Source organism: Gymnodraco acuticeps, unplaced genomic scaffold (assembly GCF_902827175.1).
Source record: "Gymnodraco acuticeps unplaced genomic scaffold, fGymAcu1.1, whole genome shotgun sequence".
In the NCBI taxonomy this organism is placed as follows: domain Eukaryota; kingdom Metazoa; phylum Chordata; class Actinopteri; order Perciformes; family Bathydraconidae; genus Gymnodraco; species Gymnodraco acuticeps.
This window is the reverse complement of record NW_022990939.1, coordinates 2,187-74,275: the sequence shown is the minus strand read 5'-3', so window position 1 is coordinate 74,275 and position 72,089 is coordinate 2,187. Positions and strand designations below refer to the sequence as shown.

At 41.0% G+C, this 72,089-nt stretch overlaps 3 protein-coding genes across 6 annotated transcripts; 1 reads left to right on the top strand and 2 right to left on the bottom strand.

The window, feature by feature from the left end:
• Positions 1–26,933: 26,933 nt before the first annotated feature.
• Positions 26,934–39,787, bottom strand: LOC117558261 (DENN domain-containing protein 2A-like). 4 transcript variants are annotated; one of them, XM_034234309.1, is made up of 20 exons: positions 39,660–39,787; positions 36,717–36,788; positions 35,165–36,223; positions 34,891–34,976; positions 34,243–34,337; positions 33,942–34,148; positions 33,464–33,557; positions 33,326–33,376; positions 33,030–33,241; positions 32,329–32,438; positions 32,007–32,076; positions 31,369–31,446; positions 31,128–31,268; positions 30,431–30,579; positions 28,601–28,778; positions 28,384–28,425; positions 28,145–28,253; positions 27,772–28,044; positions 27,606–27,692; positions 26,934–27,514 (listed from the first exon to the last, which is right to left on the bottom strand). In XM_034234309.1, the coding sequence occupies exons 2-20, from the start codon at positions 36,773–36,775 to the stop codon at positions 27,483–27,485; spliced, it is 3,132 nt and encodes a 1,043-aa protein (XP_034090200.1). In that variant the 5' UTR covers positions 36,776–36,788; positions 39,660–39,787; the 3' UTR covers positions 26,934–27,482. The 4 variants fall into 4 exon arrangements, with proteins under 4 accessions (XP_034090200.1, XP_034090202.1, XP_034090199.1 ...); XM_034234311.1 differs by lacking the exon at positions 39,660–39,787 and adding an exon at positions 37,619–38,003 and having other exon boundaries at positions 33,326–33,370; XM_034234308.1 differs by lacking the exon at positions 39,660–39,787 and adding an exon at positions 37,619–38,002.
• A 45-nt stretch (positions 39,788–39,832) lies between these two features.
• Positions 39,833–50,818, top strand: slc37a3 (solute carrier family 37 member 3). The gene is made up of 14 exons (XM_034234312.1): positions 39,833–39,965; positions 41,495–41,706; positions 42,703–42,817; positions 43,230–43,322; positions 43,413–43,496; positions 45,039–45,184; positions 45,780–45,876; positions 45,995–46,079; positions 46,382–46,596; positions 46,686–46,827; positions 47,279–47,380; positions 47,488–47,687; positions 48,247–48,312; positions 49,314–50,818. The coding sequence occupies exons 2-14, from the start codon at positions 41,630–41,632 to the stop codon at positions 49,404–49,406; spliced, it is 1,515 nt and encodes a 504-aa protein (XP_034090203.1). The 5' UTR covers positions 39,833–39,965; positions 41,495–41,629; the 3' UTR covers positions 49,407–50,818.
• Positions 50,819–51,049: 231 nt separating this feature from the next.
• cdkn1d (cyclin-dependent kinase inhibitor 1D) lies at positions 51,050–56,654 on the bottom strand. The gene is made up of 3 exons (XM_034234313.1): positions 56,470–56,654; positions 53,816–54,291; positions 51,050–53,636 (listed from the first exon to the last, which is right to left on the bottom strand). The coding sequence occupies exons 2-3, from the start codon at positions 54,285–54,287 to the stop codon at positions 53,578–53,580; spliced, it is 531 nt and encodes a 176-aa protein (XP_034090204.1). The 5' UTR covers positions 54,288–54,291; positions 56,470–56,654; the 3' UTR covers positions 51,050–53,577.
• Between the last annotated feature and the right edge of the window lie 15,435 nt (positions 56,655–72,089).

Sequence of the window (72,089 nt, the reverse complement as noted above, 5' to 3'; positions counted from 1 at the left end):
CCTCAAATACGGAGCGAAAAGTTAAACCAGAAGAATCAAGACTATGAGCTACCACTAAACAACTCACAGTCTGAAAATTACCATTAATAAAAACCCTGAACGTTTACTTTTCGTTTTAAACATCGTTTTAAGGTGTAAACCTATGGTGTAAACGTGTCATTTAGAGGTGTAAACGTGTCATTTAGAAATGCGCGTTCCCGTGACAAGGGGCCATCATGACGGGGAGGCATAATGTGCAACCCAGTCTCACGGCATTTCGTGTTCACCAACACGATTTTTTATCTATTGATTCGTGTTCACCAACACGATTTGCCCCTTTTTTTCGTGTTGCACAGCACGATTTTAAAAGCAATGTATTTCTACTGCCTGCAGCACGTCTTTTTCTCCGGTCGGGTCGAGGAAGACCGGAAGCTGTGTGGTTCATAAAAACATGTTCTTACTCAATATCAAGCCACAGTTATTGCTTTTATTTGAAATCGTATAACTTTTGTTGCCGTCTGTGAGGAAAATAAATGGGGCTCAGAGCCTCAGAATTGCTTTTAAAATCGTGCTGTGCAACACGAAAAAAAGGGGCAAATCGTGTTGGTGAACACGAATCAATAGATTAAAAATCGTGTTGGTGAACACGAAATGCCGTGAGACTGGGTTGTAATGGGACACAACACAGGTCCTACGACGCTGGTTCTCTTTTTAGCGGGCTAGATCTCCATGGTAACTTATGCTGTGCGGCTAACCAGGGGCCTATACTACGAATCTAGTTCAACATATCCTGGATATGTTTTGAGTTATCCGAGGCCTGTACTACGAAGCAGGATTTTCGCTTAGCCGGCTAACTTCAGGGAAAACTCCGGCTTTCCGGTCCTACGACGCTGGTTCTCTTTTTAGCGGGCTAGATCTCCATGGTGACTTATCCTGGAACCTAGTCTGTGCTCCGAAGCAGGATATGTTCCAAGATAAGAGATCAACTCAGCGAAAGCAGCACGCCTGCTGACCAATCAGAGCTCAGTGTGCGAAGGAAATACAGTTTAAACTGCCGTTGCAGGAAAGACGGCCGGCCAAAATCACCGACTGTGTGAACGTGAAAATGAATAGAATATCACCTCCCATGTTCAGAGCAATCGACTATTATAACTATCATTATACTATTATGTTAAGAAAGCTTAATTAAATATCTGCCACAACATAAGTAACCAGATCAAAGTAACATTACGTAGATGTGACGTCGATGTGTCCCATTATCATTCATATCACATGCATCATAATGTATCATATATTTCCTTATCTGAGTCAGCCGAGCCGTATCTGGCTGTGCAACACTCACAGTGTCACATACTGTATGCAGAAGTATTATTTTAAGCAACACATTAAGTTGAGGAAACACTCGAGTCAAATGTAATGAAAGTCAGATCGTGTCTTAGACGGGGCAGTGATATCATAAACCTGTTAATGTACGCATTCAAACACTTGTTCTTTTGCCAGCTGTATTCACCTTGCAGGTGCAGCTATGTGGCTTTGATCCTGGATCAAGTGTTTAAGTCATGGATGTTTAAAGTTTAACTTCTTCATATGATAGTTGACTTTTCATTCAGGAATTATGACGCTGCGCTGTCCTGCTGACCAATCAGAGCTCCGTGTGCGGAGTTTAAAGCGATCAAGTCATATTACAGGAGAAAGGAAATACAGAAAAACTGCCGTTGCAGGAAAGACGGCCGGCAAAAATCACCGACTGTGTGAACGTGAAAATTATTAGAATATCACCTCCCATCTTCAGAGCAATCTGACAATTATAACATTAGCGTTAAGAAAGCTTACTTAAATATCTGCCACAACATAAGTACACTGAGTGCAGACGTCGATGTGTCCCATTATCATTCATATCACATCATAATGTATCTCCTTATCTGAGTCAGCTTCTTGAGCCGTATCTGGCCGTGCAACACTTACAGTGTCACATACTGTATGCAGAAGTATTATTTTAAGCAACACATTAAGTTGACGAAACACTCGAGAGAAATGTAATTAAAGTCAGATCGTGTTTTAGACGGGGCAGTGATATCATACACCTGTTAATGTACGCATTCAAACACTTTTTCTTTTACCAGCTATATTCACCTTGCAGGTGCAGCTATGTGGCTTTTATCCTGGATAAAGTGTTTAAGTCATGGATGTTTAAAGTTCTTCATATTTGACTAATATTATAGTTGACTTTTCATTCAGGAAGTATGACGCTGCGCTGTCAGTACGCTTCTCCATGTTTGTGATTGGTCGAATGCTCCAAATATCACCCCTTTCATGTGAACGCGCACCCAACTAGATAGGGCACGGCTGGCTTGAGCAATCCACTTGATAACCAGCGTCGTAGTACAGTTTAGCGACATCCCGTATGTTTTGGATTAGGCCAATCGGCTAACTCAAACATATCCAGGTTAGGAAAATCCAGCTTCGTAGTACAGGCCTCTGATGTGCTTCAAGGAACATGACGCTGCTTCACACAAATAAAATAAACCGACCTCACGATCAAAGTCGAGCTTTCTGGGTTTGCTTTCTGTTAAATAAACACAGAGGAGAAACAGAGCAATGTAGCAGGCATAATGACACACAATTATCTTCTTCAAAGTTTACATGGTGGTGTAGTAAAAGTTTCCCATCATTCTGAACATTCACATTTTCCACTCGAGAACAAACTCAAAGCCGGGGCAGATGTGATGTAAGGGCATTGTTTGCTAATGAGCTAAACATAGCAACAATAATGACAACAAAAATACTCACATCTTTATTAAATCCCTTAAACCGTCAAAGGTCAAGCCAGCAATTAACATATTAAAACTCCAGTTGTGTATAAAAAGCTGTCGGTTACCGTCAAATATTGAATTCAAAACACATTTTCTATCCAAATAATTGAGTAGTTATCGATTTCTCCATGAGTCACAATGTTTACCCATCCCCTGTCAGTTATCTACACCCACCACATACAACGGTTCCTTTACCCTTTGACCCCACAGAGCATAACATTTAAATAACAAATCATTGTGGTGATCCGTTTCAGCTGAGTTTAAATGAGACAGAGTGCATGTGTGTTGTACTGTAGGCCTACATGTGATTACATCATACATGGTGTTTACGCGTTCAATGTAATACTAGTGTACGTGCATCTGTAGTGATTGGAAATGTCTAATTATGTTCCATTGTTGTGAATAAAGATGACACAATTACAAGCTCAGGTGAGAGAACTGTTAGAGTAAGTTGTCAGAGTTGGTAAATGAATGCTAATTGCTAACTAGCGGTGTCAGCTTGTTAGCCGTGCTGCCAGGACAGGAAGCTTGGAACATTTGGCAAGATCTTTACAAAATAAAAGACTAAGAGACAGAAACTGAGCTGACCTTCTTGCTATTGGACTATTGATTGTCATATTTGCTAGCTTGCTATGTCTTGTGTTGCTGCACTTGCTTGATGTTTTGCTGTGTTAGCAAAGTCACTGACTTGCTAGTTTTTTTATCGTAAGTTAGGATATAAAAACAACAAATTCACGCGCAGCTGTCCATATTTCGACAGCACTCTGTTGGGGCAACAAATCTCAAAATGCAATTTCTTGCATAATTTGCTTTGATCTATATGCTTTGCTTTCTCTACTTTTCCGCCATGCTATACAAATGCTAACATCAGCATGTTTACTTTTTAGTTAGCCTTTACTTGATCGCTGTCAAATAAATACTTTTTCTATCAAAATATTTTAAAGTTTTCTGTCATGGCTCACCCTGATGAACTCTCCTCTCTCATTCAGGACATTTCCTTTGGGCTATTCACACTCACTTTCATAGACCCAGGTCACATGCACAAAGTGGTGGTGTGCCATAATTTACAAAAATTCCCTCAAGTGCTCCATTATCTGCCTCTTTTCATCTTTTGAATTTCCGACGTTTGTGATGGAAAGAAACGATTTTCTGCTTACTAATACTGTATACAGAGTTTACAGACCTCCTGACCGTCTCCTCTGATAACCTGATAACACTGCCGTTTTTTAAATTAAATTCCCTTTATTCAATCAATTTAACAAAACATCATTGTACTATCACTTCTATAAAGACCTCCAGGTTCTCTTGACATTGTTACAACACCCTTCAAAAAAGATGTCGGCACCATTGGAACAAGCGTTCACAAAGATCATATTTCCCAGGAAACCAGCTATGTTTCATTTTCCAATATACATATACTTAGAAATAGTTTGTTGACACAATTTGAGATGCAAAATGGAGTCATGACACTTTAGTGTAGTTGAGATCAAATTGAAGGTTGAAGATGGGTGTAGTCAGAGAAAGGGAGGTTTTGTGTTCTGTTTGGTTTGTTCCTCTATTTGTCAGTAGGATAACGGAAAAAACGACTGGCTACATTTCCACGAAACTGTGTGGAAGGATAAAGCATTGGCCAAGGAAAAACTGATTACATTTTGTAAATTCTCAACACGATGCTGATTAACTTATTATGAACATTAATATTCATAACTTTTGTATTTATTTTTATTTGTCTTCTGCACTGTGAAGCAGTTTATATCAACTGTGTTGTGCTTTGTATATAAAGTTGAGTCAAGTGGGTAGAAACAATACTGCAACAGAGGGTGACATTAAATTACCTTTTTTCTCAAATGAACGCACTGTCTAAAAGGGAAGCAACTCAATATTCACTTCCAGCGTACTGACTGAAATGATTGAGCAGAACAGGGGAATTATTGAATTACTGGTGTGATGCGGCCTCGGGTGTAGTCAACAGTCATTCTCACACTTTCTTCTTCTTTCTCTGTCCTTCCTTAAATGTTCAAATCCCTTTATAAACCAACAAAGGACTGGAGACCTGTCATGATGAATGTACAGACACTGCACCTGTAATCTGATTTAAGTGGCTTAGGACTTTAACTCAGAAGGAACCTAATTACCGCTACAAAGGTGGCTCACATTAGGGCCAATTACCACCATGAGGTATAAAAGAGGCCCAGCAAGTAGAGCAGTGTGAGAGCTCTTTAAGGTAGACAGCTAACAGAGTTTAAAATGATCCCATAATGCAGTGTCATCAGTCAAAGGAACAACCAACACAAAAACCCCACGGTCACAGATTCAAAATATACAAACAGACAAATATGTTATGCATGACAAGTGCTGCTATTTGGCATACAGCCACTCCAGCAGTGTTTACACAAGGAACTTCTTTTTCATTTGCAATACTTCCTCCACCTCATATCTAATGGAACCAAAAAAACAAGCTGAGTTCCAATGAATAGCAAAGGATGTTTTTCACTGCTAAATCCTCTAATGCGAACACTTCCCAGTTTAAAAAAAAGAAAGCCTTTTTAACACAAGTTCCTTAGAGAGATGTAGTCATGATTGGCAGGAACAGCCTGACGTGCTTCCTCCATTCTGACAGGTTAACATACTGACAGACATTGTGGATATCAAGGCCTGACTAGCACCACCAATCTGAACTCCATCCAGTCACACCGAGAACATGCACTTTTTAACAGAAAATAAAAGCAAGAAAACAAGGATCTTCTATCGCTGTCTTGCGGCCAGTCATTTTCCCTCAGGGCACCCGTGGGAGCCATACATTTTCACATATGGTAAACCGAGTCTGGATTTTATGGGGTGATTTGTTTTGGGATTTTCTGTGAGAAGAGAAGGAGTAAAACTTTAATTGTCCGTGGCGAGACAGAGTGGGAAAAAGAGAGAGATGTTGATCCTGGGATATTTCTGTTTTGACATAAAAAGCAGGTCCTAGCTCAAAGTTAGTCTTTTTAATACACAGTCAGATTCAAAACTGTTATAAAAGAGAGTAACGTTGGTGTGAGTTTCCTGAAACACATTTCTTAGAAGTGTTCCAGACAAACATGCCTCCAGTTCTGCACACACAGGAGGGGTGGCCTATTTCAATTGAGTGTTGCACTATGAGTAAGGTTAGGTTCAGTTCAGGGCTACTGTTGCAGAGAAAACACCATGTCCCTTAACCTTCACAGTTTTATGTAATCTTTACACTTTTGAATCCAGTTAGATAAGTAAATCTGCTGACATCTACAACTCATGCATTTAATCCTCATCCTGGCTACAAATACAATAAAAAAGAGCTTTAAATAATAACAATAACAGTCCTGGCATTGTTATGGAGTAGATGTTATGTCACTTTCCTTCAAATAGTAAGTGTGCCTTTTCATTTGACCTCAGTAACTACATTTGAATGCGCTGCCCCCTAGTGGAACACCAACAAGAGCTTTAAACACAGAAGATCTGGAGTAAACATCTTGAAAAATTACTTATATTTCCGTATTAAAGCATAAATATACTGTGGATATATCATGCTTGCTGTGTCTGGAAACCAAACGTCCACTTTTAGGGACACATCGTTGTCAATCAGTAACTGCAAAATAAACATCTGACAGCAGCCATTACTTGCACAACATTTGCACACACATTGAAATCAGGCATAGATCTGTGTCTATCTAATGATATGCTTGTCTGTATGAAATCATTAAGGCAATCAAAAGTTGATCAAATGCATGCAATGTCAATTTAGTGACAGAATGAGCATGAGGTCCAAAAAAAAAAAAGAGAAATGTTTACCTCTGATGTAGTATAAAGGAAAAAAGGCAGTGCAACTGTCGTCGACCCAAACAGGCAATGCCAGTTATTTTTGGCTGATTAAAACTCTTGAGTGTCTACAGGCTATTTGATTGGCATCTGTTTGACTTTCATTTTGGTAGCTCCCAGTAAACTTGTGCAGTGAAGATGTATTTTTTGCAGGCCGACCCAGAAGCTTACATTGAAAGGGTTCCGTTGACCAGAAGCAATGGGATTTTTCCATTCGATTTTGAAATATAAATATAAGCTCTTTGGCAAACACACATTTATGGTGTTTTATTCAGCAGGATAATCTCCACATATTAACACAACTATGGTATTTCTGAAGCCTAAATGCAATCGCATTAAGTAAAAAGTTAACGTTAGGCTATAAATAGACTACGTCAAGGTCGCATAGCTGCGCTTTATTACATTACCTGACGCTTTTATCCAAAGCGACTTACAATAAGTGCATTCGACCAAGAAGATACAAACTTGAAGAAAACGGAATCATATAAGTACATCAGGTTTCATAGAGCCAAAACATTTCAAGTGCTACTCAACAGGCTTTAGATAAGCCAGTCCTTTGTTAGTATATAAGTGCTTTGTTAGTATATAAGTGCTTTGTTAGTATATAAGTGTTTAGTTAGTATATGAGTGCTTTGTTAGTATGTAAGTTATTTGTCTTTTTTTGCTCGAAGTGGAGTCGAAAGAGATACGTTTTCACCAATGCTAAGCTAACGGTGGACTCGTGGTAGCGTGATGATGGTTAGTAGTTTAGATATTCACAAACTACCACCCCCTGTTTTCTAACTCTAATGGCACATTTCCACTGCAGCGTGGTAGCCCCGTTTAAGCGTCCCTAAGGCGCATTTCCACTGCAACGGGGTAGCCCCGTTTAAGCGTCCCTAAGCGTCCTCGCTCAGGCCTCGGGCTGCCTCGCTGGCCGTCCGAGGCCGTGGCGCATTTCCATTACAGTTTAGGACCTGGGGTAGCAACGCAGTGTAGGCGGGGCGATCGACTTTGTTTTTGTTCACATTTCGAGTTGTTCCGTCGAGCTCCCGCTGGATTTGATCATCCCCAATGAGATGTAGGAACGTCGTCACCTCCTCGGTCGACCACGGTGTGCTTTTCTTTGACGTTGCCATTTTTGTAGCTCCTCCGTTTACAAAAATGCTGTGTATAAAAATGCTGCAAGCTTGCTTCTAGATATATATGCGACGCTAGGGATGATCTCACGTGCGATTTTATGACGATTCTCTCTGACCAATCAGCAGTCGAGAGTGTTGACGCCACTAGTTCAGCCCTGGCCTGATAGAACCACGATTTTATGGGGCCGGAAAAAGAGGGAAAAAGTACCCGCTAGCCGGTGCTACGCTATATGGAAAGGCCACCAAAAACTGGCCTGGCCGCTTGAGGACAATTAAGGACGCTTAAACGGGGCTACCCGCTGCAGTGGAAATGCGCCAATAGTGTCAGACAACATGTGAAAGTCTTTTAAGCTTGTTTGAACCACAACCATTGTTAAAAAATAAATGTTGACTTTGAGACAAAATACTAATTTCCGGGTTTAAGGGCTTGAATAACTAGACTTACATTACAAACTTAACATTATCACAATTCCATGATTTGTACAACCACCAATATAAGGCAAGGCACTAGAATATACTTCCTTGGTCCAGGGGAATCTGGAAGTAGAAAATGGAAGCATCTATTTGGGGTGATGGCGAACAATGATGTGACGTTTTTTATATTCTAAAAAGAAGACCTTAACCAATCCTGAAGCGTGACTTTTCAAAGCCATACATGTCAAAGCTTACCAATACAATATGAGTCACTGGTTTGACCATCAACCCTTTCAACAACTTGCAGGTTATATTGTGGTCATTTTTTCCTACAGGGCTGTAAAAAAAACCCTTAAGGAGGTTCCTGCAGGAAAAGCTCCTATTAAGCGTGTCATTCTCCTCCAATAAAACCGCACCCTCGTCTAGGAAAATAAAGTCCCACACCTCCCGCTTCCAGACACTGCTTGTCCTTCCTTTAACTCTTTTGCTTATGTATATTTTCACATTTGAAAGATTTATGATTGTCTTTCAATGTTTGATTGACCCGTGCTCATTATAGTTTATTTTTAAAGACAGTGAAATGTCGTACTCCCCGATTCCTTCCAACCCTTCCTCCTTCCCCTCCGCACTAAACAACCTGTAAAGCTCTGATTTATTGTTATTACAGCTGAGCTGAATCAAAGAGTGGCAGGGGCATAGACAGGAAAGGCAGTGAGGAGGGAGGGACTGACTTGGCCCCAAGGCTACGAGCTGCAGACAGTACATGGACTTTTAAATGGAGTTGGCCGATATGGCATTTTAACGTGTCTGTCGCGTCAACCTCCATTTCCTCATGGGGGCCAGTTGTCGTCTGGTAGGAAATCAAATTCATTTCAGAAAGTTCAAGGACAGAGTTGGTATGTGCTATGATAGGGATGCCTGCCGGGCTTTGGTTATGACAATATGAGTGATAATATAGAAAATAATAAGTTAAAGGTCCCTACTGTTTTTCATCAATATATTATAGGTCTCAGATATATACAGAACATGTCTCTGATTGGCTGAAACACCAAACAGATCATTGCAGCATCCCATAATCCCCTCTGTTTTAGTCCTATTTCAAAAGTGCTGATTCTCTGTCTGTTACTTTAGATGAAAATAAGGAGCCCCTCCCCACGCCCCTCTGAGAGATATGTTGTTAAAAAGAACACAATGGTGCTCTAGGAGGAGATTCAGGTGATAAGGTGGGGGGGGGGGGTTACCTTGGTTGGTGATTGGCTAATGGTTACACAAGCCAAATTGTTATGACATCATAAAGTGGCCAAAATCTGATCAGCTCATTTTCATTTAAATAAATGGACCAGGACAAAAAGAGAGAGAATCTTTTTTCCTGTACATGTTGATGTACAAATACATGAAAAAGTGGATTTTGCATAATAGGTGAAAGGGAAAATTCTAACCCATCTCCTTTTAGTAGCTCTTTAAACTGTCTTATATGATCATATCCCTACACAAAGCATGGAAAATCTGATGCGTTTTATCAGAAAATCCCAAGCTCCAAAGCCAGCATCTTACATAAAATGCTTTGTGCAGCATGATCATGTTTTCGTCCAGATGGAACCCTCAGACAAGTATGACAGGTCAGATGGCACAGACCTCTCCGTGCTGAAGTCACATGATTGTTGTACAAAGGCCCTGAAGAGCAGTAATTGTCCAGATGTTCCAAAGTTGTGAGCCTCTTTCAACATGATATAGCTGTATACAGCCTTGCTGATTGACTGACTAATTCACTCAACAAAAAGCTGCTGGGAATATGTTTGCAATCAAAATGTATAATCTTTTCAATATGGCGAGGAACAGTTCCCATATTAGTGAGGTTTCTGGCAATTTCTGTCCGTTGAAGTAAACTTTCATGAATCAAGACCAAGAAATACGTTTGGAGAGGTTTATGTTTTAGCCATTTAGCTAGGCTGGCATTAAGCACAACTATACCCACACACAAATTACATCATTTCACATTTTTAATCAAGGTTTAAATAGTTTTCATCTACATAGGTTGTCATCAAACTAAGTGGCTCTAAGAACGTTTAGATAATGTATCATTTGATTTGTCAAAAGGTTTGAGGATTACAGTCTTTCTTTGAAATCAAGAACTTGACTAGCCATGGTTTGCCAATGCTTGTGGTTTAGAAATCTGGATGATTGTTCTTTGTGATAAACTACAACTTGTTTAGGCCTTTTTTCTCTATTTATGGAAACTGCCTTAGTTCGGGTTCCATCCTTTCATTCGTTCATTCCTCAGTTAAATTGATATTCATTGACATTACATTGTGGAAGCAATCGCCAGAGTTTTAAGTTGGTTTCAATTCATATAATTTAGAAATCTTACTTGCCATACAGAAAAACTACATTTTCTAAAATGTCTGTGAGAAAATGATTATTACAGCATGTGTGAAGTTTTTTTTCACATGTAACACTTGCACTGTGTCCCCCCTCGACTTCCTGCTTCCTAATGCCCACATTTTCACACGCTGAGTTCCCACCACCTCCGTCTCCCCCCCATACTTCCACTTTTCCTCTTCTCCGTGCTACTTCCTCTGCTGCCCTATATCCACTTACTGCCTCCTTACACACCTAAATCCTTCTTCTCTAACCCCCCTCCTCCATCACTTCTCAGCAAACGCTTTCTTACATTTTCCAATCTCTTTCTCATCACTCTTCTGTCCTCCTCTCCTCTCTTTTCTCTTGTTGCTCCTGTTCTTCTTCTTGTATTTCTTTCCCTGACACAATATCTACCTCTACTGTAATCTCCACATCCAGTTCATCTTGGAGCCAGAGCTACCAGATGGCACCATGCAGAACCCGTACATCTGCGTTACTCCAATTGGGCCCAAACTGGGCTCCGAAGGATCCGCAGCTGTATAAACAGCTTGTGTGTAAAAATGCAAGCTATGTAGCCAGGCACAGCGGGCCTCACCAGGTTGCTGTGAAAAGAAATATTATTAATAAGGATAATAATTACAGCGGAAATACCTTAGCTTGGGACGTGGCCATGTGCTTGTGTGACACTGGGGCATGGGAAAGATGACAGAGCCCTCGGGGTGTATCACACACACACACACACACACACACACACACACACACACACACACACACACACACACACACACACACACACACACACACACACACACACACACACACACACACACACACATACACACTCAAACCATCTTACTACTATGATGGTTTGCTAAGTTGTATAACAAATGTGTTCTTCTGCAGCAATACAGTTATATATTACATGTCACTTGTTAGACGCTTTTATCCAAAGCGACTTACATACTCAATACTGTGGGCAATCCCCACAGGAGCAATTTGGGGTGAAGTGTCTTGCCCAGGGACACAACGACATGCTGACTGCAGTGGGGTTTATATATCACTTCAACTCTTAACAAATAAGCAAATAATGGAATATCCCCAAATATATATAATATATATAGTCTAATGGAAAGCCCATTCATTCATTCATTTGTTTTGCTTTCAGAATAATGTACCATTCATAAAGATTAAAGGTCATCATCAGGGCTTGTCAGGCGGAAACAGGGCGATAACTTTGCTGGACTAGAAAATGAAGACTAGTTTGCATCCACATTTTTTACATTTCATAAATATGTTGAATCCTAACGGCTGCTCTGAGAAGTCCCTGAAATACTATGCAATGCAATTTGCATTACAAAATCTAAACTATGGCCCTTTTTGCATTTAAAATATGCAAAAAAGTATGCATGCCCTTGTAAATCATGGTACTTCCCTGGCTTTCTAAATGCAACTATTCATGGTATTAAGGCCCCCAGACACTCTGGCACGTAAAGTACCCAAAAAGTCCCTCCTGGTGAAAGTCGAAGCGCACACAAAGGCCAGGATATAGTGCAACAATGGGGCAGCACACAATTCATGAATGACTAAGCCAAGCTAGATGAGATTGGGCTAAAGTAGGATTACCTGCATGTGGACCTTTACAACTCTTATTCAGCAAGTTTCAACTAAAGCTTGACCAGTCTTTTGTCAGTGCAGTGTACATTTTGAAGGTTTGGGCTGTTCTGTGTTTGTCTGCTGAGTGGATTACAATAGTTTATCTCACATGGTGCCATTGGGCTATTCTCTTTTGCCTCAAACTCCAAAACACACTCAGGCCCACTTGAGAGCACTCTGGATGAGTTTCGCCTCTGGCACGGACTCATCGGCACAAGAATCTGGCAACCCTCCAAACACAATATTTGTCAGGGTAGCTTTGTTTCAAACCTTTACTGTTTATTACATTCTGCTGCCTTCACGTTTTGTTCAGAGATGGGGTTTCGGATACAACCTTAAGATTTCAGTGAAAAGCACTTTCATGTTTTTAATCACTCTAAAACATTTCAAAGGGTACAGAAAGTGTTTTTAATCAGCCTGCACAGCTGTGGCGAGAGGGAAAAAAAGTCATTTCTACTCGCGTCATATGGTTCAAATAATTGTCCTTCAGTATTCTTTGAGATTGACATGACGAGCTTCCACTTCGCATGTCAGCCGAGTGAAGAGGGAACGTGTAAGCAATCTGGATGTGAGAGCAATTATGGACCACACGGAAAAAATTAACAACTCACTGTACTTTTCAGAAAAACACGCCAGCTGGATGGAAAAAGATCACTTGATTTCATTCAAACTTCAGATTTAGTTTCAGAAGTCCAACTTTCAAGTTAAGTCATCTGCATTCATCAAAACCAATTAAGCATGTTCGCAATTGCTTGAAAAGATGTCAAATGAATGTGTAGAATCATAAAGTGTAGAATAAAAAACGAGACAAACTAAACCCCCTGACCTGCTGTTTGGTTAATATTTGGCTAGTGGAAAGTAATTGGCTCCCGATCAATTAAATAAAAAAACTTCACAGACAATGCAAACAAGCCTTTAAAGTCCACACTGTGGGTCAAGTATCAAAAGGCGGAGTGTGATAGACCCAAATGTGCCCGAAGTTTAGAGCTGTCAACTTCCTGCACCTGCATGCTCAGCATATGGCAGAGGTCTGGACCTCCTGTGATAAGTCAGTCACAATATAGCCAAAAAAACTGTGTGAGTGTCTTTTTAATTTCCCTGTTCTTAGAGTTGCACTGAAACCGCTTGACACGTCATTTCAAGAGGCTCACCACACATTTCCAAAGAAGTTTCAGCTGTTTTCTTACAGATTTCTTTATAAAATTCAGATGAATTCGTTATTGTTCATGTGTCCTTTGTAGTAATCTTGCCATGACTCTGATGAGCGAAACACACACCAGGACCAGATTTTTTGTCTTTTCAGCAAGAACATCAAACTGCTTTGAAGATCAAAGTGACGTGTGCGCCTTTGCATCTGAGCGTGTGTGCCCTCACATTTCTTCATTTTGCTGCCAGCTTCTTCCTCTTAGCTGCAGCCTGTGTGCTCCGATGGCAGGCAGCCACGGCTCAGGTTCTCCATCATAAAGCAGCGGAAACCCCTTCTGTCCATTGTTTGAAAGCTCTGCCGATGGCACGGCGACCGCAGCCCTCAGCGGTGCAGATTTTAAAATGTTCTGTGTAACGTTAATAGAAAACGAGTGCCGAGGTCTCCCTCGAATGACTTTCCAGCACATTAGTGCCAGGAAGCCGTTCATTTTAATGTCAGTGCTGTATTAGCTGCTGCTATATTGTGTTTTGACTGTAACTATCCCAGCATTTACTCTAAATATACACACAGCATTCTTCTTCTGTCGAGCGTAACTTTAAGGCATAGTTAAGTAATTACTGGAGATTTTAAAATAAACACATCCGGTGCACAGACTCGGTTTTGTTAACAGCACGGCCGTTACCACCCTTTCATGGTGTACATCCAGCGCTGTATAACACTTGAGTGGAACATGACACATGAGCTCTTTCCAGAATGAGGTGGAGTGCTGCTCAGGGCTTCTGTCCTGCATCTCAGCACCACGGTATCCTTCATATTTGACTCCGTCTCAGTTTAAAGGACCTTTTTTAGGCCCTGGTGTCCCGGTTACTCAAGCAGGTTGGCATGTATGGTATGTGACCGCAGTGCTGTGTGAGATTTAAATCTGGCCCATGTCATGCCCCTTCTCTTCCTGTGTTGCTTTGGTGCAGAAATACATTAATGAAAATACTTCAGGAAATGATCAGCAGACATGACTATCAATCAAACAGAAAAACAGAAGTGAGGCATGCTGCATTGGGTCATACTCGTAATGGATTTCTCGGAAGGAGCATCTGAAACAGAATCAACCAGTGTCACAAGCAGTCATTTTATCTTTTTAAGGATAGAGTAAATTCATTATTTTGGGTCAAAGTGTCAAATCTTTAAACATGACTGAGAGTTTACAGGCATGCTAGTGACTTTGTGAGGCGAAATGTTGAGTAAAATGTCAGTTTTTGTCCTATTGCACAAATGTGTTCACGATTGGCCGTGAATGAAGTGTTAAAAAATATTCATGGATAGACAGAAATGGCAGCAAATTAAAAGATTATTTAGGGCTCGCAGATTTAATGTAACATTACTCATATTAATACATTAAAACAAACACAAATGTACATAGTTTTTCTCTTGGTTTCATATCTTATATAGTAATGTACAGTATTTTATTGTTTCATATTTTATCGTATGTATCTTGTACGTAACGTCACGTAATGGTTTTCCAACTACAGAATGGAGTTTCCTGCACCTAATTGCATGACAGTAATGGATGGAAACAAGCATCCGATTCTCTTATACGGATCTTCTTAAAATTCAGTTAAAATGTGCGAGACATTTATAATTTTTTTAATATGATCAGGTTAATCCTCTTGTGTATTGTGTTAGCTTGCTAACCTATTAGCTTAATGTAAAGCGAATGTTAAGGGTTTGACCTGATGATGGTGCTCAAATTAAATGAAGCAGAGACAAAAATGACAGGCTTCCAGCTACAGAGGGTTTCATTGCTTTAATGATGTAGATTAGTTTCGCCATTAAAAAGAGGGATTTCCAAGTTTTATTGGTGTCTGTTAAAGCCATTGTTTCCTCAGTCGTCTGTGAATTCACTGTCTTGGTATTCAACCTGGCATCCACTACACTCAGCTTTCATCGAGGCCAATCCCCCCAGTCTGGCACCAGTCGAAAGTATTACAGTAACATCCTGTCCTCTCCTCACAAAGAATGCTTGTTTTGGCATACATTTGGATGTGCTCTCCATTAGAGGCTTTAACACTCTCGGCCATTGTATTATCGGCTCTCATTAATGACTGTCAGGACGCGGGAGGAAGGTCTCTCTGCCAGACATAGAGCTGGATACTTGACACTGCTGCTAATCTTCGCCTGCTTGAAATACCAAGAAGGTGAACAGAGGTACAGACAGAGAGAGAACGAGTGTTGAAATGATGATGATTAATGGCGGTGAAGTGGTTTCAGGGCATCTTGTAGAGCGGTGAAACAGAGCCTGAGTAATCACGTGTTGGAGTGATTTCTGTATGCTTTACATCTCATGCATTTCTTTCCATCCTTAACAAATTGTGGGGTTTTTTCAGGGTCTTTCTTTTTCTCCGTACCAACAATTGGGGAAATAAGCTTGTTTTTTTTTAGTGGTTAGAGTTAGGGTTAGGGTTGGGGTATCACTCTTCTCATTCTCTTCTTACACTCAGCAGGAAAAGGTATGTCCCAAAACGTTTGGGAAAACATCAAAATGTAAAAAAATATATAAATATTAGGGCTGTCAGTCGATTAAAATATTTAATCGCGATTAATCGCATGATTGTCCATAGTTAATCGCGATTAATCGCAAATTAATCGCACATTTTGTATCTGTTCTAAATGTACCTTAGAGGAATATTTTTCAAGTTTTTAATACTCTTATCAACATATGAGTGGACAAATATGCTTTATGCTAATGTTTATTATCATTTGAACAATGACAAATATTCTCATGAATATTAAACACAACAACCTCTGAACATTACAAATATTCGCCTCAATTCAACCTGGAACCTCTCTCATACAATACAAAGTGTGTGTGTGTGTGTGTGTGTGTGTGTGTGTGTGTGTGTGTGTGTGTGTGTGTGTGTGTGTGTGTGTGTGTGTGTGTGTGTGTGTGTTGTGTGTGTGTGTGTGTGTGTGTGTGCGTTGCGTGTGTGTGTGTGTGTGTGATGGATCGTTGGCGCTATGTGCAACTCAAGGCATATGCTCGAACGGGAGCTGCCTGGACGCTGCAATCATGTTGCGCACTATCCGTGCTGAGTGTGCTGACTTTTCGTACAATGTCCCACTGTCTGGCTTCCTGCATAAAGTCAAGTGCTCGGCGCAGTTGTGGCGAAATGTCGCTCCTCTGTTTTCATTTAAACAGCTCCTTATATCCGTTAGCGCAGCTAGCTAGCACCAGATGCTAACAACAACAATGCACGTAAGGTCTCTCTCTCGCTCGCTCGGACTACACACCACACACACCCACCCACACACCACACACACACACCACACACACACACACACACACACACACACACACAACACCACACACACACACACACACAGCACACACACACACACACACACACACACACACACACACACACCACACACACACCACACACACACACACACACACACACACACACACACACACACACACACACACACACCCCTTCCGGTCCTCCCAACAGCCAGTCGGTGCCTGCCGGTGAGCGTGGAAGTGTGGTCTGCCACAAGCGGGCGGCAGGAGCGGGGCTGTCAGCATCAGCTTGTAGATGGTATTTTAAACTCGATGCGCTCTGAAACTACGGGGCGGCCGAGGAAAAAAAATACACATGCGTTAATCACGTTAAAATAATTAGTGGCGTTAATTTTTTTTTGCGTTAACGCGTTAACTTGACAGCCCTAATAAATATTAAACTTGCACTTTGTGGTAAACATTGTTTAAAGGTATCTTGGAAAAAGCTAGTATTTTCTTTGAAACCTAATACACCAGCTACTACAAATGGTTTAGTGTTTCCCATCCTGGGGCTCAGGACCACCCATGGGGTCATATGATAAATCAGAGGGGTCGGGAATATTAACTGAATACTTTAAGAAGGAACACATAGAAAATGATATCCTAATGTTTCTCATACTTTGCTTTATATCTGACATTATGCATTGTTTAACCCTCTAGAATTTAAAAAGTAAAACTTGGAGAAGTGAAAATCAATCTTAAGTAGACCTGCACAAATTATTTATTAACACAACTGTAAAGATGGGAACCGCAGAGTTAGATGTCTTCAACAGAACATTGACTAGTATAAGTTAATAGCTGTTAAACTTTGTATAAAATTACCCGAGAAGTGATGAAGCATCTGGATTTAAAGACTCATGTGAGAACTGGACCCCCCGGTCATTTCCTCTCAAACACCTGCGTTTAAAATCTGTTCTTGATAGAGTCAGGATAATTTGACCAGTCAACCAGATCCTGTGTATCTGCAAAATGTGAGAGGTGGAGCGCGCCATTAGCTTGGAGTGGTTGGGAGGGCGCGTGGGGTCAGCACAGCGCTCATTCTGATGCTAATAGCCTGCAGCTCCGTATGGCACATTCTAGCACAGGTTCCTTTTTATTGGGTAAAGCTTTGGTTTCCTGTGTAACACTACACAAGCTCATGCATTACCTACAATTCAATGTGAAGCTTCTAGCTTTGAGACAAACTAGCCTGGCAGATGATAGTGATTGGAGGCATTATTGCGATTCATTCTACAAGTTCTGTTTTCTGTTGCCTTTATAATGAGCTGGTCCCGGGCCCAAACCCTCGGGAGCAACATAATCACAGTTTAATGAGCTGTATCAGGACCAGCGCCGAGAGCGGAGGGATTTATAAAGTTCCTGACGAGGCAACAGGCCCCGAGGAACCCGTTACCCCGAATGCTCCCATAACCCAACATCTGGGTCCAATGTCAATAAAACACCATTTGTTTGACCGTTATTTACGCCTTTGTTGGGATTGGCCAATCCAGTTCATTTTATATCACCAAATTGGATCCAAATAATGAACGGCTGAAGTGTTAAATTGCTTGTTTTCTTCTGAGGCGGGTCTCCAACAGCAGTACCACCGATGGTGTGTGAAGGTTACCCGGGACAAACAGCATTATATTTAAATTCGATTACTTTGGCATTTTGATTGGAATATAATTTGTCATTATTAAATTAAAGTTTATTTGTTTTTTCTTACCCTGTTGTTTTCTTTTCATTAAAATGCAACTTTTCCCATGTAGAGACTGCAAACTTCTTTTGAAAACAAAAACATAATATTAGGTTGGGGAAGAATACAACTGAATTGCGATTTCTTGGATTATTGACATATTGTCATCGACCAGATTTGTGGTGTCGATGCAATAAAGCTTACAAAGTAGTGTATAAAAAAAACTCACATACAAATTTAACAGAATCTTTAGCGTTAAAGAAAAGTCAATTCTGTGTTAAAATGTACAACTTTAAACATGTCTGACAAAGCCATGAAATCTTAGAGTAAAGGTCAATTTTGTACCCCCAATTTATAACACATAATGCTGCAGTGGATGATTTTGGGCACTTGATGTTCCTGGAAGTACAGTAACTTTTTTGTCACATCAAGTAGACCAGGAACTACTTTATTGTAATGCCACACACAGCAATGCAAATAACACTCAGCTTACTTTTAAGGCTAACACAGTGTGGGCCTTAACTTGTGCTACTGTCTCTCCCACACACACACGTCTGAAATGTCACGGTCTCCACAGCCAGGTCAGGATGTATTCTGGTTCCCTGAAAGTGGAAACTGACTGGAAGTAGACCCTTCCCCGGAGGCAGCTCTCTGAGCCACCGACAGCCAAGAAGTATAAAAGGACAGACTCTGTGTTTGTACAAGTGTTCCACGAAGAACCAGACCCAGACATATTTCTGAATGAGCCGAAGTGACGGACGATTTTTGGGAAACAACTTCTTTCCACTCTGAAGGGCAGATTCCAGTGTCTTCAGACGCCTGCCTCACGTCTCAGGAATCCATCTGCAGGAGCTACTGTTCTACACCTGTGGCCTTGCATACTTTCCTAGAGTCCTTTTGGATGTTTATGCATAGTGACTTAATCCCTAATGGACATCTATGATGATGGCATTCATGGCTGCGATTACATTTTTGATGCAACCAATGAAACAACTAGACCACCAGCTACCAGGTTTATTTGACATTTAGGTTTATGCGACACCTAATTGATTATAAAAGCAGACGAAATGTAAACTGCATTTTTTGTATCTCGGATCTGTTGTTGCTCTCTCTTCACGTCTTTGGGTTTGGAAGGGAGAAGACAGAAAGCTATGAGCAATCGGCTCCACCACACTGCGGATCTATACAAATTGATAACATGTGTATAAGGAGGAAACTTGATACTGAGTGTACGGCCCAAACACAGGCCACCTGCTGCGGCTTTTTGGATAGAGTTTATCTCCCACCACAGTCAGGGCCTTTCTGATTCAGACAGTTCAAATGAGGACACCCTGGCCAAAGTCCACATGTCAATCAATCGACTTGTTCAATCCAAAGTCTGAAGGTTTGGCCATAGTAGAAATGTAGGTTTATGTAAACAGAAAATTGTCCTAAATGCACTTAATTTATTTTGAAGGGGAAAATACTTTATGGAAAGTTTTTTAATCATGGTTTTTAATAAAAAGATATTCCAATAGGTGTTCTGTCCGTGGAGTTTTTGTTGTGTGCTGTTGGCAAGACACACTTTTACATTCTTCTGGATAATGGACACTCCTTTTGGGCAGCCAAATTGACCCATATGTCATTTGGGGGATTTCATTAAATGTCTCTAGGCTGTAGTCATTAACTGTCTTCGGTTAGCTCTTTAGCCAAACATGAGCTTATGAGCTAAATGCAATTACCCTGTCCTCTCCTTTACAACATGTTCTCTTTTCAACAGTTTGTACATATCTGCTCGTAGTGCAGTGGAACATTCTTGGGAGAATTAGCTTAAAAAACCTGTCTCTCAGACTCCCGCTGCAGTAAAGAGAGACAGGCCCGAGGCGGCTGCCAGCTACCACACACACAACTGTGCTTGTCACTCCCGGGACAGCACAGCCAGTGGCTTGGACAGTACACAGATAAGATAACACACAGCCCAGCCACTTCCCCTTTTCCCACATTTATCAAAACGAGGTCCAGCTACCGCATGTGAACTGTGCATACAGAACAGTATGTCTACCGTGGTGTCTGTCATCAGCCATCTGAACACTGAAACATGTGACATGTTGCAACCCCTATAGCGTCAGAGCACACAAATAAACTCTGGGTTTCCATGCTGCTTTAGGTGATCTGAGACTGTGGTTTGCACAGCTACCCTGACAAAGAGCCACGTTGTAGCAAGAATATAGTTATAACCTTTCAAACTAGGTTTTTGTTTAGAGATACACACTTTGTCTGGTCTGACACACTATAAGTATGCGGACTGCATTGAAACACACATCCAGATTCATATTCTTTATAACAAAGTACATTTTCAGAGCATTTTTTTGTGTTGGAAAGATGGTTTAATGCAGGAATTAAACCAAACAAACTGTCTTCACGTGGCATTTATTCAGGTGATCTGAGTATGTCAAAGTCTTATTGATACATGTGAGGTTTGTGAGATCTCTCCACCTAGCGGAGAGTATACCGTTTTTTTTAATATATAAAAAAGGTTGTGTACCACATGGTCCTAACAGTTTTCAGGTATTTTTCCAATTATTGAGATTTTAGCATACTATCACTAACCTGTTAAACAATTCAACATAATTTATATTGCTTTTAAGGAATATATGAATATGGGCAAAATCGCTCTTCTCACATACTCTGAATGGCCCATAAAATACCAAAAGAAAAGCAAGATACACCATGTTTGTCCGGTGTGTATTTGTGTGACTCAAACATGCACACACACACACACACACACACACACACACACACACACACACACACACACACACACACACACACACACACACACACACACACACACACACACACACACACCACACACACACACACACACACACACCTCCTTTTTATTAGTGAACACTCCAATGTATTTGCCAGGTGTGTGAGATCTCTTTGCCAAACTTTTACAGTTCCTCCTTCTCTCTTTTCTGAACTTGTCAAATCGGCTAAAGTGAATACATGTCGCATATATTTCAGTCTTTCATTTTATATTAATGGATTTTCAGTATTTAAGGCATCGGTCTGATTCACATCACTGTGGGCCAGTAAAAAAAAAGGGTTTTTGTCCTACAATAACTGATTGAACACAATCCACAATTCCCTATAACCTTTTCCAGAACTTTCCAGACTGTGAGGAGTAGCTGAAGTGGAAAATTAGGAGAACCAAAATAAAGATTTTTTTTTATAAACCTAGCATGTCAATGTAAGTGGAGGGCAGTAGGAGCCAACGTATTACAGTAAAGATACAACATTTGGAGCATAGCAATATACTGCTTATCTTCAGAGAGTTGATAGTATCTTGGCAGGACGTTCCAGGACCCTGTGGAAAGTTTCAAGGTTGTTTGAACAAAATGTACAATGTTAGTTGTCCAAAATACAAGTCAAGTACAGATGAATTGTAGGCTTTTTCAGAACATTATCACCTAAAATCACAGGAAGAGTAGATATGAGGCATACAGAGAAGCAACATAAGTGAATAATAATAATTGTCTTCCGGGTCGAATGTACTTATTGTAAGTCGCTTTGGATAAAAGCGTCAGCTAAATGCAATGTAATGTAATACCAAATCCCACACCTGAGTGGAGGTGTACATCATCCTGGACACACAGTGACAGTGGCTTAAAAGCACTCTTGTGACAGCTCTAGAGAAAAATAAACACCATCACCATGAGATAAGCATTTCTAATCCTTGAGAATATATGCATGGGGTGATGAATGGTTGAGTGACAGCTTAAAGACAGAACCTATTTGTATGGGCATACTTCCTAGTGGCAACATTACTCACAGGCAGCGCGTACAGTTGTCAGGCATTTTTTCTCTCTCTGCAAATAGCACCACTCTCTCAACACGCTCGGTGTGCTCTGCATGCCTGCACATTAGTGCTGTTTCTTAAAAACGCCCAGTAGATGAAATTATAGTCAAGATAATCCTTGATTTCTTATGCATACACACACAAAAGCCATACAAATCTTAAACATGAGCCAAATGTTAATGTAGAAACCACACGTTGCTGTATAATCTCCCCTTTTAAAGCGAGCAGTAATTGTCAGTCAAGCTGTTTTATGTCACGCTTGCAACCATATAACTACAATGTGTTGAAGTGAGCAGCTCTGCAGGTATGAGTGGATCACGTTTCATCTAAAATCTTCTAGCAGATGTTACCTCCACAAGAAAATATATCATGATTGCCGTGTGGACTGTGATTGGCACACTATTTGGAGCACACACAAAATAACTTGCATGTTTTCAGGCATGCAAATATGAATGCATGTTCAAGCCACAGTGGTTTGGCATGGAGCTAAGGATAACAATTCCTATCACTTTGGTTATTGGCCATTCAAATATTCGCAAAACATAAGTAAAACATTTTCTTTTGCAGGAAAGATAATTCACAGAGACAGTTTACCGTAACTTGCAACTAAGCGACATATTTTGACATCAATTTACATTTCACCATCTGATTCTATTGATTATTTTTAGTACTCCAACTTTTTAGTACTCCAACTTTGAATGACTGTCCATTGTCCTTTACTTAGATTTGAAATAAAGTGCACTTAGTAGGGTCTGATTTTAGACTGACGGTTGCACATTTTCCAATGAAATCCTTAAAAACAGACGTTTGAATGGACATGCTTGCTGCATTGTGCTTGAGTCTGAATAGCACGACATATCGGAGTTCCAGAAGGACACACACACAGTCACTCCACACATTTAAACCACATGAAGAGAGATGAGTAAACGCACTGACACTTATAGACCAGACCACCCTGCAACTGCTCTGACAAATAACCCCAATATTAGTGTGTGTGTGTGTGTGTGTGTGTGTGTGTGTGTGTGTGTGTGTGTGTGTGTGTCCAGGCCCCAGACCTATGCCCCAGACAGATTCCTCTCCACGCTCAACGCAGACAGAAATAGTCAGACGATGTAAGGTGAGATAAGAACATGTAAAGAAATGAGGGGTATGACCCTTTAAAATGTCTTTTTGAGCTGAGTAAGCAAGAAACAGAGAGACGGATATCAACCCATGTCATCAGATGCCATGACTAATGGTGGTGTAATAGTGGTGTGGATATACTTGGACACAAAGAGCAGACCACATGCAGACAAGCCTGACTGATGCACCCTCTGGCCTGGAAATCTATGTGTGTGGCCTTAGCTCCCACTGCCCCTACCAACACACATCCAATCTCCCTTTCTTTTTTTAAACCCTTTTGTCTGAGCCCTCTCACTCAGTTTTCTTTTTAAAAAAATATATAAATTAAAGCTTAAAGGACTAGAGACAGAGAAAACTGACAACCCAACAATGGTTTGGCTCTCCTCAAACTACTTTACAAGTCCAGCTCCCTTCCTCTGCTCTCCCTCCCTCCACTTACTCCTCCCTCTCTGCTAGCTTCTGGCCTGTGTCCACAGGTTTAAAGCTTTACTGTAACATGGCGTAGCAGCACGGAAATGGAAATCCTGCACTTCTAAAAAAATGTTTTCCTCTCGGTTTTACTCTGCACCACTTCTCTTCTTTGCCGTGAAATTCACCTCTCCTGCCGTGCTCCTCTCCCACCCGCCTTCTCCTGCCTTGCTGTTCTGTTCTCCATATGCTTTGATGGCTCCTCATCTGAAAGGGGGAAATGATTCAGTCCGCTGGCATGCATGGCAGAGCTGCAGCTGGACACTGCACCTGCAGCTCCGAAAAACAAGCTGACGAGTGCATGTTCCTTTCAGTGTGTGTGTGTGTGTGTGTGTGTGTGTGTGTGTGTGTGTGTGTGTGTGTGTGTGTGTGTGTGTGTGTGTGTGTGTGTGTGTGTGTGTGTGTGTGTGTGTGTGTGTGTGTGTGTGTGTGTGTGCATTCATTTTAGCGTGTGCACAGGCAGGATTTTTCTCAAACTGTTTTTGGCACCCTTCCTCTCTGTTTCCCGCCTTTTTTACTCCTACATTTTTCTCCTTTGTTATTCCCACACTTCTGCTCCGATACAGGCACTGTCAGACAAATGTAATTTACAACTCGGCACAAAAAGTACTCCATGGGAAAAATGTTGGTACCTTTGTGTTTTTCAAAAATGCCAGAGGCCCACTAGCAGAATTTGTACAAAACTGCACCCTGGGAGTTACTGACACAACCTCAAGCTATTTAGCTAATTCACCCTGCCAAAACAGCCTATTTGATTGTATGAGAGAAGGTATACCAAGAAAAGGACAGAAAATGACATTTTACTTCTAACTTAGATTTATGGCAAGTGATGCTTAGTTGCCGCACCTCCTTGCCTCCATAAATGACGCCATAAATCATGTAATTAGCAGAGGCATTCTCCAGAGAGCTACTAAATGCAAATGTGTAAGCCTTGAAATTAGGTCAATAAATCATATCATAATGGAATTGGTGGTTGGATTTAAAGGACCATGATGATTTATTTTCGGCTGGGAAGAAAGGGCATGTGTATTTTTGGACTGCTCAATCTTGCAGCAGGTTCTCTCTTGCAGGTAGATGCTTTTAATAACCAGCATAATGTGGTATCACAGTGTAACAGCTCTATCCAACTATTGTTGTTTCTAAGTGGCAGATAAGGGTGTTCTCTCTGTCTCAAAATGCATGACATTTGGGTTTGCAGTGTTGAGAGATATTCCACTGGGAGGTTTGCTGTGGAAATACCCCAGCGCAGGATGTAACGCTTTGGGGGTCAACCCTTGCTGGCTGGAATTAATGGAAACTATAATTACCTCCGCACTAACGAGCCAGTTGTCTTGAGCCGCGGCCAGGTGTTTAGCAGGAAACAGTATGTGACAATTTGGATTTGGTGTTCACCCATCTGCACACAAACACAAAGCAAGAACCTGAGTGAGGGAGCAAACATTTGGGCAGCCAAATCCATCTTCCTGAGACGCCTCCTGTCCCAACGCACCGCAGCTTTCCCACCTTAGGAGCCAGATAGGAAGCTGCGGTAGGATTTTTTTTACATGTGTTGCTCTGTGACAGCTTTACTGAATGTGTGTTTTAGAAACAATAGTTCCCCAACATCTTTTTTGATTGATGTATCCCGACAGCCCTGTCAGATGAACTCAACTCGAACGATTGATTGACGCCAAACACAATGTTCCAAATTTGATCAAATCAATCATTTTGAGCTTGATGTTATTTAACTGTATTTATTTAACTGTTGGTTGTTTAACACTGGATAGTGTCCCAACACAATTAACCTGTTAATGTTTGGATGTCTCAATATATTACCTTTAGCTAATTCAACTGTCAATTACATTTATTATCTACTACTTTAATAATTGATTAGTTTTTAGCTAACTATCGTTATTAATTTATACAATTATCCAATACTTTTAGATAACCAATTATTCTATAGTTATATCCACTTTTAGTGACTAGCTTTTTATTTTGCATGACCTTTTGCTATCTATTTCAAACATTACTTTACACAATCAACAAGTTTAGTCATTTCTAGCTATATATTACGTTTAACTAATGTTTATTTTAGTCAGAGCCATTTTAAGCTAACTCTAACCATTTGTTCCTTAGTAAGAGCTATTTATTAGAATCATATATCTACGTATTAGCTTATTTTAGCTAACTATTTCAACCATTTAGCCACTATTGTTAGCTAACCACTTCATCCATTTAGCCACTAATTTAGCTCACTATTTCATCCATTTAGCCACTACTTTTAGCTAACATATTTCAACCATTTAGCCCGTACTTTTAACTAACTACTTTAACAATTTAGCCACTACTTTTAGCAAACTATTTCCACCATTTAGCCAATACTTTGAGCTAACTATTTCAGCCATTCAGCTGACAGCTACTACTTTTAGCTAACTATTTTATACAAATCTATTTATCCATTACTATTACTGCTAACTATGAATGACTGAAAACAGTATTGGAAATGATTGATTACTTGTACCTAAGTGTTTAAAAGTTGTATATATGTTGTGTAGGCTACTTTCTGTGCATCCGTGCATGCATCAACATCCGTGTCAGCGAACTTGCCAACAAGGTGATAGATTCGGAGCTGTGAGATGCCCTGGGGCTTATGGGATTGCCCACCAGGCACAAACTGAGCCCACTAGTCCTCAGACAATACACTCCTATGCTCTGCTCTGCACCTGTGTTATGTTTTCATGCTGACAAAGATGTGCTGTCCTCTGCGTGGGCTCAAGATCTGCTTTGTTTCCATGACTCAGAGACTAAAATAGTAAATCTGCCACCAACTCTGAACCAAGGCTCTTTGTAGTAAAAGGGCCAAATAGTTTTCGAACACACAAACACAGCAGTGAATTGTTTGCAAATGGGTGAGTTACTCACTGTGCTAGACCAACACACAAATGCTGAGTGAACACAATTCACTTGTCTTGGATTTTCCAGTGTGTGTAAATGTGCACAGTGTTATTGGATCGGGTAAATGAATCTCATCATTCATATTCCACAAACTGGAGGACGGTGGGGGAAGAGATTCACAAAGCTTCCAAATACGACATCCAATATCGAAATATGCAAAGCTATGATTATAGGAGACGTGGGTATTTGTTTGGATGGGGAAAAGATGACAACATCAAAAAAATAATTCACCACTTTTTTTAATTATTATTTATTTACGTGTGATTTCGCCACTGATATGGCTGAAGTAAAACTGCAGCATTAAAGAGTGGGAAAGCAGGCCTGTGTCAAGACATATAACCACAGAGAATATACTACTGCCCCCCAGTGGATTTATAGAAATACTATGTCTGAAAGCTTTGAGGAAAAGTAGATACTACACACTTCATTTATGTACCTTTCAAGCCATTCATTGACCCCTTATGCCCTATAGAAGCATTCACATTCCATAATATTTCTTTCAGGGCCTATTTCTTTATACATTGTGTTATCTGTGCTAATGGAAACCAGGAACCTTTGTTTTGGGAGTTTTATTTCTGTGAAATACAGCAGGATTTCTCCCCTAAGTGTATCAAAAGTCTTTGAGCAACACCCTCAAACATTGACTCAGATGAGAACGGTGTCAACAAGCATCTCTGAAAAAGAACTCAAATGATAATTTCCTTTATCGGATTTCTGCAGTCCGTGAAGTATCTCCGTGTTTCGGTGCATCTTCTTTTTAGTTTGTGTAGCATTGTAGATGCATTATTTCTTGGAAAGAAATTTCATTTTATTCCCTGGAGTAAAGGAAAAGAAACAAGAGTGTTGTTAGGTGAGATTTAACCACCAATAGATATTCTGGAACAGACTTCTGGGAAATAACCTTACCCAAGCCTTTGAGAAACCTGTTGACCCTCCGATGTTCATTCTCGTGGATGGAGTCCAGATACTCCTGCACCCTCACTTCAAATAATCCTGACAAAAGAAAGAAAATCATGAGTCACTGGATAACCTCCCAACACCCAAACCTCTTCTTTTCACTGCCCTTCTTCACCTCTCAGAGCCTGCCTCTGGAGCTCTCGTTCCTGGATGAACCAGCCAAACATCTGGGTCTCCATGAAGACCTCCAGGAACCGGCGCACTGTCTTAGACGGGATCGCTTTACGGAAACTCTCGCGTTGGAAGTAGCAGGGGACCGGTGAGGAGGAAGAGGAGGAGGAGTAGCCGTCCTCCCGTTCACCGGTGATGAAGAGTGGATAGTGGCCTACCAGCTCTACGAAGAAACGAACGAAGGCCTCGGACACGACGGTGCTAAGATGGCCCGAATCTGCACAGAAGAGGATAAACGAAGGTATTGCGGTTGCTTAATTGATAAATGACATAGCATTCATGGCTAGTTTTCACTTTCAGTCTTTACTAAATCTCACCACCAGGTGTGTCTCCTCCTCTCTCATTAGCAAGCTCTCGTCTCCTCTCCAGAACATTCTCCAGGGCTGATTGGAGCTTGGATGGCAGAATGGAGTCTTCATCGTCCAACTAAATGGGAAAATGGCGCATCGAAAATTCATTTTTAAGTACACTAAGGATTAAATAATTTGGTCCACATCCATAAGTATCATGAAGTACCATAGAAACGCGCACAAATATAATTCAACCCTTGGCCTACCTGTCTGAGAAATCGACTGTTTTCAAGATCCACAACCAAAACCTGTAAAAAGAAATGTTTTAATGGTTATTGCTTGACAATGAAAGGGTTAGGGTCATACAACAATTTGCCATAAAGTATTGATGTGATAAAACTCTACAGATGCAAATAAGTCAAAGGTTCTTTTGATGACTCCAGTTTCCTTCATACAGTATCTGCTAATCATTATGTCTCTGACCTCCTCCAGGGGCAGCTCAGTGAGCTGGGGCAGGGAGCTGGACAGCAGGCCCACCAGGAACGGGGTGGGGGTGCACACGATGTCCAGCATGGCCGACGGCAGCACAGGGATGTAAGTGTGCTGCCACACAAAGGGGTAGAGCAGCGCCACGACAGCATGGCAGCACTGGGAGAGAGTACTGCAGGAGAAGATGGAGTGGAGGAAGATCAGATGATGCTGCGGCAAAGAAAGCTACAGAAAGTGAGTAACGTTCGTTTAACCACATGAGGGTGCTATGGTCTGAAATAAAGTGTAATCTCTGAATATTCCCTGCTGGGGTTTTCAATGGGAGAAGGTTTTAAACATATGCGGGACACATTATAAGACACAGTATACATTTTGAGGTCAAATTCTTCGTTTGCTGCATTCTGGTGGATTCTTATGCACCAATTTATGGCGAAAATTGCTTAATTTATGTAAAGGTAAACACAAAATTGAAGTGCAACATGGCAAAATATGTAAATACAATAGGATATAATGCATTCTCATTCTCAGTCCTGCTAATTCAGCACACACGTAGGAATGAGTAACTCTTTCGTCCTATTTTAAGCCCCTGGACGTATTTCAGCAAGATTTCTAATCTTGTTCAAAACATATCCCACATAACTGTGTTCTTTGAGAAGTTGTAATATTTTCTTAATGCGGAAAAGTCCTTATTTTTCAAGGAGCAAGTTGCAATATTACTATAATAATCTATAAAACATTTTATTTTATAATGATTTTTGATCATGTGCATTTTTTATTCAAAAAATGTCACATGTATACACGTTTTAAGAAAAAAGACATGCCTTTGCTTAAGCAGTTTTTCTTCACATGAAAAAAAGCAATATCATTAATGATGATATTAGACAGAGTTGTAATTATAATGAGAATAACGTTATAATACTCAAAGATCAGTTCACCTTCTGTACCAAATGTATTAAAGGTGGGGTAGGTAATTGTGGAGAAACCAGCTCGAGTGCGCTAGAATTTGAAAATACACAGCCGGAAGAAATCTGCCACTTCCTTACAGAGCCCCTCCTCCAACACACACGAACGCGCACATGACCAATGAGGGCACGAGATAAGTTTGTGCACAGATGGAAGGCTGACAGGCAGGTAGGCCATCCAGTTACTTTAGCCGGGCCGGCTAAAATGATAGGTCGTGCTTTTTACAGTATTACGGCTTCCACAGATGATATTTTTTTATGGATTTTTTGTCAAAGCACTTCAGATATTCATTGCTATCGGGATGTTAAGAGCATTCCATGGAATATAACAAAAAGTGTATCTCGAGCCGGTTTCTCAAACTTACCTACCCCACCTTTAACACAAACAGTGGTTGTGTACATTTTTGTATCAAAACTATTGCTAGGGACAATCGTGTCGTCGCTGTAAAATGGTAGAGAAGTGTCCAAATACTAAGCCCTTGAACATTTCCCAGAGAGGAAAGCACATACTTGTTTTATTTACTTCACTCATCTTCACATTCCACTACTGTGACCGCTCTCTCTATCTCCCACTGGCTTTCTCTTGCAGAACAAACAAACTGGTCCCAGCCCAACAACAACTCGACAGAGCTGGACTCAAAATATCTCTCTGGCATGTTCCCTGTATAACATTTTTATAAAAACGAGGGACTGGACCACCCGGGAGCTTCACAAAGAAAACATCCCTGACCCTCGCAGCTCATATCTGCCCGCTGCATAATCCCATGAACAGTGGAGGCAGGATGTTCAGTGCTACCTCCTATTGGGCTGTCTCAATAGAGAAGATTTTAGTGTGTGTTGTGTAAGGATAAATATCTCCAACCTGAGTTTGTCGGCGGTGAAGATGACCCTCCGCTCCAGCAGCAGGGAGCCCAGCACCCGGAGGAGCAGGCGCAGACTCAGACAGGAGAACAGACACTCGAAGTCCACATGCTCCAAGCGCGAGTCAGAGGGCCGGCACAGCTCCATCACCTGGGAACAAGATGGACACAGAAACAAAGCTATAGTATAGAGCATCATATATACAGTTTTTATTACATTCTTCTCATTAGCCTTTAACTAGTTTTTGAGGTACTTATCTCTGGGAGTCGATTTGAAAAAAGACCTTTGTCACATTGAATTATCAGAACTTCTCTCTATTGAAAAGGTTATTCAATATCATTTGTTAAAGGGGCCTTATTATGCTTTTTGGGGGTTTCCTTTTGCAGTAGTGTATTTGTATGGGTTTTTGTTCATGTCAACGGTCTGCAAAGGCTAAAATCCAAATCCCACATTTTGAAAAAGACAACAAAATGATTATTCTGAGGCTTCGAAGAATAGGGGCTTACAGAAAGCTAAGTGGCTTAAATCATTACTTTGTGCATCTGAGGGTGAAATAATAACAACAAAAAACTAGTAAAATATAGCAAAGAACTAGCTAAATTGCACAACTTCTTCCACTTTTTTTTAACGGACAATCCAACATATTGTAAAGGAAAAGGTTAACAGGATCTTCTTTTCAATATCTCTTTGTCACTCGCCTCAGTGCCGGAGCCGGGGAGGAAAGTCTTAATGGTGATGGTTCGGCCTGGAGCTGGAAACTGAGCCTCCATGATGGCTCTCATGAAAGGCTGCACAAGAGCGGGAGACAAAGCCCTACGCCTCTCCACCTCATCTAGCACCTACAGTGTACACACACACACACACACACACACACACTTTGTAAGTACCTCATTACTCATAAGCCAATAATATTATCATTGGAGGCCAGCGGGTGTTTACCTTTGAGAACAGGTTAAAACAGCCAAGATGGCTGACGATACAGTAGACTTCTGGTAGACGTTTACCTTTTCCACTGGGCTGAAAAAAAAGGGTGGAAGTTTACTTAAGGAAATCAGTTTAACTGCCATGTGTTTGTGGATTAATAACTGCGTTTTTTCTAAAGTATTTTATAAGTCGAAAACTGTTGCAAAACTCAAGCAATGCAGTGTTTCCACATAACAGAGGCCATGTTAAAGTTGAAAAAGTTAAAACATATTTATTTTGTAACATTAATAGCACTGAAACACAACACACACCACAACACCACACACACACACACACACACACACACACACACACACCACACACACACACACACACACCACACACACACACACACACACACACACACACACACACACCACACACACACACACACACACACACACACACACACACACACACACACACACACACACACACACACACACACACACACACACACTCTTATGCACTTCCTCCCAGACTCTCAGATGGACTATTTTCCCACAGGCACGCAGACTATTTTGGCACGGTTATTTACTCAGCCGTCATCGTGGTATTTAGCCACTTCCTGTTCAGTAGCAGTGCACTTATTTATTCTACTCATTTGTATTTACCAGTAAACGGCGGCAGTATCCGAACCTCCTGCTCCCATCCTCTCCCGTCAAAACAAAGGAGAACATCTCACTATGAAGGTTGACCCAAAACAAATACACAAATAAAACTGTGATTAGCATATTTTTGATTGCATATGAAAAATGTAATTATTTAAAAACTTTATAATTTTTGAGCAAAATGGGGTTAAACTTGAGACAGTCCATTCCAGCAGTCAAGTCATTTAGTGAGGATAAAATGCGATCTTATTTTAACCTTAATATTATCTTTCTCAAATATGGAATATCATAAACAGTAGCTTTAAGACCATGTTTACACTCTCACCTTGGAAAGTTCTCCACCGGCTCCCAGTCTTTTGCATCAGGGAAACAGAACTGAGGGATGATCCTCAGCTGATCCTCCGTCTCCCTCATGAACTTGAAGCTCCGCTCCAGCTGAAACAAAACCAGAGCAGCGATGTCTTTAATGCTTTATATTTCCATAAACTAATCAACGCTTAATTTGGGGTTATACATTATTATAGGGTTAGATAAAATGCTGCTGTATGAACAAATCAATCCACATTTAAAGCTCAACCTTGCTATATCAGATTTTCTGATTTATCTTGGCTGGTGGGATAAAATATGTAAATTGATATTTCTTGGCATTCCCAAGAGATTTAAATACCTTGAATCTTGAATAAATGGGTACTTCAGGGATTTTAGTATTGCATTTGTTTGAAGTGTTGGGACTCGCTAAAAAAAAAAGAAGAAAGAAATATGCAACAGAGGCGAAGACATCCTGAGTTGAAGTCCTTAGTCTAAGTAAAAAAACGAAAGACTGGGTCCTATATTTTCCTATAAACAGGCTAGCCTTTTTAAGTACACCTTTCCAGATCCCTCGTCCTATACAGTAGATATCTAATATGTCATCAATCATCTGACACAGTATCTAAGTTTACTTTGTAAAATCTGTAGATTGCTCTTATACAAAGGTTTTCATTTAAAAAAAGCAAGCTAGGCCTCATGCCCTCCTCTGCTCCTGACCTTTGGTGGGAACTGCTGTGTGACCTCTGGCAGATAGTGGGCACCAGCCTTCGATTTCTGCAGCGACACAACTAGAAAATATTCAAACAGCTGACGCTGGTGGAGCTCCTTTTCCCGAGAGCGCTTGCTGGTGTTGGAACCGTTGTAATGGACTTGAGCCTGGCTAGGCTGGCTCAGTATGGACTGGACTGACACGAGACGCTGACGATGAGCTGGAATAGAGGAATGTTTTTGTATAAATTGGAGATGTCAAAAACTAAAAGACAGTGTACGGAAAGTGTTCTAGTGTCATCTACCTCTTGATCTTTCTTCAACTTCACTCTCAGAGTCACTGTTCTCATCTGTTACTGCAAACAGAGATGGGTCAATTAAGTCAAAACTCTACATTTTAAAAGATTAGAAATTACAAAGATTCATTTTAACAACATCATCACCTCTCCCTGAGCTTGTCTCAGCGTAATGATAGATCCTTCGGAGATGTTTCTTCCCGATCTTCGCCTCAAAGATGCTGTTGATTCTAAGCACGACCTGTTGGGAAAGGGCTCTGAATCAGTGTGCAGCATGACATATTTTCTTAAGGATCAAAGTCAGCTTTATTGTCAAAATTACTACATGGTGTTATACATCCAGAAATCTCGAGATACCGTTTCCCGCAGTCCCACAGTGTGACATATATACATAAAACAAAACAAAACGGGCCTAGATAAACGGGGTATACAATTTAAAATGTTAATAATATATTTAAAATGTTCAAAGTACAGGATGAGAACAAAGCACCAATTGATATTCTGAACATAATCTTTAAATGATATGGTAAGCATTAGGGTTGGTGGATAACACATCTGCTCTAGTTCAGGGATCCTGCATAAGAACATACATTAAGAGCCCTAAAGTATGCACTTTAACACACACCGTTGGTATCCTGCGGCAGGTGCGGCTGTAAGGATCCCCGGGGAGCAAGTAAGTGTGTTCAGGCCCAGGAGTGGAGGGAGGGCTGAGCTGGGGTAGAGATGAAACCCCTCCACTGCTGGTGCTGTGGGGCGACTGGTTGCTTCTCCGCAGGTCCAGCAGCTTAAAGCCCCTGCCTGAATTCTGCCTGAAGAAGCCTGGCCTCAAGGTCTGTGGACATAAAATAATAATGAAATACATTCTCACAGTCATTGAAATAAGATGTCACTGTAAATCATTATGCTTCGCTTGTATTTCCAGGAACCTTGGTAGTTTCTGCACCAGGAGAGGAGGGCAAAGACTGCTGGGAGCATTGACTCTCCAACTCTATGTCCTCATATGGGTTCTCTTTGGATGAGTCTGCAAGGATACCAAAGAGGGTTATATTCAACATGTTTAGAGGTATTTTTCTGAAAATGCAAGGTTTAAATAATAAGGGATTCCAAAACGGTATTCGGAAAATCTGTAAAATTGACCTTTTAACTTCTTTAAGAGAATATTTTGATAATTTGGGAAATACTCATACCATCTGAGTAAGATGAGAAGATCAATACCATTTTCAACAAATGTGAGGCTACAGGCAGGCAACAGTTAGCTTAGCTTAACACACATACTGGAAATAGCTAGCCTGGCTCTGTACAAAGGTAAAACATCTGCCAACCAGGAGAGACCCCAAAAAAACACTTCACCATGCCAATAAATAAGCAAATAACCTCCTTCAAAACAACTAAAGTGGCCTGTTTCAGGTCTTCATGCTAGGATAAGCTAATTAGCGTAGTTGTAGTCGTAGGATCATGTTCACTAAAAACAACCTGTAAGTGGTATTGATGTACTTGTCTAACTCTTGGCAAGAGACATTTCAAACTATTTATTCAAAAAAGGAAGATCACTGATGGATATTAGAGTTTCTGACCTGGGATGTCTTCATAGTGATGTTCTGGTAGGCGAGAGAAAAGCGGGCTAGTTGACCTTTTGAGGTCTTCAAACTCAAAGGATTTCCTGTCATGGTGAACAAAAAAATGCAAAAGAGTGTACAGTATATGAGCTTTCTACGTTGTATTAATTTGTTCAACATTGTCTACCTTCTGCTGTAATATGCTGTATTGTTTTGCGTAGTACAACACCAGGACTAACATTGTATTTGATGTTGGTTAAGCTGTGACCAACTATTGTTGTTTCATTTATACCTTTTGATGTTGTCTCTGACTCTCGCACCCCAGGGTCTCCCATAGACACCAGAGGGAGGTTTTGAGGACGTTTTTGTAGAGGTGGGTGGCAAGGTGGAGGGCAGTGGGGGGAGATTCCTCTGCTCTCTGCCCTTACTCTGACTTTTCCCGATGGCGACGATAGTTGGATGCTCAAAGGTCCGTTGGGGTTTGGGCACCGGGTTGATAGGGGGCGACCCCGGCTCTGTGTACACATTCTCCTGGTGCTGTGTCTCTTTCACTGAACCAGTTTCACCCATAACTACCTGTTTGTCCTTGCAAGGTGGGCTGAAGTAGTTCCCAAGCTCTGGAGGACTTTTCCCATGGTTCTCCCCCATTGCATCCAGGTTTTTAAAAAGGGTGAACACAGCTCTCTTCTCCTGGTTGGCCTGTTCTGCTGTTTTCCTTTCATTGCTTTTCTTCAGCGTCCCCATCTGCTGCTGCACTGCTATTGAAGGCGAACAAGGCCTTGAATCCCTAAGCTTTTCTACGTTCTCTTTCTCGTGATCTATTCTGCCGCAATCCCCCCCTTTTTTGCTCTCACTGTGCTTGCTGTTCTTGAGCGTCCCTCTTTGCTGTTTCCCAGTTTCAACAGGTGAACAAGGCCTTGAATCCCCAAGTTTGCCTACATTCTCTTTACCAAGATTTTCCTTTTCTTTTTGGGCTACTCTCTTGCAACTCTCTTCACTCAATCCATCAGAGTTGTTACCATTCTTTGTAAGGGATTCTGTCCTTGTTATGCTGTGGCATTGGCCCAAAGAACCTGAGGTAATGGGTGAATGAGTGGGTTCCTTCCCCTCCCATAAAGAAATCTTGTCCTTAATTTTGCCTCCATTGGATCTGGGGAGCTTGTTGCCTACCAGGAGAGTGTTCTCATTGTGAGGGTCGAAGCTCGGCCTCCTGTGCGCCATCATGGGTGATTCTTCCCTCTGGTTTTCCAACGGGGTGAAGGGAAGTTTGTGTGCCCTCTCTCTTCTTTGTCCAACGTTGTTGTTGTCCCCTGAAGCAAAATGGAACTCACCAGCACGGCTCTTCTTTAACCTAAACACACACACAGGAGCAGTTTGAACCACAGTTTTACAGCATTCTTCAGTAAAACACAGATTTCAAAATGATAATTGAATCACTGATTACCTAAATTCAATCAAAAAATACAATACTATGCTACAAAAGGCAAAATAACTGACTTTCATTGAGTTTCCTGAACTTCTGAGTACGGTCACTGCCTGTTAGGGGACACTAAGTCTTTTTCTGGCGACAGTGGGAAAATACAGCCTGAGAGTAAAATGCCAGAGGACAAGCCTATGACCGAGCATCTCCTTCTCATCGGCCTCGCTAAATAAACACATACTTGGACCGGAGCCCATTTCATCAAACTGTAATGTTTAATTAAATAAACAGGAGGAAATGGGAAGCCCTAAGATGAATGACCTCTTTTTTTTAGGGGATGTGATGAGTAAAGGGCAACGTAAAGCATTTTTTACTTATTTCTAATGAGGAATTTGTGAGGCCAAAAAGGGAATGCGTTACAAACCTGTTGACAGTGGCGTATATGTTGTCCGGAGTGATGGTCATTCTCTTAGAGGCCGCCATGATTGCTCAACACCTGAGACAGAAAAAGAAAAAAAAAAGTTTAGCCAATCAATTGACTTCATCCGGAGGCTTTTTTCATGAGTCTCTGTGCCCACTTGATCGTTTTCTCTCCCACACTGTGTTTCAGCATGATATAAATACGACATTTTAGGCCGTGCGACCATTCATCCCCATCTGATATGTATGAAATTCTGGGGCCAGCTGGGCAGACTCAAGGAAAAACATGACAGCCAGTGCAACTCCCTTGAGAAGGTCATCACCAAAAACCAGCATCTCAATAGTCATTGGGGAGCTTTTGCCTGATTCAATCACTCTTCTCTATAGCTTTTCTTGAATGACTGTATTGTTACTTCTTCTGCTGCGTTCTACTCACAGGACACTAACCTTTGCCCTGCTTTCCCTCCTCTCATCTTGACTCTCATACTTTCACATCTCTAAAGGCCCATGTTTCAAAGTTCAGTGGCCTCTAAGATAGCGCTTTGTAATTTCCCAGCTCTGGGGCCGTTGTCATCATTTGTTTAGTTGATATGTAATCCAAATAACAGTGAGCGACAGCATGAAGCCCTTAAAGACGTAGCTGATAAGCTGGGAAATACATTCAGACGCACTGTTACTGTGTGATAAAGATAGCAAGCCATCCAGAGCTGCATAGTTAATCAAAATGACATACGTTTTTCTACAAAATACATATGGCATGATCCCTTCCAAAACTAATTGCTTTCCCCCACCAATTTTGGTTTTACAGTTCATAAAGCGACAGAGCAGAACATATATGATTGAACTAAAGTCTCAAACAGCCTGTATTTTGTATATTTAACTCACTAAATGAAATCCGCTTCTTACCTCTTTCCGTCGTATAGTTTCCATGTGTTTTCTTAAGCATAATGCTGGTGAATTCAAGGTATCCATTGGTATAATCTCCAAAGCTAACTTGATTTAAGGTTTGAAGTGAGTCGTCACAAGCTTCTCTCCCTGTATCTTTCCCAATCTTCAACTTTCATTCACTCTCTCTCCACACACACTGGATATGACTTCCTCCCTAACTCTCCCTCCCTCTTGCTCCCTCTCTTTTTATGTATTTCTATCTGCTGGTGGTCCCTCTCACAGCTGACATTATGAACAAGCTATGTAGAATGAATGAATGTCTCTTAATACTCTTACTTTTAACTACTTTATAACTTTAATGTTGCCTACTAACTGCAGAGGAATAACTTACACAAGTAACACACGTCATTGTATAACATTAAAGAGGCCGTATTATGCTGAAACTCATCGAATGTAGTCCTTTGTTTACTTTCTTGACATCGTGACATCACTGCGAAACACTCGCGCTTCTATCGTCTAGCTCTCCATCACATTGTACGTGATAGGCTGAGGGGAGAGTCATCTCTAAGCTGTTGACCTAACCAATCAGAGCAGACTGGGCTCTGGTTTCAGACAGAGGGTGAAAAGAGGTGCTGCAGCACAGGCATTATGAGAAAAATAAAGACCTTTTTGAACATTAAAGGTGGGGTAGGTAAGTTTGAGAAACCGGGCTGGAGATACACTTTTTGTTATATTCCATGGAATGCTCTTAACATCCCGATAGCAATGAATATCTCAAGTGCTTTGACAAAAAATCCATTAAATGTCATCTGTGGAAGCCGTAGTACTGTAAAAAGCACGACCAATCATTTTAGCCGGCCCGGCTAAAATAACTGGATGGCTACCTGCCTGTCAGCCTTCCATCTGTGCACAAACTTATCTCATGCCCTCATTGGTCATGTGCGCGTTCGTGTGTGTGTGTTGGAGGAGGGGCTCTGTAAGGAAGTGGCAGATTTGTTCTGGTTGTGGCCGTTTCTCAATCGCAAGTAAAACTGCTGCAGAGCAACTATTTCAAGTATACTACGTCATCGAGTGGCGCCGAAGGACTGTTTAAATGCATGTTAAATGTGTGTTAAATGCATATATACAGTCTATGGTTAAATGCCCAGCATTCTGCGCCACTCTATGACGTAGTATACTTGCTCTGCAGCATGTGTACTCGCGATTGAGAAACGGCTTGTGTATTTTCAAATTCTAGCGCACTCGAGCTGGTTTCTCCAAAATTACCTACCCCACCTTTAAAGCATGGAAACATGTCACTGTAGAGACACTACATACAAATATGAACCCTGAAAATGACCATAATAGGGCCCCTTTAATTTCCCTCCAAATCCGCGGTTCTTTGGAATTCACATCACAACTGCTTCTGAGCCACAGTTGCTGGTGCAGCTGTAGCATGTCAGCCCACCCTCTTTGCCCCCGGGCAGAAGAGAGTTCCAAGGGATTTGAAAACAGCAAGTCTCTTAAAATGGCAATGCCAATGAAAATCCAACTACCAGGAAGTGTTCTTTTTAAATATAAATTAACTCTAAGAGGTAAGCTTTAAATCATATATTACAGAGGCACTGATTTATATTTACTTTTCAGTATAAAGCAAACAACTAAATAGGCTACTTTGTGTTTTTGCGAGTTATGTAAGTTTTGTCTACACCATTTATTTATTTTTGACATGGACTTATATTTGTTGACATCTTTTAAGATGTGTTAAACTCGTTAACTGTTAATTCGATTATTAACAGTGGTGGTGTTAGAAGTACTCAGATATTCAACTTAAGTATAAATAGCCTACTACACTGTAAAAATACAAGTAAAAGTCTTGCATTTTGCATCTTACTAAATTATAAGTACATAAGTATTGGCATCAAAAAAATAGTACTTACTGTGCGTAACGTCCCACTTTAGAATAATTTTGTCATAGAAATGTAGTGGCGTAAACAGTACAATGTTGGCTTCCAAATTGTAGTGGAGTACAAGTATTTAGTACCTTAAGAAAATACTCAAGTGAAGTAAAAGTACTTACCAAAGGCTTACCAGAATCGAAGTGCAGGCAAAACTCAGTGTCAGTGTCACACAGTGCAGCCAGGGTATTTAACTACATGGTTTTTGGCGGGGACTTTTTAAAACCATGTAACAAGTGTTGCAGTGACAGGTGAAGGCTCAACAGTTGTCTGTTTATTTCCAGCCTGTCGTTCTCCTCCTGTCCTGCGGGGGCAGCACTGAGTCTCTGGGCTCTGCGGGCAGCTACCTCCGCTACACCAGAGTGCACAGTAAACACAAACCGACGCCACACCGAGAACAAGCCAGCAACGACTACAGTAGCAGAAAGGTAAGAAAAACACTTGGTTTATATGTGTTTTATTAAGAGTGTGAAACTGCAACTAACAGTATGTTGTTCATATATGCTTGCTTTGATTTTTACGTGTAACACGAGCCCGGAACTGGCTATGTAGATGGAGGCTACTGTCAACAAATATGACCAAAGCTAGCTGCCTTGTCACTCACTAATGTGGACACAGACTGTTTTGTTTGAGTAAAAGTAGTCCATTCTCCATTTAAAACTGACCAAAATTAGTACAAATTACAGGATATTTACGGATGTGTTGGTAACAAATAGATGATGTGTTCATTTATAACACACTAAACCATTTATTTAACCACTAAAATCATGGCAATAGTGATTAAGCTTGTGTAATGAGATCTAGAGAAAATTGATGGCGTCCTTTAAACACGACGTCCTGCTTACCTTTTCCCTTTTAGTGTAATGGTGCTTTCTGTTTAAAATTGTCACCAAACATTGCATATCCCTTTTACCTTCAGGGAGTTTCTCTAACAAGCATTTTAGGAGGTGAGCACTTACTGTACCTGCCATATGTTGCAAGAAAAAAGAGGCATTCTTGTGGAACAGGCAGTGGTGGAATGTCACTTAGTACATTTACTTAAGTGTTTTTACCTAAGTACAATATTTTTGATACTTGTGCTTTACTGTACAATATTTATTGATTTAAAAGCACTCTTTAGTTATTTTCAACCACAAGTTAAATTACCCAACAGAGTAAATACGTGTCTATTTACACTCTCCCTCGCCGGCAGCTTAGATAATAGCCAGAATTGAATGGGTGCTGTAAACGTCATGTGAAAAAACATACGCTTGTTATGAAGGAAATGAAAGTGAGGCACTTGACTTTCATACCAGTGTTTATTAGAAAAAGCAAAGCAATAACTGATACACATTAAATACAGTTTCTTTGTAGTTGACATTAAACATAAATCCATTCAGTCACTGTGCCAGTTGTTCATACATCTGCAACATCTGGGATCATGTCTACCTTTAAAAACACGAGTTTGAGTTTGCTTGTACGGCACTGGTATTGGATCAGTACTTGGTATCGGCAGATACTCAAAGTTGAAGAAAAAAAAGTTGCTGGTGGGGGAGGGGTAATGGATCTGGAGGCCGTCAGTTCACACTGTGCCCATTATACCTGTGGGCACAACCCAACATTCAGACCAGTTCTATTTCTATTCGTTTTTTTACTCCCAAACGGACGGATACCTTCTACGAGCTAGCATCTCAGACTCACCAAGGATTGGTCAAATCGGGTACAAATTCAGTACTCCCTAACTTTGGAACATTTTTTAAATCTGTTGTCAGCTGCTTTGAACCTGGGATGTTTGGTGATTGTAAATCAGGTGTTACTTCATGCATATCCTTTTTATTTTCTCTTGTAATAATTGTTGTGTCCTCAGTTATTCATCTAAGGACTAATACAAAATGTCTGCAGTTAGTATTCTGTATGAAATATAATACACAATTCAACAATGGTTTCCAATTCCTTCTTTTCTTTGTTGTTCCCCTAGTGATGTGCTTGTACCATCTGCCGTAGCGGGACTCTATAGCTGAACCCGTTCCCTTCCCTGTTGCTGTTCCCCCTGAAGACCTCCACCACTTCCTCCTTCCCCGTCCTCCACCTCCTCCTCTTCTCCCCCCCTGTGATGCCTCCCTCGTGCTGTGGCTGCCTGTCACAGTACACTCATCACCATCTGGTTGCCTTCCTCCTCACCTTCTTTAGGTAATCCAGGTTATCCTTAAAGTCTTCCCTTAAAAACCTGCTGTATCCATATTTCCGTTCACCCTGCATGTCTTCAGAGTAACTGGAAACCCAATAATGAATAGATTGGCTCAAGCGGTCACTGGATATAGATGGGGGGGGGGGGGATTCGTTTTTGAACCCCAAGAAAGTAGTGGGGTTGATGAAGAGGGTACACTGTGTATGGATGAGATATACATGTAGGTGAAAGGTTTATAAGACAAAGCTAACCCAGGTCAGACGAGGTCAAGATAACAAGGACAATAAGTAATGATTTCCACTAAAAAGGGGTACTTGACCAATTTTGGGGGGTCTCAAAGAGGCCCTGTAATGCTTTTGGGGCTTTTCTCTTTCCTATAGTGTGTTATATAGGTTTTCTCTATGAAAATGATCTGCAAAGGCTAAAATCCCAAAGTTGGGAGTTTCTCTCCCACACACATTTTCTATAACCCTGTAAATAAAGAATGTTTTGCAATGTTAAACAGACGAGGATAAAAATCATTTGTATGGCCACTGAGTAAATTCCATGCTGTGTGTTTATTCCAGTCAGTGCTGTTAATCTTTGATTACAGTAGACGTGGTGTCACATGTCTGCAGCCGTGTCCAAACACTATCAGGAGCAAAGCAAAGTGCCGTGTGCAACAGCTAGCCGCACACAGTCCCGTGATTTCAGCCACTTCCTGTTTCTGTTTTAGATGGGGAATTCCATCGTTTCCTGCAAAGTCTTTCTGGAGAATTACACTGATACTTCTTTGGAATGTAACATTCTGGATGTAGCCTAAGACTTCTAGTGGTCATAGTACAGATTATAGTGAGTGATGGTATAATTCATACGTGAATAATTGACACTTTTCAACTGATGTTAAACAGCATCGCCTCCAGCTTAAATATGAACTTTGACCGGTTCATTCTACGTGGAACGTTTAAACAAATCTCAATCAAATCCCTGTTGATTCAAACTGTTCTCTGTTTCTCCAGCTATGTGCTGCTCCATGCCTCCAGGAAGACGTTCAGCAATGTGAAAGTCAGCATCTCCGCTCAGTGGACGCCAACTTTTACAAATGACAGCGCAGCAGCTTTTTCTCCCGGCAAGGTACCAGTAGAACAGAGCCGCGTTAGAGCCCTTAAACAGTGCTTCTCAAAGTGTGGTCTGCGGACCACTGGTGGTCCGTGAGTATATTGGTAACATTTCACATTTGAAATAAATACATTTATTTAAGTTTTTCGCACTCTCGCGGGAATATCTCCGCAATGGAAAGTTTCACTTTTGATTGCATGATATAGCCCAGATAAGCACCTTCATCACACATGTGGCCACTTGTGTGTACAATTTTCAGGCGATTTGTAAAAAAACGATGTGTTTTTGGATATTTGTGGAGTTAGGTGGTCCGCGAGTGTTTTTTTATTGGTTAAGTGGTCCTTGGTATGAAAAAGTTTGAGAAACACTGCCTTAACACATAAACACCCTGCATGTGTAACAAACTGTTTTTCTCTGACTGTTCCAGACATGGGAGGGCAATCATCTGTTTGCAGATAAAGAGCAGGCCACTCTGTTCCTGGGAGCTCTGGACACCATCTTCCTCTTCTCATACGCAGTGGTGAGTGGAGTACACGATTTTAACACATGTTTTAAACAACTGAAACAGATATCTTTTTGTCATTTGCCTAACTTTATGTTGTCCACGCAGGGTCTGTATTTCAGCGGTGTGATTGGGGACAGAGTGAACCTGCGCTACGTGCTCTGCGTCGGCCTGTGTGGCTCTGCTGCAGTGGTGTGTACATGCTGTGTGTTTCAATGTGTGTTATCCTTAATGATGTCTTCTTGTGAGTGTCAAGAGGTACATTCTGCTACTATTCATTTATAGTTTCCTATGTCAAAAAAAGTACTACACCCACCTAGGTTGTATGTTTTTATTGAGTAACATTATCCTACACTTCTAAAGAGAAATCTGTTATTTTAATCAAGGAAACTCTCCTTTAATTTGGTTACCTTATTCTATTATATCCCCTTTGAGCATGCATCAGCGCTGTTTTTAATATCTTTTAATCCATTCAAACATACTTTTAAGATAAGGATGGATTTTAACTGGATGAAGGTTTTAAGACGTCGGACATCTGGATTTTAAAGGTCCCATGTCATGCTTTTCCGGTTATTACCCGTCCCCTTGTGTGTTATGTAGCTTTGTATGCATGTAAACGGTCTGCAGAGTCACAAACCCTCAAAGTACACCCTGTAGCGAGTAAAACTCTAACACAGAAAATACCTGTCTATGCTGCCCCAGAACGCCTCGTTGGACATTTTCTCTTTTTCCATTGTTTTCTTCCTGAGTATGGTGACGTAACCATGCCCAGGTCCAAATGGACCAATCCGTGGAGCTCCTCACACACACACACTCAGCCTTATCTTTTCTCAGGGTGTGAGTGTGTGGCAAACAGCCTGGCTGTGAGTGTATGTGTGTGCTCAGGCTGAGTTCCGTGGTGTCTCGCTGTCTCGCAGACCCCACGCAGGAAATGACACCAGTAATCCAGCTCACACTGGCCGCTCCTCGAGCCTCAAAGGGCGGAGCAGCGAGCCCCGCAACGTCCCGCCAACACGGCACCCAGACCCCACGCAGCATTCTCATCTGTTTGTCCTTACTGGTGTCATTTTCTGGTTGCTAACGCCATGGTAACACATAATCACCGATGTTCCACTGTAACGGTGGTGGACTCATCAGAACAGAGTGGGCGAGCTGACCAATCAGAGCACAGTGGGCTCACAGGGAGGGGGGAGGGGGGGGCAGGAGCTCCAACAAGCCGTTTAGGACAGAGAGTGAATACACATACTATACGAGAAACCAATGTGAGTTTGGAAAATTGCACAATGTAAATCTATTCTAGTAGACCTCAACAATGGAATAATGATCAGTAGAAATGTCATGGGACCTTTAAGTCATCAGAGAAAAAGCTAAGAAACTGCTAGCGACAGACAGAGAGCTTTGGACAAACACTGTATATTGATGTGAAACTGCTTTATTTAGTGTCTTACAGGGCCCCTATTATTCTTATTGGGGTTTTCCCTTGAAAATTAAGCACTTTTTGAACATAAAAGCATGTAAACATGTCATGGTAGAGGCACAAAACACAACTATGAAATTGAAAATGAGCGAAATAGAGCCCCATTAATCAGTTTTAAACACTGGGTCTATTTGTTTTGAACAGGGCTTCCATTAGATTAGAACATATATCGTGCGTTTAATTGAATATCAAAGATCCGTCAACACGTTTTGTAAATACACTGAAGTTGTATGAAACGCTTAACTGTGTGTCTGCAGGAGTTTGTGTTTGGCACTCTCACCGAATGGCTCAAGATCTACAACGTGTATCTGTACTGTGGGCTGTGGGTGCTGAACGGCCTGCTGCAGTCCGCTGTGTGGCCCTGCGTGGTGGCCGTCATGGGGAACTGGTTCGGCAAGGCGGGGTGCGTCTGTTTACTAAACCTGCATTTATCTGATATTTGTTCAGGAATTACATCTGCAACATCTATCCAGCCTAGGCCAATGTCAATATGTTCCTGTATATTTCTGTTTTCTAGATGGATAGATACTCTAGTGATATATTTTCTATTGTAATTTTGTATTTTTTTGCTGTTAATTCAAATGTTTAATTTTATATTTGTATCTTATTCTATCTTTTAAATATGTTTCACTCGTGTGTAATACTTAACAACACTGCTGCTCGGACAACATTTAGGATGAATAAAGTATCTATCTATTTAGAAGTATCTAGCCTGGAGTTCCAGTCTCTCAAGTAGAGCTTTATGATACACACCCACACACCGAAACACATTACACAAAGACATCCATTTACTGGTGCCGCTACCTAAACTTAGACGTCATTTAGACACACTTTACCTTCAGTAGTCCTTATTTGCTCAAATGAAAGATAGCAAGTCACTGAGCTGTTCGTGGAGTTTAGTGCAATGGTTGAAGTTTAAGTGTAATGTAACCAGAGGCGTTTAAAAAAAATACTTGTACATATTTATTTCTAATTGAATCCATGATATTGTCTTCCAGCCGTGGCTTTGTGTTTGGCCTGTGGAGTGCCTGTGCCTCTGTAGGAAACATACTGGGGGCTTTCCTGGCTTCTAGCGTGCTCAAGTATGGATACGAGGTAAGAAACACATTTGAAACCAGTAGCAGGTGCACAAATAAATAAATTCCATCGCCACACATTTAACAATGCCTATTCTCAGAAACCAGAAGTTAACATGATGTGTTGCTGTGTTCAGTACGCCTTCTTGGTGACCTCGGTGGTGCAGTTTGCCGGTGGGGTGGTGGTGTTCTTCGGCCTGCTGACCTCCCCGAAAGAAGTCGGTAAGGACTGCGAGGAACATGTCAGAACAACGTGTATTGTTAGTGTACAAACATTACCAAAAAATGATGCTCCAGTCAGTGACCGTATTCTCGATGAAATTCCTCTTAATTCCTTTTTATGTGCGTTTTCACCTCACTTGATATATCCCGAACTTGGTCTTTTGTTGCCTAAAACGATTGATCTTAGGCAATCTCCACATCCTGAATGTGTGTATATTAGGGTCCTGAACCTATACGCGATTTATTTGGAAACCATAACGCATTTAAGATCTCGATTGACACCATTTGTATGTGTGTGTCAGGTTTGAGCTTGGAGGCAGAGACTGGCCTGAGTCCGGTGAAGACGGACACGGACAGCCACCGGCCTCTGATGAGCGACGAGGAGGAGGAGGACGCCGCCGAGGTGGAGGTGTACGACAGACATTACCACTCGATTCAGGAGCCGGAGGATCCTCTGGCTGAGGCCCCTCTCCCCGTGACCTTCTGCCAGGCCTTCTGTCTGCCTGGAGTGCTGCCGGTGAGTAGACAACTCCCAACTAAAGGATTTTTTACAATAAGCTTTTAAACGAACAAGCTGTTGACTCTCCTGGTCTGTTTGTCCTGCAGTATTCCCTGGCGTATGCGTGTCTGAAGCTGGTCAACTACTCCTTCTTCTTCTGGCTCCCTTTCTACCTGACCAACAACTTTGGCTGGAAGGAGGCCGATTCTGACCGCCTGTCTGTGTGGTACGATGTCGGAGGAATCCTCGGTGAGCAGCAGGAGAATCTGCATTTTTCTCCCCATTGTTTATTTAATCGTTCAATAAACATTTGAGTTTTTAAGATATATATTCTTTACATTTTGTCATAACAGATTTAATGATGCTCCATTCGATTATTTGACACGTAGATAGCACACAATTGGAGTTCATTAAACAAATGATGTACCTGGGTCCTTTCTTAAAAATGTATGACATTTTTATGACAAAGTAATTCAAAGTTTTATGGCGGGAAAGTCAGAGTCAATATCACCCAAAATTATTTAAGCATTACTATAATACAAATTAATGTTTAAGTGGTTTTTGGGTTTAAAATATGAGTAAGATTCTCTGATAAAGGAAGTCGAAAACAGTGACTAGTCTACAGTATTACCGTTTACTAATTGTACAGGTCAAATAATTATTTGAGTAAAATAATACTGTCTTTTTGTCTTTGTTTCAGGAGGGACGATTCAGGGTTTGATTTCTGACTTGATGGGCAAGAGATCCCCGGTTTTGGCCCTCAGTCTGGTGCTGGCCATGGCATCCCTGGTGGGATACAGCCGTGAGTACAGGGTTTACGATTCGTTGATGAGCATGATTGTGTCAATACCACAATATCGGCCACAGTATGACACTTCTACTCTCTTTCTCACTCTCTGTGCTCCTCAGACTCACCTAATGACCAGGTAATAAACGCCGCGCTGTTGACAACTACGGGCTTCTTCATTGGCGGTCCATCTAATATGATCAGCTCCGCCATCTCTGCTGACCTGGGGAGGCAGGACGCTTTGAGGGGGAGTCAGAAGGCTTTGGCTACAGTCACCGGCATAGTGGACGGGACAGGAAGTATAGGAGCCGCTGCGGGACAGGTAAGCAAAAAATACTACAGAATAAAACTCTTTGCTCTACAAACAAGGGCATTAAATCATCAGGAAATGACCAGGTGTAATAACAGGTAAAGCTGTTCAATGTTGTTCCATCATGTTGTTAAGCCACATTTACCCTGCTGCTTCAGTCCATCCCAAAAAAGAGCCAATATATTTAAAGTCATCTAATACATTTTTCTATCTCAATTTATTTGTACATTTTAATTGTCCATGTATCAAATAGTTCAGAATTGATTCAACATGTATTTATCCATCTTTATAACCATACGTTTTCTTTAGTTTATTTTTGTAGTTAAATACATTTAAAAATGTTTGTTTTGTAATCTATACACTGGAAGACCTTGCATTTCTCAATGTAGTTGTTTTAACTACGGTCTTTGCCCATTTCAGAGAGTGTTATGGTATTTTCTACGGTTATTTTAAACTGTTCTTTATTAAGGTTCCTTAATACATTTTTCTAACTTATTTGAGTTGTTAATGTTATGTCCTCCTACTAGCACACTCCTTGTTTTATATACATGTAATCTCTGTCATCCTGCAGTACCTCGTGTCGCTGATAGAGAGCAAGCTGGGCTGGATTCAAGTCTTCTACTTCTTCATCGCCATGGTGAGATAGTGTCCACCTATCACAGCAGTCCTTTTAACTGAAGACATTTCCACAGTAGGGAAAGCACAGGTGTAGATGATAAGGGTCGTTAATGAACACAGCCATCGTTAGTATCGTTAGTAAGTAACACCTGTGCACTTCAAAGCAGAGCCATCGTTAGTAACACCTGTGCACTTCAAATAATTCCTTACATTTATTATAGCGCTTTTCCAGATGCTCAAAGCGCTTTACAAATACACATTACACGTATCATACATGCAATGGTCATGTACTGTGGACAATACCCACAGGAGCAAGTTCAGGTGAAGTGTCTTGCCCAAGGACACAACGGCTTGGCGGTGGGTTTCACCCCTTGATCTGATGATCATTGCACAGCGCACTGCGCCACACCGTCCATCTTCACGCCTCTAAGTCATCGAGGCGCTTTTACAAGTACACATTGATATCATACATGTACTGTGGACAATACCCACAGGAGCAAATCCGGGTGAAGTGTCTTGCCCAAGGACACAACGGCCTGACGCAGTGGCGGCAGGAGCGGGTTTCGAACTGGAGTTCCCCAGCACTCCCCCTTGATCTGATGATCGGATGCACAGACCACTGCGCCACCCGTCCCAAAAGCAGAGCCATCGTTAGTATCGTTAGTAACACCTGTGCACTTCAAAGCAGAGCCATCGTTAGTAACACCTGTGCACTTCAAAGCAGAGCCATCGTTAGTAACACCTGTGCACTTCAAAGCAGAGCCATCGTTAGTAACACCTGTGCTTTTCAAAATGTCGGTTGTTGAAAATGCCCATCCTACAGGTGTCTGTTTTTACAATATATTGGCATGAATATTACTTTGTTTTGCCAATTCTTACTTACTATATTAATGTGACTTTAAATTTCGGGCTTATAAACCAATTAGTTTTGCCCATTGTTCATCACTTTTCTTTACTGTGTTGTTGTAGTGTGTCCTCTTGCAAACCCTTGTGTAACTTTCCTTTTATTTCCTGCTACAGACGGCGGGCAGCATTGTGTTCATCACTCCTTTGCTCCACAAAGAGGTGCGTGAGATGTGGAGAGAAAGACAAGCGCTGCGTCGCCAGCTGTGAACGCTCCATCATCCTGTCAGCTGTAAGCTACTCTTATCGAGTGACAACGCAGCTCACAAACTGCTCATTTTAGGTGAGTTTTGGGAGATGGAAAAATTGGTGGCCAGAACGGTCCACACCCATGGGCGCCGCCACAGAGCACAACACTGCAGTCTTATCCTGTCACTAGAAGCCTAAAAGTGTAAATGCTCAATTATTTTAGTGTGAAAACAAAGATATGAAGTTTAAACTGAATGCTGGTTTTAAAAGAATATACTTTTAAAATGGACTTTGCCGTCCAATCTGCACCATCACACTACTACTGTACATATTTAAGGATTTAAATGGATGTAAAAATAAGATTGGCATTTTAGATAAGAAGTTCTTTAGTTAAGATCAAGCCCTCTGAGACTTTCAGTTGCCTGAAGAATGTGAGTAATAATTGTAATGTATAAATTGAGCTTTTGTAGATATGTATGATATTTTTGGTCCAGATGAATAATATTGCACTGTAGTCCAGTAATAAGTCTTAAAGATTTGAATGAACCACTCAGACCTTAGCAGGGTTTTGGGAAGCTTTGATTTCTCTTGTGTACAGTTTAGTGTAATCAGGTTACTGTATAAGGGGACTGGTTCTTTCATTTCTCTTTATAATATATGTCAGTCAGGGATTGATATATGCTTATTCCTTTTTTAAGTTTCAGTGTCTTACGTCACACGCAGTTGTTTTAAAAAAACACTTTCACAAACAACCTTTTAACTGACAGAAACACAATTCTGTAGAAAGACCCACGTCTCACATTTAGTTTACAGTGTAGCATGCCTATTGCACATTTCGGTGTGAACTGCATACTGACATTTTAGAAAAAACACAATTTGTTTCTTGTGTGAAGTTGCACGTTTGTTGGGGGAATGGGAATCTATGTTTGAACCGATTTATTACATTTTGAAGGTAAAATACTTAATTATGTCTAAGTTTGAGTGGGGACACTTTCATGAAACACCAGCTTTATGCGAGTTAATGTCTTAGCAGTGTCAAAAACCAGCCTTCATTTTTAAGCAAGATGATTTTGGTTGAAATCTGTAAAAAAGAGACTTTAATTTGTGATTTTATAGTTAACAGAAGAACCAAGTAGTTTTCTCCCCTGCTTATAACCACTTGAAGTGCTTTTAACATGTGGAAACGTTGACATCAGGGCTTCTTCGTGCCATCATCTGTGATGTGAGACGTGTTCCTCGCACTAAACCAAGAGCCCGGAGCTAAAAATGAGTCTTGACCTTGTGTAAAAGAATGTAAATTGAAACCCATGTGGAATGTGTTACACTATCTGTGGTGTCTTTTTGTTTTATCTTTATTTATGTGTACGTTTCAACTTTTAACTGATGTCAATGCAAATTTTCATTTTAAATAAATGCAAATTACATTTTGTAAATTGTGAGTAATGTATAAAATATGTCAGATAAAATACAAATGGGGGGATTTTTTTTAATTAATTTTGTTCTATTGTTTTCTTTTAGGGTTTTTTGGTATATTCCCAGGTAATTGACTGTGTGCAATGTCACTGCAGTCCACCAGGGGTCGCTATAAGTGAATAAACTGCTCTTAGTAATACATCCATGCCTATCAACTAAAACCATAGTGGAAACAAAAACTTCAGACCAGCTTTTTGTAGTTTATATGAATCTCATTCATTCATTTTATTATTTAGAGCACGCTATATCAAATCGACACATTTTAAAGGCATTTTACAAAGCACCAACAAGCCAGCAATACATCTTTACAATTATTATCAAAAAGGATATGATCCTACACAAATACACTTCTTACATGTTGAAAGGGAGCAAAAACCAGCATTAAAATATAATACAATGATTACAAAAGTTGGATTATCATACATTCATTCATATACAAAAACAAATAAGGCTACACTTCGATATAGCTGCGTCACGTGATTTTGAAAAGGGAAGTTTTCTTGGGCACAACGAGACACTGATCAATCTTGACACTTTATCGAATCAGGTTTTTTAATTGAGTTTTCCCACCAAACAGACTTAAGAAACACCAACAATGCTGCCAACTATTCTCAATGTGAAAAACTGTTAAAACAAAATGTACAACCTGTTCTCAGTCTCAGGGACAAGTTGTTTTCCTTTTTTAAATGAACTTGTCAACAATGTTTTAAAGTAGTGCAAATATATAGGTCCGGAAGACACAATTAGTTATACCGCAAACATAACTCATAAGTTAATATAGATTTTTTAAAGTTCCGTCTGGTGCACACATTCTCTTACACACACAAACACACCGATACATTGACAAAGAAATCCTGTAAATTATCAAATCATTTCAAAAAGCCATGTTTGCTATCTTTAGATCTGGGGAACAGCGCCTTATAGGAGTAACAGATTTATGAGCAACTGCTTTAATGACAGTCTTTGGCCGACTGAGGGGGTTGATTCCTGACGGAGGACTGAGATAAACAAAAGAGTGTGTGAGTCGCGCCCACTTGACTGGCTGGGGGAATCCCTCGATCCATGAAGGGGTCTGAACACTTTCTGGTGAAGGTTCCCTTATTAAAGCTTGTCCCTTTCCCCCCCTTGAATAGTCCTCTGCTTTATTTATGTGGGAGCAAAGGAAGGGAGAGACAACAATAGCTGCCTCCTCCCACCCTCCTCCTCCTGAGGGACCCTAGTTTCCTCAGCTCAGAGCGGGGCCCCTCTCTGACACACTGACTCTTTTACATGATGTGAAACCCTACACTGAGCGCTGAACCTCGACAGCTTTTACCACAACAAAATAATAGACCCCCCCCCTGGTTTCTGTCTCTCTTTCGCCTGCAGACGAAAACAACCCCGAGCTGCATTGGTTTAGTTTTCTTTCATTTAAATGACATTTGTTTGTTTCACTGAATTCATGAGGTAGTAGGAATGGATTAATCCTGATTATGGCTTGTTTTCCATTAACAAATTAAAACGACTGTAGGAACACATCTCATTTAAAGCCCAGGACTTGTTTGAGACCCTCTATGACCGATGAGCGACCTGTATAAATGTTTCTAATTTAATGGCACAGCAATTCGTCTTTGGTTTTATCTGCCTCAGCTGCTACAAACCTCAAGATTCACACCAAACCGAAACACTCGTACACAATCAGTTATAGGTATGTTTTGGTCTGCTGCCATAAGATTTGACCAGCCCATTATGCAACAATGCAAAGCAGAAAGCTAATATGATTAGCAGTTATTATGTTTTGTTGTGATGGTTTTAAATATAAACGGCCAGTATTAGTAAGTGGCAACAACTCATAACTTTGTGGGGCACTAATGGCACAGGATTCCACAAACTCCTAACACTAGGATGGGTCAAATGCAGAGAAACCATTTTGTTACATAGTAAGTACTGTAGGCCTACTGTGTAATGACAATAAAAGTAACAAATATTTAAAAAAATAATTAAAAAACACCTTGTCTAATCTCATTTAATACATTGCATGTCTACTTTTTTGTTTCTACGGTGTTTTTTTTTTTACAATTTAGCATTGCGAATAATAAATAAATAATCAAATAGCTATTTAAGTCACTGTTGTACAGCGACGGCCGCATTAGCTCATAGCTAAACCTCCAGCTCTGACCTTTGCCCTGCAGCTAATCACAGTCGGCTGCCAGATTTTGAGCCCTGGGTGAGGTTTTGACCCCTGGCTCGACTCGTGCTATCGCAGCCCCGGGGTGAGACTGAAAGGCTAAGTGTGGCACGAGGCCAGGAATAGTAACTCGGCTAATCAAAACCTCTTGTGACTTTTAGCAAGAGCGAGAAAAAGGTCAAGGACTGAGGTCAAAATCCAAGGCCCATTCAGAAGAAAATTAACCTCTCAAAACTAGAGCCTGTGTTATGTTGTTAGAGTGCACTCAAATAGGTTTCACAGTATAAAGATGAGGAAAACAGTATACAGAATACATAGAACATTTAGAATTATCTACAAAACCGTCTGAGCTTGATGAACTATAAAAATGGTAGCTTCCTTTTGCTGAAATCTAAGGTATATGTTGTCAGAGAAGTTTTAAAGCCCGCGCTGAATGAGCTTGTGAACAGTCAGTCACAAATTGCTACATAAATATACATATGACATGACACATATCAATGTAGACGGATGTCGACCACTAGGTGATCGTCCATTGGTTCGATGTGTGCGTTTCTACTGCCGAGAAGAACCTTTGTAATGCAGGAACTTCGTCTTCTTCACTTTGAAGAAATCTGTAGAGGGAAAGAAAACAATGCAAAGTCAGGGGAAATAGATTTGCTGCATTGCACAACATCTGCTGCTTGTCACTTTGCATAATGCCAAGGAACAGTTGGACTTCAACTCATGGCAAGAAAAAGAGTAAGTATACCAAAATTGCGATTGCTGTATTTAAAGCATTTGGTGGACTAACCTGTGATGGTAGACTGTCTCCGTTTTCTTTGCCGTTGGATCCGGTAGTACTCCCTTGTGGACACCTCCAGATACTCGTCCCCACACCCGGACGAGCTGCTGGACCCCGGGGACGCCTCGCTTGACGAAGACAATGTCCGTCTTTTCCCCACTGGATGCGGCACCGACCTAACCGTGCAGCCGTGGTAAAACACCGGCACTTCCTGGTACCTGAGCGACTCCCACTGGATGGTGGACTCCTCTCCCGGCATATCGCTCTGGAAATTGAAGTTCCAGCGCTTGTTTGCCACCTCCAGGTTAACCGAGAGCAGCCGCTGGAAGTCCTGCTGCAGCTGCTGGTGGTCCACGGGCCCGAAGAGGTTCCTTCGTGACGGCCCCATCTTTAATGTCAAGTCTTCAATGCCCCCCAGGCGGGAAAGTCCTGTGTTAGATGCCGGTCCTGCTGATGGTGTTGATGGAGAGTCCATCGTCATGTCCCTGCGTGACAGGAAGGTCAGAGGTTGAGTGTGAGGCCTGCTGAGTTTTATTGCGTTGTGATCTGTTTTTTTTTACTGCCATAGATGACTTCCAAACACACAAGCTATTAAGTGCCCAAACCCCCCCGACACACCAGCCCTCTTGTGTTTTATGTGATCAAATACACATGTGCCCTAACCTGCTGAGTAATTACTCCTCCAGCAACAGGTAACTGAACCAACACCAAATACATCTCCAGCAGAATCCACTGCCCTGCCGTGTCAGAGGACCTGATTCTCCACCTGCTCTGGTGTCGGCCAGTCAAAGGTCCACTGTTAAGGTCTGCAGGTCACACACACAGACACAAATCCCATATGGGCTTCGTGTGAGGAATGTTTCCCACATTCCCCAGCTGCTATCTGCATCTAAAATGCAATTAGAGCCATGCTTTCTCTTCAGAGATGGATTTTTAGCATGCTTTACCAGCTTGGCCTTATAACACCTACAGCCTATAGTGAGTTTTTCATGTAGGTGGAAGATAACCACATCCCTCTGTGCGTGTCAGTACTTCTATCAGCTGTGCGTAGCCAGCAAAGGAAGATATGTGTTGTATGGGATGGGCTTTAGGGCTGAGAGATATATGGTTCTGCTGCTGATAGAAGATTACACTATATAAGGCGTAACATGTGTATTTTCCTGATAGTAATTGTTGCATACTACTGGTCCAGAATTAGGAACACAAATGCTTTTTTTTTCACTTAAAGACCATTTGCCCAAGCATTGTAGTAAAACATTTCAGTTGATATTGACAATTATATGGTTCATAGATAGACTGTATGTGCATTCACCTCAATATATTTCCATCTCATCAAATCTGCACAAAGTAACTTGTGGATAAGGAAAGTGGGATGCTAAAGGAGGGGTCCTATTGTGGGTTGAATCAGCCCTGCACCAAATATATATTTTACAGAAATACAAATAATTGGAAAGCCTTTGTTGGCTTGCTTAACTAAGTACACAAAAAGCGTTGGACAAGTGTTTGACACCAACAAAATACAGCTCTAAAGCACTTTCACAAGTCAAACAGCCTGTCATTTTACCATGTCTTATACTTGTTCAACCTTTACACATGGATGAATAGGAAAAATACTTGATGTAGCAACACAAAACCACAAGTGTTTTCTTGTAACTACAGCCCTGCTCTCTCCGCGTGAAAGTTGTTGTTTGTGTCGAAAAAGGAGGACGCGGTTTGGAGATCAGGTTATTGCTCGGTGTCCCCACTTACAGAAAAACAACATTTAAATGCACCAAATATTTCTGCAGCCACAAAGTATTATGGTGCAATATTGAACAAAATACCACCGGATATTTCACTTGAAGGCTTTGTAATGTGACTAAACTGTCGAGAAATATCTTGGTGACGCAGTTAGATTCCCTGCTGCGGATGTGTGTGAGATGCGACCGACACCCTGCACCCCAACACTCATATCACTAACACACTAACAAAATAATGATTTCAATATAACCAGCAACAAAGCATTAAAAACGTTAACACGAGCATTGGCTATCCAAATTGGGTACTACCGTCTGCCGTTTAAAATCTACCAAAACCGCATACATTTTGGGTCAAATGTATAAAAAATGAACCTAAAGAAGAAGACGTAAAATAATAATGTAATGTAAAGCCGTATTCCTCCGTCTTACCATCCGCGTCAATATCTTAAAGTATTAAAAATGTGTACTAACGACCGCCAAAGCGATACCGTTAAAGAAAAACTACAACCATTTTTGTTCAAATGTATAGGCTACATAACAAATACAAAATAGACCAAAATAAGAATGAGTGAAATAATAATGTAATATAAAGTCAATAAAACGTACATTACCGTCTCAACGTATTAAAATGTGTACAACGACTGCCAAAGCGGTTAAAATCTACTAAAACTACACACTTTTCAGTTCAAATGACTCTCTCACAAATACAAAATAAACCCAAATAAGGATAATGTAACATAAAGTCAATAACACGTACGTTACCGTCTCAAAATATTGACATGTGACTGCTAGCGCTTAAGAACAACTAAAACTCCATACGTTTTAGTTCAAATCTTTATATAACAAGTACAAAATAAACCCAAAGCCGAATACGTGAAAGAATAACGTAACATAAAAACAAGAAAGCGTAAATGTCCCTCTTACCATTCGCGTCAATATCTCAAAGTATTCAATAGTTTCGTCCACAAACTCGTCACAGTTTATCCAGAGGAATGAGATGTCTTTTCTGACAGCTCCTTGAAAACAGAGTCACGTTGAAGGGAGCCACTGCCCACGGGAGGGTCCTTCTCGTCTTATCTAAGACTTGTCTGTACTGTATAGTAAGTGCTCACGAGACCGCGGGGACGTCCTACTACTGGAGCAGTTAGTCACGTGGTCTCCCTTTTTAAAAACAGTCAGCACGTACATGTAAACAACGCGATAACCGAACACAAGATACAATACTGAGCATTGATGCAATACACAAAGGATGAGTATTTAAACAGAAAAAAAGCCTTGTATTCAAAATGTTACTCAAGTAAAAGTATTAGCATTCATACTTAAAGAACCAGAACTCGTTATAAATGCAGATTGGCCCGTTTCAGAATAATATGTATTATATGTTTTAGTAGGCTTTTTTTTATGCATTATTGTGTTGTATCAATGATGGTAAAGTGTGGTGACTTATTTTAATCACTTTGTATACTGCTTGTGAATGTTAATCCAGGTGTAACTAAAATCTTATAAGTGTTGTTTATATTTCACATTATGAATCCAAATTTACAAAGCAACTAAAGGTATTAAATACATGTGGACAAATAAAGTACAAGACAGTACACAATTGTACATAAGTAGTGTACTTACAGTAGTCACTTGGGTGTAAATAACATTTACTGTACATTTAATTTTGAGAGACTTGTACTTAAATTGAGTATTTCCACTTTTTGCTGCTTTGTACTTCTACTACAATTCAGAGGTTAATAGTGTATATACATTTACATTTTAAATTACTTTTGAAATGACATTTAAAATTGTCCTTGAGTACAAAAGTATTATAAGCAAAATATACTTAAAGTGTAAAAAATAACTACTTTTACTTGAGGCACATTTTGAACGCAGGACTTTTACTTGTAACAGAGTATTCATACACTCTGGTACTTCTACTTTTAAGTACAAGATCTGTGTACTTCTCCCACCTCTGAAAAACAGCCGGTTAAATTGAGGCTATACAAATGTAATTATGATTGTTAATACTTTCTTACCCTGGTATAGTAATGCCCTGTTTTCCTCCTGCTCTCAACCTAACCCTAACCCTAACTCTGTTTCCTCCCTTCTCCTTCAGAGCGAGAAGTAGCCTATAGGTCAAAGATCTTGGCAATAGTGGGCATTTCTCATTCTACCTAAGTGTGACACATTCTCGTTTAGTTTACTCTGTACTTTTCCTAGTCACGTTGAAATGCAATGTGCGCTTTGTTTCAACCAGGGTTACGACATTCCCATTTGGATGTATAGGCTACTTAGGTGTTTGAGGTGGAAGAAACACTCAGACTTCACCATTAGTTTGACTGTAGAAGAAGTGAAGAGAAAACACTGCCAATCCCCCCAATACTGAGAAATGTTGATTCAAAGTTTATGACTTCTTGACCCTCATTAGTCAAGCCTCAACTGAGTGGCACACCTATGCGCTTATGCGGCGCAATTAGTGTAGGTGCGGCACAGTTTCGCCGCTGCGAGGCTCCACTAGCACTGTTAGCTGATCAGTTCACAGCTCACTTTTGCTGTGATAATAACACTAATATGAATGATGTAAATATTTTAATACAGTCTTTTAATCAGCATTGCTCCACGTTGCTGACAAAGTGGCACCGCTAAAGGATAGGAGAGCTATCTGCAACACTTCCATGGATAACAGAAGCTGTCTGCTGCCTGAGGCGGAGGTGTCGCAGGACAGAACGACTATGGAAAACCACTGGGCTGGAAGTGCATCGCCTATATCTCAAAGATATTATTTTAATGCATTATTAAAAGAAGCCCGGACTGCTTACTTTGCTAAGTTAGTTAATTTCTTCAACAACAAAAAAATCCCAATATGCTATATGACACAATTAATAATATTGTTTCACCACCAATACCATGTCTTTCGAAAGATGACTGCAACACGTTCCTTATCTTCTTTGTAGATAAGGTACGTAGCATCTATTAGGTCCAGTATTCATCCTGGGACTTCATTGCCCAACTCTAGCCCCTATCCATCCCATTCTGTTCTTGGCTCCTTCCAACCTATCAACTCACAAGACCTGATGGATTTGATTAGGAGAATTCCCTATTTTTAAGTTTTACCAACCATTGGCAGTGCTGTATCAGCCATTATTAATACTTCCTTGTCTACAGGATGGGTCTCTTCCTATTTTAAGCATGCCACTATTCAGCCCATATTAACGAAAACTAACTTAGATCTGCCCGTGAACTACAGGCCTATATCAAAACTACCCTTTCTGTCAAAAGTTCTAGAGAAGGTTGTGGCCAACCAACTCAATGCTGCATTGGAGAGGCACAATATTTATGATAAATTCCAGTCGGGGTTTCGGAAAAAGCACTCCACTGAAACGGCTCTCCTGAGGGTTTCTAACGACATCCTGATGGCTTCTGATGTGGGTAATTGCTCTGTGTTAGTACTTCTTGACCTATTGTTCTACGTTTGACACTGTAGACCACCATATCCTGATCAAGAGGTTACGTGACTGTGGGCATATCTGGCATAGCTCTAGACTGGTTTGCATCATATCTTGCTGACAGAAGTTTCACCGTCTCGATTGGAGACTTTGTGTCAGACTCCTCTCCACTGTCCTATGGTGTCCCGCAGGGCTCGGTCTTGGGGCCTCTGTTATTCTCCCTATATTTGCTACCCTTAGGACAGATCATAAACAGATTTAACATTACATATCACTTATACGCGGACGATATCCAGCTCCACATTTCATTCAAACCTAGAGGCTTTTAGGATATCTTGGCTCTTAGAATGTCTTAGTGCTATTAAGGACTGGACTACAGATAACTTCTTACAACTCAATGCTGATAAGACGGAGGTTCTGGTTGTTGCACCAGAAAAGGTTGCACCCATGATTTTGAAAAGTATTGAACCATATTCCTCTGCTGCTAACTCCAAACTACGTAACTTAGGGGTAATATTTGACCAATCCGCGTCGTTTGATACCCATGTTAAGCAACTGACGAGAGCTTGTTTCTTCCACCTACGAAACATTAGTAAACTGAGATCTGTAGTTTCAACACCCGACCTAGAAATGATTATACATGCGTTTATTTCATCTCGCATTGACTATAACGCATTATTCTCCTCTCTCAGCATGTCTGCCCTTGGTCATCTGCAGGCAGTCCAAAATGCAGCTCCAAGACTTCTCACCCAAATAAACGGTCCCACATTACCCCAATACTCAGATCTCTTCACTAAGCTCCCTGTAGCTTATAGGATACAGTTCAAAATCCTCACTCTCACCTACAGAGCATTGCACGGTCAGACTCCTGCATATATGGCTGACCTAATTCATCCATATACATCAGCCCGCCCACTCAGGTCACACATGCACAATTTACTGTCTGTCCCACGTACCCACCTTCAGACCTGCGGTGATCGAGCGTTCGAGGCCGTGGCGCCTAAGCTATGGAACGCTCTGCCCGGTCTGCTGACCCTGTTGACTCCTTTCAAACTAATTAAAGACATTCCTGTTTGGGCAGGTGTTTGGGTAACCGGTGTGCTTGCTTTTATTATATTTTATACTATGTTTTTATTTTGTTTTCGTTGTGTTTTATTGTGTTTTGGTGCTTTTATGACTTCTTAACACGTGGCTTGTGTGGTCATTATCATTGTACGATTCCTATGATGATGTTTTATTGTTTTGTCAAGCACTTTGTGACTTTGTCTGTGAAAAGCGCTTTATAAATAAACTTTACTTACTTCCCCACACCTACTATTACACATTTCTTTCCTTAACTGTTATGAAATACAGTCGGTTCTTCTTTCTTAAAATAGATAAATAGATTCTTCTTCCTTTTATAACATGTATTCTTCGTTGTAATGTAGCATTTGTCTACATAGCTTCTCATTGACACAGTTTAGAAGTAATTGAGAGGCGCTCACTTACTATTTTTACCCATTAGTCAATGTCTGGAGCGGGTCAGACGAGTAACACTTTCCCAGCTCACACCCGGCACATGCATTCATGTTTCCCCATGTGGTTTATGAGATGCACTTCTTCAGTCAAAGCAGGGAGCGGTCATTGTTAGTGCGCTCTGCGGGTGACAGGGCCTCTGAGTGATTATGTCACCACTATGGAATGTTTCTTGGAAGGAAAAAGCTATTTACAAATAAGGGGCTTATCAGCAGTTCAAGGCAGTTCAGCACGAGGCTCAAAGCAGACAAATGTCGCCATCCAAGGGTGTGTATTTCACCATAAATCTCAACCTTGGACTTGACTTAATTAATTTCTGAATGGTAAGGGGCTGAATGAAAATTATTTGGCCAAGTTTTTAATAAAGCAAGGCCTAATCATTATCTCAAAGTCGTCCAAATTAAACAAAAAACGTCGCCTCATCAGTAGGATGACATCATTTGAGTTTTCCCTCCAAAAAAAGACACAAACCACACTGGGAAATGTATCTGTTTTCATGATGTGACATTTAGGTGTGGTTAGTCTTCATGTAGCTCTAGGGAAAATTGGGGTTTGGATTCAAATTACTTGATGACAGAGCTTTGTTGTGCTCACAATTAAATATAACATGTAGTGAAGGTTAATGCACAATTGTGGTGACGCTTTAAAAAATAAAATGAATTGCCTGTAGGAAATGGGAATGTCTTGTTAAAACCTGCACATCGGAGAACAGGAAACCAGGTTGCTCCGCGTCTTGATGCGAAAAACTTTGAAAAATTCCAGATTTTCTGGCATCTATGTTTTTTGGACCGGGGAAGGGGAAACATGTGACTCAGGTTCAGTTGCTTCATTCTCCCCTTCTCTCACTGTAAAAACATTTATCCAGCAGATTCCTAAACCCTGGGTGTGGATGTGTGAACGAATGGTTTGGGATGCAGTCTTGTGTGGATTATTTTTACTTTTCCAGTAAAACATTTGTATCCATTCTATCTATAAAGACCCATGTCAACTGATCATCTGCTTTCAATATATAGATACTTCACACGGCTCTCTTTTGATTTCATTATGGGCTTTTTATTATTTAAATATGATCAACAAAGAAAAATATAACCATTCCCCTTTCTGATCCCCTTAAAAAATGTACATACAAATAAATACATTGAAAAAGGTTGTGATGATTGTTGCTTGAGGATCTGCATTCTGCACAAACTCTTGTTGTTTTTCTTACATGCTGAGTTATTGTAGGTCTTTCCCATCATGACACATAATAGTCAATGTGCCCCAGTTCCCAAATTCCAAGCTAATCTGTGTGTCAAGTGGCCTTTATTCACTGTCATATATTTGAGGATCGGCGATAGACAATGAGGCCTCAGCAGCATGATCCCTCACTGTTTCTCCAGCTCTCTGACCTGTATTTACAGCAGTCAGTTTATTGTTCAACGTGAAACTCCTAATCCTCTTCTTGTTGTCTACAGTGCTGTGTGTTTTGGTGTGACCCCCCTCCCACTAATCCTTAATCCTTTGCTGTATGTTACAGTTCAAACTCATTGTCTCCTCTCCACGGTCAGCGCCCTTCGAATACATTAGCTTGTTGGTAAAACAACAGTCACACAGTGCAGTGTGACTCGGGTCAGAAGAAGACTATGTGCTTCTGTCACGGTGGGTCTTGTGCTCTGGGAAATAAATAAATTCAGCTCTTTTCATTCATATGTTACTGATTCGCCGGGTCGTAAAACAAACAAAGGACACAGCCGAGACGCCGTTAAGAATTTGACCGTGCATATATCCTCAAACCGCAGGCAGTGTTTTACAAATGTATGTTTAAGTGTTAATCAGTTGGATATGATCAGTAACGTAATTGTTTTATCAGAAGAGGGAATAGTACACATATAGCTTAAAAAAGAGGAACTGAAGTAAAACCACACTAATTCAAACACATTCACTATGAATTATTTAAAGGAATAGTTTGATACTTACACTTAGCTTTCTTGCCGAGACTCAAAATGATTGATACCACATGATTGTGCGATAGATATGAAGCTCTTTTGCTTAGTTTGGCAGAAAGCCTTTGAACAGGCGGAAACTGCTAGCCTGACTCTTCAAATGTAACGCCTACTGAACCTATATAGCTCACAAATGAACAATTGTTATATATTTTTTTATGCGCACAAAAACGTTAACAAATTGTGGTTTCACTCCAGATGAGGTTTAACAAAGCTGCAGGTCAAGGTCATTTCATTGGCTAAACCAGAACCTTGAAAGTGAGAGTTTGGTGTCAGAGGTGTCAGTGAAGCTCTGAGAGGATGTACCATATTGCAGTCTCATTTCAGCAGGAAGTCTCTGCGGTGAAGGAGAAGCTGTGATGAAGAGAGGAGGACGACAAACAGAGCAGAGGAAGTTGTTGGTTCACAGGTGCAGTGTGGGGGTTTCCGTGTCCTTCTGCCCTTGACTTGCGGAGGAAAATACTGAGAAGTGGCTGTCCACAGACAGTGGATTGGTCACGTCAGACGTAGTTGACTGTCACAGCACAACAAATGTACGGGAAAGTGGAAGAACAAAGGCATCATGTAGACATGCAAATGACAAAATGTTAGAGAATTACAGCAGGATGCCAGAGAAAGGACACACTGTGCACATCAGTTAGGAAAGCTTTCAGAGATGATGGCCTCATATTTACTGATATATTTCGACTGCTTATATCCCTTATAATCTGTGCATGCAAACATTCATACAGTACAAAGCAGGTAGGATCAAGTCATTGTTTTTCAAGACATTAGTAACTCTCAAGTCACATGCCAAAATTGAGAAGTTCAAGTCCCTAATCGAGACTTAAAAATCCCAAATCATGTACCAAGACAAGACTGAAAACTCCTGAGCCAAGTCCTACGTCAAGACTTATAAGTCCATAGTCAAGTCCCAAGGGACAAGTCTGTCAAGTTAAGTCAAGACTTACACTGAACAAAAATATAAACGCAACACTTTTGTTTTTGCTCCCATTTTTCATGAGATGAACTCAAAGATCTAAAACATTTTCTATATACACAAAATAACCATTTCTCTCAAATATTGTTCACAAATCTGAAAAAATCTGTGATAGTGAGCACTTCTCCTTTGCCGAGATAATCCATCCCACCTCACAGGTGTGGCATATCAAGATGCTGATTAGACAGCATGATTATTGCACAGGTGTGCCTTAGGCTGGCCACAATAAAAGGCCACTCTGAAACGTGCATTTTTGCTTTATTAGGGGGGTCTGGGGGGGGTCCGAAAACCAGTCAGTATCTGGTGTGAGGGGTAGGGTTAGGGTTAGGGTAATGTTGTGAATCGAGTGGCCTGTGTGATTCAAGTCCCATACCGAGACTTACTCCTGAGCTCAGACTGTTACATCCTAGATCAAGTTTAAGCCGAGACTGACTAGTCCAAAGTCTAGAGATAAAACCAAGTCCCAAGTCAGGTCATTCAAGATTCATGATTCAAAGGTTTAATGTCAATCACATACACAACTACAGCCAAGACTGACAAGTCCTCAGTCAATTCCCTATTGAAGACTGACAAGTCCAGATTCAAAACAAGCTTTGCATGACAGGAATAAAAGATTCCTGCAGGCTAACATGGTGCGGAAGAGTTTCTAAAGTGGGGATTATCTGGATCAACCGCATTAAAACGACCTCATTTGAATATGTAGAGCCTGATATAAAGTCATTGTTATGGTGTTTAAACAGCAGTTGTCTTTCTGTTTGACCTGCACATTACAAAATATACTCTTACAGGAATAAAAAAACTGAATGGGGAGTAACTTATCGTCATGGTTACACAATGCAATGTGTCCTGCTCTGGGCGGTGTATAATATCTTTACACTTTGTAGGCTACTATGTGAGTGGGGGGGGGCACATAGCCTACACAGAGGATTAAAAAAGGCAGTGAACCCCATCACACACACACACACACACACACACACACACACACACACACACACACACAATGTACAAGTATTTCCATACATAAGGCGGTGGAGTTTTCATGGGAGTATTCTCCCAGCTGTGGAGGCCACAGGTGGGGTTGTGGGGGAGGGAGAAGGATTGAGCCGTACTCTGATATCGTGTGTGTGTGTGTGCGTGTGCGCGCGCGTGCGTGCGAGTGTGAGAGAGGTGCAGGGAGAGCGAGGCAACTCTCCAGCAGCTGGATATTGTCAGGGATTCACCAGGAGAGCTTGCATGTCGGGGTGAACGGGTTTAAGATGAAATGTGCCTGAGGCGACCCTGACTTACTGTGTTTGTTTTGGGAGGGGGGGGTCCTCAGGGGCTAGGCTTGGGGGTGCCGTTATAACACACATAATGGGTTCCTAGATTTATTTTTTCTTTGAGCATTGGTGGCCAGTGAGGGTGCCGCCCTTGTGCACTTATTTGTAAAGGTAGCACTCTTTGTTGTTTTTTTATAGCAGCTTGTGCTTTGAGGCCAGAAAGTGTTTTTATTTGACATATAGTTTCAAATGAAGTTTTTTGTGTGTGTATGTATTCTTCAAGTTTGTATCTTGTTGGTCGAACGCACTTATTGTAAGTCGCTTTGGATAAAAGCGTCAGCTAAATGCAATGTAATGTAATGTAATGTAATGTATGTATGGGTGTGCTTGTGGGCGTGGGCAGACAAGGAGGGGGAGGGATTAAAGGGCGTGCGAGGGGGTGTAAATCGATCCTTTGTTTTCGCCCCTGCATGTGTCTGAGAGGGATTTTGTTTTGGACTCACCAAGATGACTTTGAGACGAGTTCAATGTCAAAACTATACAAAAAGCCAGAACAATGGAAAGACACGTCTTAAATATGAAACATTTGGTTATAATCAAGCAAAAATAAGTATGTTTGAACAAAAAAAGTCCTATTTTTTACCACACATTTAAAATATCCTGCTTTAAAAATATGCGTGCCTTTTTTTTGTAAAGAAAAACACTACAGTAATGATAATAATAACCGTAACTGTGTGAAACATACTATACCTGCCCGTTAAGACACAAAGAGGTTTGTGCATCTGTTCCTGCTCTGTGCAGTTTAGGTGAAAGGTGGTGTGCTTTGGCTCTTATCTACATCTGGTTTGCATCTGGCCTTGGCCTCGTAGTATTGGGCTGTGCATAAGCGTGACAATAGGTGTGTGTGTGTGTGTGTGTGTGTGTGTGTGTGTGTGTGTGTGTGTGTGTGTGTGTGTGTGTGTGTGTGTGTGTGTGTGTGTGTGTGTGTGTGTGTGTGTGTGTGTGTGTGTGTGTGTGTGTGTGTGTGTGTGTGTGTGTGTGTGTGTGTGAGAGAGAAAGACAAGAAGAGGGCACGGAATATATGAGTTGTGTGTGTGTGTGACAGGCTGGATAATGAGTGATTGTGTTACCTTGCTTGCAATCTTAATGTTGCTTCAATTGTCAAGATTTAAGTTTGCTTAACAGTTTTTTTAAGAAGGAAAATGATACAGGCAATCTGTCCAACACCTCAGTATCAGAAAAGTAATGCATGACTTCGCAGCTAGCCTTATCTGTTTGACATTTGAGGGTGGAAACGTCTTAATTACAGTTTAACAGTTGGAAAGATTCCACTGGTGATGCTTCAAAGGTCATTTTTAGAGTATATATTGCATCAGTTTAAATGAAGTGTCTTCAAGGAGATACCTGGGTTTCACACATGACAAATATTTTGTGATACATTTCAGAGGGACATCAATATGACGAGACACAAAATGCTCTCCACCAGAGTTTAAAATAAAACAATCTTATCTTGTTCTTTTTAGATCACATTACAACTGAATTTAATTTGTAAAAAATCATTGCAATACTATGTGTAATGACATTTTAGCCACTATATCTTAGATTAAAAACACGATTTTTTTTTACTTAATCCTACTTAAAAACATCTTTGACTTGAAAACCTATCTTTTTGTATTTAACTTTTTTTGTATTCATTGCTAGGGTTTCTGAGGACAATATGTTGGTGTGAGTCTGTAATGAGACCCCTTAGAGAGACCAGAGTGACGCAGTTCTGCTTGATTGAAGTGTGTGTGTGGTGTGTGTGTGTGTGTGTGTGTGTGTGTGTGTGTGTGTGTGTGTGTGTGTGTGTGGTGTGTGTGTGTGTGTGTGTGTGTGTGTGTGTGTGTGTGTGTGTGTGTGTGTGTGTGTGTGTGTGTGTGTGTTTGTGTGTGTGTGTGTGTGTGAGTATGGGGGGGTTACATATCTGGATTAGATTCCTTGGAGCTATGATCTGGCTCAGTGAGCCTTTAGCAACCAGTGGTGCTGGAGAGGCTAAAAGAGAGGGCCCGGCTTCTCTGGCCCTGAATCATTTCTCAAATCTCCCTGGCTGAGCTGCACTGCTGTTATTGTGACCACTCTCGCTGCTTTCAAATGCATGTTCACATGTCATTTCCATTCTTAGCGGTTTCAAAACTATGTAAGAAAATAGTAGTGACAGCAAGACGGCAAATATGTGTGTAAAAGTACGTGTGTGTGTGAGGGAGAGACAGGAAGCAACTTGGGGCCCACTACTGCAAAGTAGTAGTAGTGACTAAAAATAGTCTGTATCGGTTACTTCAGTGTGTGTGTAGACTTGTGTGTATTTAAAACTTAAGAGATCACCATAAAAGCCTCCGACGTGAAGTGAATGAGTGTGAAATGCAGCTTTTATGAATATATTTCACACTAATTGTGTGACAATGTGAACGTCCCCCTCGGGGGCCCCACGGTGGAAACTCATCGTGATCTGTGACAACACAAAGGGGGCTGAGTTTTTATTGTAAAGACACCTCTGTAAAGTCACATACATTCCTTAACATACATTTAAACTATGTAGGAGTTTAAAGCATTTTATTTCTCTCCCAGAAAAAAGCCAAATGTAGAAGACGCACAATTTCTTCATGAACGCCTGTCATGAGCTCATGAAGAGCTCCAGGCTTTTTGCTGCTGGAGCATCATGTGTCCGGTGATGCAACAGTCATGGGTTCCCCAGGCTGTGTGTCAGAGATGCTGGAGCACACAGAATGCTTATACCCCAAGCCTCAAGAGTGATTAGCCTTCAGCTTGTGCTTCAGTGCTTGTGCTTCAGCTTCAGCTCATTGTGAAAATATAACAGAAATAAACTATTTTTTATAAATAAGGAATATCCACATGTAAAGCAGAATCAGAGTACCTTTACTCGTCCCATAGAGCAGTGGTTCCCAACCTGGGGGTGGGGGGGGGGGGGCGCCAAAGATCGCAGGGGGGAGCGCCAGGCCTCAGATGTTTTGAGGCCAAATATCATATTTAGACTTTTTTCTTTTTAAATGTCTTTTTAAAAAAAAATTGTTTTACATATAATTGTAACTCAATACATGATTGTCACTAAAAGCCTTGTCTCTTCATTACAATAACCCTAACCCTAATTGATTAATTAATTAGAATAACAATTCAAGTTAGTAATTAAAGGCATAAAAATACAAAAATGTATAATTTTTTCTTTGATAGAAATGTTTCTTCTGCCCGTAAAGTGTCCAAACCAGGCTTTGCTGGATAAGCGCATTTTTAAAACACAGTCATTATCCATGCCGGTTTCAGTTGGATTATTTGTCCCAGTTGCTCCGATCAGATCGGTCTCCTCCATTTAGATTATTTACCACATAAACACATCGGCAAAATCCGGCTTACTTTGAGCATGTATTTTAAACAGTTTAATCCCTTTGTGAATTGTTTCCACTTGTGCCGTCCTTTCATTTCTTCATACAGCGGAAATCCAAATTAATTAATCCTGAGTCCAATAACCATCAAAGTCACTCCAATAGTGCTCCTTAATTACGCTTTCATCCTCCTTTAACACAATACTTCACATTCATCCAGTTTGTGACAGTAGTTGTAGCATTTTTGAGACTTTTAAACTTTAATTACCGTGTGGTGTGTGTGTGTGTGTGTGTGTGTGTGTGTGTGTGTGTGTGTGTGTGTGTGTGTGTGTGTGTGTGTGTGTGTGTGTGTGTGTGTGTGTGTGTGGGGGCGCAACTTCCAACTGGAGTCATTTGGGGGGGCTCTTGGGAAAAAAGGTTGGGCTGCCATAGAGGGACATTTACATGTATTTGTAACAGCAGAAAAGAGCCAAATATAGCTTAATATTAACTAAGAAGCATGCATACAAAATATTAAAGATAACAAATGTACAAAATACAAAATAAGGTGTGTTATGTACAGTGAAAGTGGCCCCAGGGGATCTTATTAATCAGAATCAGACTTCCTTTATTAGTCCTGCAGCGGGGAAATAGTAGTAATAGAGAAATCTAAGTTTTTAATATAGAAAAGTAAAACACACATTAGTAATAGAATAAAACAAATAAAGACCAATGCTAAGAATGCCTTTGCTAAGAATGAGAAGCAGCAATTTAAAAATAGGTTGAGACATTTATTAAAATGTATATTTTTTTACATAAAAGTCATAAATTGCACAGTACACAAGTGTCTATATTGCACATTGCAGGTTTATTGGACACTATTGCAACAGTGTGTATTGTGTGGTGGTCCAACCTCTAACCCTAACCAACCAGGGGCGGATTGGGACTACAAATCAGCCCGGGACTCTCGACCGGCCCACTTCGGTAATACTTAGCGGTATTTACTTTGCGGTATTTACTTCGCAAGTAAATACCGCTAGTAAATTGTCGACGGGGGGGGGGGGGGGGGGTGCTAGTGACATACCGCAGAGGTAGACATTAAGGGTAAAAGGCCACTGGCACTCTGGGCCGGTGGACTTGTATTATCACTGGCCCCACCATTATAACCACTGGCCCGGAGCATTCGTCCAAAAAAAAATCCGGTGAACACCGGCGTTAGCTACAGTTAATGTTAGCTAACGTCAGTCACATCACAACATTGTAAAGTTAGCTATCACATATCAGGCTATAACTAAAGTAGTATTGATAATATAGTAACGTACTGGCAGGACTGTTGATACTGATCCATAACAGAAACTAATGCGCAAGTATCAGCCGTATCTCGCGTTACCTAATGCAACTCCAACTACGTCTTACGGTGCTGTGTACCGGAGGGGAGAGAGAGAGAGGAGCGAAGGGGGGAGAGAGATGTAATACGGTTTCCCTGATAAACGTTTGTTTGATAGGCTTCTGCTGTGGAGAGTATGTGCTGCAGGGAGGTGGATGCACCTCGCACAACGCACCCAGGAACGATAGCTAGCTCCGGTCCTTTTCCTGTTAGGGAAACTGTGGACTCGATGTCCCTGACAGGCTGGAGTTTGTGCAACCTGCACAAACTCCAGCTCCCCATGATTACAAATGGTGAAATGCAATGTAAAATTACCGAAAAAATACTAGCTCACTAAATCACAACCGCTCAAACCAACCACTACCGCGGATTGGGCAGAGAACGAGTCCGAGACATGATCCCCCATGTGACGTAATATGACGCGTTTGACGTATGACCTCTCCCTCTTCTCCCATAGTGTAGATGAGGGCATTCACCTGATTCTCGTCCGGTTGTGTTTCTAATCCAGACGCAATGCGGAATCCTTCAAAGCGTTTTATCCACTTAGGCCAGTCATCTGCCTTGAAAGTGAACTTTTCCGGTGGTGAGACTTGAAACTGGTTCATCGTGGCTTTCACTTCGGTACCGCCGGCCCACCGCGGTACCGCAAGTAAATACCGCTAGTAAATTGTCGACGGGGTGGGGGGGTGCTAGTGACTTACCGCAGAGGTAGACATTAAGAGTAAAATGCCCTCTGGGCCGGTGGACTTGTATTTCACTGGCCCCACCATTGTAACCACTGGCCCGGAGCATTCGTCCAAAAAAAAATCGACTAATAATGAAGAAAATTAACACATTTGTTGCAATAGTAATTCATGCACTAACTACATTACTACTTGTACTACAGCATTTGAATCATCAGTTCTTCCTCATTTTCCTCAATTGTTCAGATTTGGTGTGTTAAATAATGATATTGTGGTCATTATTAAAAAATGTCTGCTATTATGAGTATTATTATTTGTATAATGCACTTTCTGCATTCCTGTCATTAGGAGTTAGAAATGTAATGGCTATAGATTAGATTAGATTCTTCATTATCCTAAACTGCTGGGACATTTCCCTATAGCCAATACCTTTATATTTCTACTCTTCACTTACTTGTCAGCATAGGTCGGCATTGATGTACAGAGCCGAAAGAAGACCTTGTTTATATTGGCATCATATTGAGAGGTGCAGCCAGTGACACATCCTAAAACCAGGAAGTAAGCTGCTAGTTCCCTCGACAAAAAGCAATGGGATTTCTCCACAGGGTTTTGAAAATAGCTGGAAATAAGGTCTGTGGAAAACAACCTGTTTGATAAATGCACGTTTTGTTCAGCCGGATAATCTCCACATGTCTACCCTACTTTTATAATTTTCTAATCATAAATCTAATCGATAGATTATAAAAAGGGTTTTAGGAGTGTCACTGCACCACTAGAAACCAACTCCATCGATCAAGCTGAAACTTTTCTCCCTCTTCTTCTCATGCTCCCTGTCACTCTCCTTTAACTCCTTCGGTGACTTTCTTTTATTTGAAGATTGTTTTTTGCCTGACGCTTGGCCGGTTACCGCTGGTATTAAAAACATTTTGGCGAATGGTTAGGTAGCGCGATAGTCTGTAGTGAATGAGCACGCTCCCGCTCACAGGAGCCTGCTCGCGCTGCGCTCAGCAGCAAACAGCTGTTTGCTTTTCACCCAACAACGACAACCGACTCACGGAACGCTATGTTGTAGCGTTGATAAACGAAACAATTTAACTAAATTGCTAGTCAAAATACCAATACCACAGGACCATTTTTTTAAAGCAATATTTTTAGTGGCCCGAGCGGGCAAGTGGAAAGTACGTTATGCTGGCCCGGGGTGTCAAATGCAAAGGTTTTTTCATAATTGCCAGTAAAATCGAAATCATATAGCTACAACACTATCTAAGATATTGCAGTATTAAAATCGGAGATAATATGCGTCTGGCAATGCGCAATATTTATTTTGTTCAACCCCCAACACCAAGTCCGACGATTTATTTTCTCAGCCGCTCCTGCGCAAGATGGCGTCGCGTGACGTCACAGTGGCCAAACAAACAAACCTTGGCTTATCGCTCACAGCTGCTTCCGCCGATAGTACAACTTAGTTTCGTTATCATGTCTGATTCTGAGTAGACTATAGACTAAAAGCTTTAGGAATCCAAACTATAACATATAATAAGTACCCTGTATCAAGATTGATGCAAAACAAGTGATTTGACCTTTTTAGAGAGGTTTAGAAAAATAAAGTCCAGGCGGACTCACCACTGGGTAATTTGGGAACCATCACAACCAAACACAATGCTAACAGTGAGACTCTGAATTAGCCCGAGCGAAAAATGCTAACCTATTACTGCACCGAAATCACTCCTAGCTCCCTTATTACTTATCCTAGCTCCACATCCAACACATTGTTTATGATCGTAAAGACACAGAATCTAACGGTGCCCACCTCTATAAGCACCCACTCGGCTGAAAGAAATGAAAGCATGGCGGAGGGCTTTTTTGATGCATTGGCCTAATGAAGTGGTTAGAAGAATGTTGGGTTTTCTAAGTGCTCACAGTCACTTTTAATTGCGCGGGGGGCATTTTTAATT

Bases quoted from the DNA above. Each gene is read 5' to 3' on its own strand.
- cdkn1d (XM_034234313.1), bottom strand. From the start codon at position 54,287: ATGACGATGGACTCTCCATCAACACCATCAGCAGGACCGGCATCTAAC. The intron at 53,637-53,815 runs GTTAGTCCACCA...TTCCCTCTACAG, and splicing joins GAGACAGTCTACCATCACAG to ATTTCTTCAAAGTGAAGAAG.
- slc37a3 (XM_034234312.1), top strand. From the start codon at position 41,630: ATGCCTCCCTCGTGCTGTGGCTGCCTGTCACAGTACACTCATCACCAT. The intron at 46,597-46,685 runs GTGAGTAGACAA...TTTGTCCTGCAG, and splicing joins GTCTGCCTGGAGTGCTGCCG to TATTCCCTGGCGTATGCGTG. The intron at 46,828-47,278 runs GTGAGCAGCAGG...TCTTTGTTTCAG, and splicing joins CGATGTCGGAGGAATCCTCG to GAGGGACGATTCAGGGTTTG.
- LOC117558261 (XM_034234309.1), bottom strand. From the start codon at position 36,775: ATGGCGGCCTCTAAGAGAATGACCATCACTCCGGACAACATATACGCC. The intron at 36,224-36,716 runs GTTTGTAACGCA...GTGTGTGTTTAG, and splicing joins ATATACGCCACTGTCAACAG to GTTAAAGAAGAGCCGTGCTG. The intron at 34,977-35,164 runs GTATAAATGAAA...TCACCATGACAG, and splicing joins GTCAGAGACAACATCAAAAG to GAAATCCTTTGAGTTTGAAG.